At 46.0% G+C, this 71,160-nt stretch overlaps 3 protein-coding genes across 6 annotated transcripts in view; 1 reads left to right on the plus strand and 2 right to left on the minus strand.

Moving 5' to 3' along the window:
• Window positions 1-20,561: 20,561 nt before the first annotated feature.
• LOC144100566 (uncharacterized) lies at window positions 20,562-27,791 on the minus strand. 2 transcript variants are annotated; one of them, XM_077633471.1, is made up of 5 exons: window positions 27,539-27,791; window positions 26,424-26,450; window positions 25,757-25,807; window positions 21,865-22,053; window positions 20,562-20,922 (listed from the first exon to the last, which is right to left on the minus strand). In XM_077633471.1, exons 1-5 carry the CDS (start codon window positions 27,594-27,596, stop codon window positions 20,744-20,746), a joined length of 504 nt encoding a protein of 167 aa, XP_077489597.1. In that variant the 5' UTR covers window positions 27,597-27,791; the 3' UTR covers window positions 20,562-20,743. The 2 variants fall into 2 exon arrangements, with proteins under 2 accessions (XP_077489597.1, XP_077489598.1); XM_077633472.1 differs by lacking the exon at window positions 26,424-26,450 and having other exon boundaries at window positions 27,539-27,790.
• Window positions 27,792-35,970: 8,179 nt separating this feature from the next.
• On the minus strand, window positions 35,971-44,736 carry LOC144102011 (uncharacterized). Of its 3 annotated transcripts, XM_077635260.1 has the most exons (6): window positions 44,639-44,736; window positions 41,921-42,118; window positions 40,311-40,664; window positions 39,603-39,832; window positions 39,002-39,161; window positions 35,971-36,182 (listed from the first exon to the last, which is right to left on the minus strand). In XM_077635260.1, exons 1-6 carry the CDS (start codon window positions 44,697-44,699, stop codon window positions 36,163-36,165), a joined length of 1,023 nt encoding a protein of 340 aa, XP_077491386.1. In that variant the 5' UTR covers window positions 44,700-44,736; the 3' UTR covers window positions 35,971-36,162. The 3 variants fall into 3 exon arrangements, with proteins under 3 accessions (XP_077491386.1, XP_077491388.1, XP_077491385.1); XM_077635262.1 differs by lacking the exon at window positions 35,971-36,182 and having other exon boundaries at window positions 38,435-39,139; XM_077635259.1 differs by lacking the exon at window positions 35,971-36,182 and having other exon boundaries at window positions 38,435-39,161.
• Window positions 44,737-61,889: 17,153 nt separating this feature from the next.
• LOC144102631 (uncharacterized) overlaps window positions 61,890-71,160 on the plus strand; it is a 17,585-nt gene continuing 8,314 nt past the window's right edge. The window contains exons 1-3 of the mRNA XM_077635851.1: window positions 61,890-63,295; window positions 66,278-66,639; window positions 68,936-69,384. Of these exons, the coding sequence (XP_077491977.1) occupies window positions 61,987-63,295; window positions 66,278-66,639; window positions 68,936-69,384 (2,120 nt within the window). The 5' untranslated portion in view covers window positions 61,890-61,986. The remainder of the gene's footprint in view (window positions 63,296-66,277; window positions 66,640-68,935; window positions 69,385-71,160) is intronic.

The following is a 71,160-nucleotide window of genomic DNA, read 5'->3' on the forward strand; positions in this document are numbered from 1 at the left end:
AGAGAAAATGATGACGCTGATAGTGACTTAGGGAGAGAGGCTGTTCAATTTAACTGGGGAGGTCAGAATATAATACCTAATTACAACAAGATATAATACCTAATTACAACAAGATACAGGGAATCCAAAAAACATGTGGTTTCATAAAAACCGAATTCCTTAGATGATAAAGCAAGCTCATATTTCTAATGGGCAGAAAGCTGCTAAACGAAGCAAACACATAATAGCAAATGTGATAGGCTTGCACGCGGAATAAATATTCGGGTGAAGAAGACGATATGATGGAGAAAAACAGCGCACGCGAAAGAAAAAAAAACGCGGCCTGATCTCCAATAAAGAACTGAAGCGTGCTCAAGTTTCAGGGCGAAAATAGCCTCCACGACCTTCTATAGTGCACTGACTGCCCCATCTGGAGCTATATGAGAAGCCGTCGAAATAAAAATAATAAAAACTCCAAGTTTCTTCCTTTGTTTTTTGTCCGGGAAAGTTTATTAGAAACCTTTCGCAACTCAGGGCCTGTTCTATCGCACGAGCTTCCCTCCTTCCTTCTTCGGCGCTCCGTTCGTCCCCTATTGTTTTCGCATGGGGGCCGTTCAAGAAGGCTTTGGGTGGTCTTCTTTGCAGGCAGGAGAGGACGGTGGAAGACTGTTGATTACGATTACCAAGATACATGTTGTATTGTGCGTTTTGGTTGTGCTTGCAGTTTAGTGTTTTGCCTCGTGTCTAGTCTTTGTGTATGTGCGCTTTTTACTGGCTATTTAGTGTCACGTGGGCTAATTTTATAAATATCGGCGTCCTTGTCAAATAAATGTCGACCATCGCTACCACTCCTGCTGTGAGATTCGCCTCCGTTCCTTGGGGTCCGGGTCCCGTGTCCCAGCTCTGCAAGACAGCTGTGCTGGCGCAAGCCCAACCGACTGCCTGTGTTGCGATCAATAGCTCGGGCCGCTCTTAGGCTGTATACTATAAACCAGCAGCATTTTATATTGGTCACCACCAGGCCACATTCAGGCCTCATAATTACATTTCAGAAATAGGTCACCGTCCTCGTATTATAATTAACTTATTGCTGGGCTAGCTGACCATTCATTACTTAAATATTAGATGTAGCACTCTTAGGCAGACCACACAGAGAGGACGACACAAAAAAGAGCCCTACTAATAACTGATTTGTGTTTCGCTCCAGGGACCTCATTTGTAGACATTACACCATATGCGCACAAAGGGACGGCGCCGGCTGTACACCTGCTGTAGTCACGTCCCACACTTCTTTATCTACTTTCACTGGGTTGGCCTAAGCGAGTAATGGGTAACAAGGAATGATTCATATGTGGATTTAAAAAAAGATGAAAAAATGAACGAACAAAAAACATCAAGGAGCAGCACGCAGTAAACTTCAGAAAGATGAAAGCTTTTCAGCGCTTAGTTTTTGTGCCCTTCTTCAGGAAATCTATCCTGGCAGAGTACTATAAGGTCGAAGTGGAACGTTCAGTTCGGCGAGTTGGCATCATTTCATAATGGAAAAACAAAGCGCAAAAGAGAGATGACCAGAAGAAAGAGGAACACAGAACGAGCGCTGACTCACGACTAAGGCTTTATTCATAAAACCTGGGGTATATAAAGAATGAACGAAAGGTATAGCACGTGAAATAAGGCAAAACATCAAAACAAAACAAACGTGCGCGCGCCGCTCAATTTGCTAGAGAGAAACAGCTTTACTGCCATAGACTGTCGCGATTTAGGTCTGGTGGGCTTGGTGTGGACCCCAGGTGGGGGCGACTTCCTCAACCTACGAAACGAGTGTCTGTTGGATGGCCTTTTCAGCCCTTCTGAGGAGTTGGTTTCATCCATCCTCGGAGGGAGCTGGCAGTAAGGTTCGCGGTGGTGGGCTTGAAGCGCAACCCCTGAGGATTTGAGCCTGGGTGGCGATTTCCCCATAGTTACAATTTTGGCAGGCGGGGTCGGATCTGTCTGTACAGAGTGATAATCTAGAATGGCTAACGATCGGGTATGTCTGCAACCTGCGAAGATTGGTGGCTTTGCTGTCAGAACTGTAGCCACGGTGAAGTAGGAGCTCCTTTTTGGATAAATGTTATCGCAACGGAGCAACGCGATTGTGTTAATAAACCTAGTGTTCTTTTATTTAAAAAGGAGCTTTTATTTCCTGGTGCTTTCTTTCTTGGCAGAGCCCTTTTATTTCTTCACTTCCATGTGCGGGTTCTCGTCTTTTAAGGTTTGCTGAAGATCTTGTGCTGTTTTGATTTGGTTTTTATGTGTTCATCTTGTCTGCGTACCTGAGCTGGGAAGGTAGGCGTGTCTCCTATATCGGTAGGAAATAAAGTTTTTCTGACTGACTGATGCTTTTCAATAGATTTTCACTTTCAAGTACCGCCCTGTGTTGTCGCCTGCCTCCGTCTTGTGTCTGTTGCGGTTTCAGTCGTTATGCGTTACCTCTTATTCTGCCTATGGCATGAAGGCCGCAAGATTCGAGCTCCTGGTTAAACTATTTAGCATACAAGTGAAGGCAAAAGAGGTTCTCGTGATGACATACATGACGAAAGCAAAACAGCAGCAAAGTCTAGGAGCATAGGGAATATTTGTCTACAAATTGTGGTGTAAATAATGGGAGATTAATAGTTTAAATATTCAATCACTAGGTATTTGGTAAAAAAAAGAGGAAAAAAACGACACGCCGCCGCTGGGATCCAAACCAGAACCTACAAATTTCCCGTCCAGTGCTCTACCAACTGCGCTACGTTGACGGCAGACGAATCTTCTGCTTATCCTGGGTATTTATATGCAGTGTAGCGGAACCTTGAAGGTGTTCACCAGCGCCACCCTCGTCCATAGCGGCGGGAGTAGTACGTCCTGTATTACCGCGAGTGCCACTTAGGAACGTGGTCAAGCGGTGAGGGCGGAAGATGTGCGAATACCCTCTTATGCAAGCTATGGCAACAAGGCTGCCAGATTCTAGGCCCTCATTAAATTATTAAGCATACAAGGGAAGGCTAAAGAGACGCTCGTTATGACGTATATGGCGGAAGCCAACAGCCAGCGAAACCTAGGGTCATAGGGGTTTTTTTATGACATATGTCATGAATGTATGTCATCCTGGTTATTCAGCCAAGGTTAACTACAATTTTATATAAATAGGCTTTTTTAGGTAAGAAGGCGGCTTTTGCGGCACTATAATACCTGCTTTGGCGGACTTTAAAAAACACGTAAACAAATTAGCCGCTTAATAATTTCCGATATTAATTGTTTAACTCTAACCGTTAGGCTAAAGGTTGCAATTAGATGCTTGTAGCCGGAAGTTGGTAAAAGCCATAAGCCATATCAGTTTTTAGGATTTAGAAAACGAGATTACCATCGACGCAATGGCTGGACAAAATTTGTTTTTTTTTACTAGTTACGTGCACTGAAAGGTTGCTACACCTTCCGAGAATACCTCCTGTAAAAGGGCGGTCAACAGCATTGGCGAGATCGTGTCTCCCTGTCTGATGCCCTTCCTTATTGGAATTTTATTGTTGACTTTATGAAGGATTGTGGTAGCTGTGAAGTCGTTAGAGATATCTTCCAGTATTATCACATAAGACTCTTCTAACCTGATTCCGCAAAGCCTGAATGACTGCTAAGGTTTCCACTGATTGAAATGCTTTCTCGTAATCAGTGCACAAATTTATAGGGGCTGGTTGTATTCTGCACATTTCTCTATCACCTGTTTGGTAGTGTGAATATGGTCATCTGTTGCGCATCATTTACGAAAGTCTGCCTGATATTTTGGTTGATTAAATTCTAAGGTTGCCCTGACTCCTTTAGCGATTACCTTAATAAACACTTGGCCGGCAACGGACAGTGAGCTGACCGGTCTGTAATTTGTCAAGTTCTTGGCGTCGCCCTTCTTATGAATTAAGATAATGTTAGCGTCCTTCTAAGACTGTGGTACGCTCGAGGTCATAAGGCATTCTAGCACTATCTCCCTTCCGTCCTTCAGCAGATCTGTTGTTACCTGATCTTTAACCAGTTGCTTTCCTCCTTTGCATTCCTACGGGTTTCTTTACCTCTTTTTTCGTTATTGACTTGATTACACATTGCTGTGCGCTACTGTCTCTCTCATTTACGTTCTTATTATATTGTATGGTGTATAGATTTATGTAGAACTCTTCTGCTACATTAGCTATCTTATCCATATTGCTAATGACATTGCACTTTCTGTTTTTAAGCGCATTCCTCATCTGGTTTTTACCTATGCAAAGTTTCCTCTTCACTGCCTTTATTCTCCCTCTGTTCTTTAGAGCGTGCTCGATTTTCCCCTTATTAAAATTCTTTATGTCGGCTATTTTGCTTAACTTTGATCGCTCCGCCAGTTCTATTCTGTCCGTATGGTAAGACGCTTCCCTCCTTTGACGTTTCTTAATCAGCTTTTTTGTCTCCTGAGATATCTTGCCGGTATCCTGTCCAACCATCCTACCGCCTACTTCTACTGCGCACTGCGTAATGAAAGGTGTGAGCTTATGTTTCATTGTTTGAACATGAAGATCGTCTCCCTCAGTTGAAGCCAAGCAACTGTTGTGCGGCGATATATCGAACTCCTTTTTAAATTGGCTTTTGGGGAAAGGAAATGGCGCAGTATCTGTATCATATATCGTTGGACACCTGAACCGCGCCGTAAGGGAAGGGATAAAGGAGGGAGTGAAAGAAGAAAGGAAGAAAGAGGTGCCGTAGTGGAGGGCTCCGGAATAATTTCGACCACCTGGGCATCTTTAACGTGCACTGACATCGCACATCACACGGGCGCCTTAGCTTTTTTCCTCCATAAAAACGCAGCCGCCGCGTTCGGGATAAAACCCGGGAACTCCGAAGCAGTAGCCGCCCGAACTCCTGAATTTTTCTTTTACCGATAACCCGTTAATGCACTACCGCTTTACTAATTTGTTCCGTTTCCTCATCATGTCTATGCGAATTCGAGACCTTTCCATTCTGTGGTCTCTAAAACACATCTTTTCGAGGACCCCCACATCCTGTGCACGGAACAAGATAGAGTGCTTAGTATGATCTCTATTTCATTTTTATTATCGCCTTTGCGGTTCTTCCACGCCCACTTGCTATTAGTGATCCGTAAATCTTTTCTCTCTAAGTACTCTACTATTAACTCTTCCTGCTTTTCTTGAATCCTATGCCATTGTCGCCTACCGCCTGGTCTCCGGCCTTCTTCTTGCCTACCTTCGCATCGAAGTCGCCCAATAGTTACAGCGACGGAAAGCGAAAGAGCGAGATGACTTCGGTTGACCAGAAGGCGGCCATGATGCGGCCAGTGGGTGCGGCGAAAGCGCTGCAAGCAAGGTGCTCAATATGCAACGTCTTTTCCTGGTACAGGTCCTGCTGCTGTCAAGTACGCATGCACCTTCGCAGACTATCGCCAAGCTTCATCAAGTCACAACAGAAGAATTGGTCATCAAAGATAACACATCGGGCAGCACCGTCGCCGTGGGGACGCCACAGGTGCATGGATATCGGACGTTGTCGACCGTGACGTCATCGACCCTTGGCCCTATAAATTCGGCGCCACACCCGTCCGTCTTCAGTGGGTGCGGCGAAAGCGCTGCAAGCAAGGTGTTCAATATGCAACGTCTTTTCCTGGTACAGGTCCTGCTGCTGTCAAGTACGCATGCACCTTCGCAGACTATCGCCAAGCTTCATCAAGTCACAACAGAAGAATTGGTCATCAAAGATAACACATCGGGCAGCACCGTCGCCGTGGGGACGCCACAGGTGCATGGATATCGGACGTTGTCGACCGTGACGTCATCGACCCTTGGCCCTATAAATTCGGCGCCACACCCGTCCGTCTTCAGTGGGTGCGGCGAAAGCGCTGCAAGCAAGGTGTTCAATATGCAACGTCTTTTCCTGGTACAGGTCCTGCTGCTGTCAAGTACGCATGCACCTTCGCAGACTATCGCCAAGCTTCATCAAGTCACAACAGAAGAATTGGTCATCAAAGATAACACATCGGGCAGCACCGTCGCCGTGGGGACACCACAGGTGCATGGATATCGGACGTTGTCGACCGTGACGTCATCGACCCTTGGCCCTATAAATTCGGCGCCACACCCGTCCGTCTTCAGTGGGTGCGGCGAAAGCGCTGCAAGCAAGGTGTTCAATATGCAACGTCTTTTCCTGGTACAGGTCCTGCTGCTGTCAAGTACGCATGCACCTTCGCAGACTATCGCCAAGCTTCATCAAGTCACAACAGAAGAATTGGTCATCAAAGATAACACATCGGGCAGCACCGTCGCCGTGGGGACGCCACAGGTGCATGGATATCGGACGTTGTCGACCGTGACGTCATCGACCCTTGGCCCTATAAATTCGGCGCCACACCCGTCCGTCTTCAGTGGGTGCGGCGAAAGCGCTGCAAGCAAGGTGTTCAATATGCAACGTCTTTTCCTGGTACAGGTCCTGCTGCTGTCAAGTACGCATGCACCTTCGCAGACTATCGCCAAGCTTCATCAAGTCACAACAGAAGAATTGGTCATCAAAGATAACACATCGGGCAGCACCGTCGCCGTGGGGACGCCACAGGTGCATGGATATCGGACGTTGTCGACCGTGACGTCATCGACCCTTGGCCCTATAAATTCGGCGCCACACCCGTCCGTCTTCAGTGGGTGCGGCGAAAGCGCTGCAAGCAAGGTGTTCAATATGCAACGTCTTTTCCTGGTACAGGTCCTGCTGCTGTCAAGTAGCATGCACCTTCGCAGACTATCGCCAAGCTTCAAGTCACAACAGAAGAATTGGTCATCAAAGATAACACATCGGGCAGCACCGTCGCCGTGGGGACGCCACAGGTGCATGGATATCGGACGTTGTCGACCGTGACGTCATCGACCCTTGGCCCTATAAATTCGGCGCCACACCCGTCCGTCTTCAGTGGGTGCGGCGAAAGCGCTGCAAGCAAGGTGTTCAATATGCAACGTCTTTTCCTGGTAAAGGTCCTGCTGCTGTCAAGTACGCATGCACCTTCGCAGACTATCGCCAAGCTTCATCAAGTCACAACAGAAGAATTGGTCATCAAAGATAACACATCGGGCAGCACCGTCGCCGTGGGGACACCACAGGTGCATGGATATCGGACGTTGTCGACCGGGACGTCATCGACCCTTGGCCCTATAAATTCGGCGCAACACCCGTCCGTCTTCAGTGGGTGCGGCGAAAGCGCTGCAAGCAAGGTGTTCAATATGCAACGTCTTTTCCTGGTACAGGTCCTGCTGCTGTCAAGTACGCATGCACCTTCGCAGACTATCGCCAAGCTTCATCAAGTCACAACAGAAGAATTGGTCATCAAAGATAACACATCGGGCAGCACCGTCGCCGTGGGGACGCCACAGGTGCATGGATATCGGACGTTGTCGACCGTGACGTCATCGACCCTTGGCCCTATAAATTCGGCGCCACACCCGTCCGTCTTCAGTGGGTGCGGCGAAAGCGCTGCAAGCAAGGTGTTCAATATGCAACGTCTTTTCCTGGTACAGGTCCTGCTGCTGTCAAGTACGCATGCACCTTCGCAGACTATCGCCAAGCTTCATCAAGTCACAACAGAAGAATTGGTCATCAAAGATAACACATCGGGCAGCACCGTCGCCGTGGGGACGCCACAGGTGCATGGATATCGGACGTTGTCGACCGTGACGTCATCGACCCTTGGCCCTATAAATTCGGCGCCACACCCGTCCGTCTTCAGTGGGTGCGGCGAAAGCGCTGCAAGCAAGGTGTTCAATATGCAACGTCTTTTCCTGGTACAGGTCCTGCTGCTGTCAAGTACGCATGCACCTTCGCAGACTATCGCCAAGCTTCATCAAGTCACAACAGAAGAATTGGTCATCAAAGATAACACATCGGGCAGCACCGTCGCCGTGGGGACACCACAGGTGCATGGATATCGGACGTTGTCGACCGTGACGTCATCAACCCTTGGCCCTATAAATTCGGCGCCACACCCGTCCGTCTTCAGTGGGTGCGGCGAAAGCGCTGCAAGCAAGGTGTTCAATATGCAACGTCTTTTCCTGGTACAGGTCCTGCTGCTGTCAAGTACGCATGCACCTTCGCAGACTATCGCCAAGCTTCATCAAGTCACAACAGAAGAATTGGTCATCAAAGATAACACATCGGGCAGCACCGTCGCCGTGGGGACGCCACAGGTGCATGGATATCGGACGTTGTCGACCGTGACGTCATCGACCCTTGGCCCTATAAATTCGGCGTCACACCCGTCCGTCTTCAGTGGGTGCGGCGAAAGCGCTGCAAGCAAGGTGTTCAATATGCAACGTCTTTTCCTGGTACAGGTCCTGCTGCTGTCAAGTACGCATGCACCTTCGCAGACTATCGCCAAGCTTCATCAAGTCACAACAGAAGAATTGGTCATCAAAGATAACACATCGGGCAGCACCGTCGCCGTGGGGACACCACAGGTGCATGGATATCGGACGTTGTCGACCGTGACGTCATCGACCCTTGGCCCTATAAATTCGGCGCCACACCCGTCCGTCTTCAGTGGGTGCGGCGAAAGCGCTGCAAGCAAGGTGTTCAATATGCAACGTCTTTTCCTGGTACAGGTCCTGCTGCTGTCAAGTACGCATGCACCTTCGCAGACTATCGCCAAGCTTCATCAAGTCACAACAGAAGAATTGGTCATCAAAGATAACACATCGGGCAGCACCGTCGCCGTGGGGACGCCACAGGTGCATGGATATCGGACGTTGTCGACCGTGACGTCATCGACCCTTGGCCCTATAAATTCGGCGCCACACCCGTCCGTCTTCAGTGGGTGCAGCGAAAGCGCTGCAAGCAAGGTGTTCAATATGCAACGTCTTTTCCTGGTACAGGTCCTGCTGCTGTCAAGTACGCATGCACCTTCGCAGACTATCGCCAAGCTTCATCAAGTCACAACAGAAGAATTGGTCATCAAAGATAACACATCGGGCAGCACCGTCGCCGTGGGGACACCACAGGTGCATGGATATCGGACGTTGTCGACCGGGACGTCATCGACCCTTGGCCCTATAAATTCGGCGCCACACCCGTCCGTCTTCAGTGGGTGCGGCGAAAGCGCTGCAAGCAAGGTGTTCAATATGCAACGTCTTTTCCTGGTACAGGTCCTGCTGCTGTCAAGTACGCATGCACCTTCGCAGACTATCGCCAAGCTTCATCAAGTCACAACAGAAGAATTGGTCATCAAAGATAACACATCGGGCAGCACCGTCGCCGTGGGGACACCACAGGTGCATGGATATCGGACGTTGTCGACCGTGACGTCATCAACCCTTGGCCCTATAAATTCGGCGCCACACCCGTCCGTCTTCAGTGGGTGCGGCGAAAGCGCTGCAAGCAAGGTGCTCAATATGCAAAGTCTTTTCCTGGTACAGGTTAGTTATGTTTGCACCATACGATCTGACGATCGGTTTCTTGTTCTCTTGCCGTACCCACGCACATGTCTGAACTGTGCCTATAGCTGCTATTGTTCATGTATGCTGCTAATTTGTGGAGATATAGAGATAAATTCAGGTCCAACAGTTGATGAAATGTTTCAGACACTCATTGAGGGGCAGAAAGACATTAGGCTTCGTTTAGAGGCTACAGAAAGAGCACTGGGCAACTTTGGTGATCGCTTATGTAACATAGAGGCAAACGTAAAAGAGCTGCGGATAAAAACAGATGAAATTGATAACATAAGCACAGCTTTGAATGGTGTGCAGGATGCACTTGCACGGCATCAAGCCAGGCTTGAAGATCTAGAAGATAGAAGTCGGAGGTCAAATTTGATTGTTTTTGGCGTACAGGAAGATCCTATTGAATCAGAGTCGGATTTGCGCAGGAAAGTTATAGATGATGTTTTCTCCGCTAAATTGGGAGTGCAGTGTTCATCTGTAGCTCGAATTCATAGAATGGGGAAAAGTTCTTCTAATCGCCCTGTCATAATGTACTTTCAGGACTTTAGGGAAAAGCAAGCAGTCTGGAGCAATGTGTCAAAACTAAAAGGAGAAAACATTAAAATCGATAATGACTACTGCGCGGAAACGTTGTGCAAACGCAAGCATCTTTGGCAAAGTGCAAAACTTGAAAAAAAGGCTGGAAGTAAGGTTTCCTTGATTTATGACAAGTTGAAGGTTGATTGGCGGTTCTATAAATGGGATGCTGTTCTAAACTCTAGGAGATTGATAGAACGCAACAGAAAAACTGGAAGAATGTTTGCTCTCTTTGGATCCACACGTGTGCATCATAACTGAAACCTGGCTACATGAGCAAATCAGTGACGATGACATCGTCCCACCAGGTTATCGGTTATATCGGCGGGACCGAGGATCTAGAGGGGGTGGTGTTGCTGTTGTTGTTATATCCTGTGTCGATGTTGACGTCGAAAGCCAGATTGCTGAGCATGAAAGCCTTTTTTTTTAAATCAAAGTGAAGGAAACAGCGTTTGATTTGTGTGCGGTTTATCGTGCCCCAGATGCTGATGAAAGCTTCTTGAGTAAATTGTATGATCGATTGTTGTTGTTACGAAACAAGAATGTGATTGTAACGGGTGACTTTAATTTGCCTTTACTAAATTGGAACAATCTGTCTTTTGGATTATCGCAAACGAGCGATATTATCCTTGATGTTATGCTTGCTCTTGGTCTTGATCAAATAATTACTGAATGTACTCGCGAAACATCAATTCTTGACCTGCTGTTCATTAGCGAAAAATTTAAAGAAGGAACGGTTACAATTGAACGCGGTATATCTGACCATAAGTTAGTTTTTTTTTTCCTGGAAAGTTGAAAAATCAAAAACACACGCGCTCGATATTGCTACAGTTAAGAAATTTAGTCGAGCTGACGATGTGGCGCTTATTGACTATATTGAAGAAAATCTTGTGATTACATGTGATGTGGAAAGCTCTTGGCAACGGTTCGCTAATGTGCTTAGGCATTGTATTAAAGATTATGTTCCAGACAGAAAAACATTTAAAAAGCGGAAACATCCATGGATTACTCGTGAAATTATACACATTAAGCGTAGACTTAAGAGATGTCGTAAAAAGCATGGGACGTCAACGCCGCTGTTTAAAGACATCAAACATGACCTGTTATCAAAAGTGAGCAGCGCCAGGACTAAATATTTTTCGCACACTTTAGCAGAGTTTCTAAAGTCTGATCCGCAGAAATTTTGGCGGCACTTGAGAAGACCCAAAGATGCACTTACCAAAATAAAAGTTAGAGACAAGATTACCACGGACGCTGCCGAAATAGCTGAGAATTTTAACCAGTATTCCTACGAGGTGTTTTCAGAATTAGATGAATATGAAATAAAAGCAGCGGCTGCACCAGAGGAGGGCATTGAAGTGACTCGTGAGGGTGTCCTGGCAATGCTCTTGAAACTGGACACTAAAAAATCCGCTGGACCCGATGGTCTCCCGAATGTATTTTTGAGGCGATACGCAGAACAAATATCAGGTTGCCTAACAGACAATTTTAAACTATCATTAGCATGCGGAAAACTTCCTTCAGATTGAAAAATAGCAAGTGTGGTTCCTGTGTATAAAAAAGGTGATCGACTGTCAGTTTGAAATTATCGGCCTCTTTCCATAACATGCAGTTGCTGTAAGATGTTGGAGCACATTGTAGCCGGCTACCTGCGAAAGTTCCTGAGCGATCATAATCTTCTGTCTGATTGTCAACACGGGTTTAGGCAGGGTTTATCTACAGTTACTCAGACTGTTCTGGCTGTGCACGACTTTGCGCGGGTGCTTGATATGTCCGGGCAAACGGACGTGGTTTTCTTTGATTTTAGCAAGGCCTTTGATAAGGTGCCACATGGTAAACTTCTCTATAAGATGGAATGTATGGGTGTGCCTTTTTTTATCATTCGGTGGGTTCAAGCATGCCTTACAGACAGACGGCAATATGTAGAAATTAATAAGACCGCTTCAAGTGTTGTTAATGTTCAATCAGGAGTCCCCCAAGGAAGTGTGCTTGGGCCATTGTTGTTTTTAATATATGTTAATGATTTAGTTGCGGTCGTACCTGAAGATGTTTCTGTTAAGTTATTCGCAGACGACTGTGTTGTGTTTAAACAAATTTCATCCGAATATGACCACAGCTCTGTACAAAAAGCAGTTTTTGCCATTGAAGAATGGTGTCTTAAATGGGCTATGGAACTTAATAGTGAAAAAACTGTTGTCTTACGTATAACTAGAAAAAAGTCTCCAAGTTTGCAGCCTTACCTTATTCGCGGTAATAGGATTTTGGAAGTTGAGCAATATAAATATTTAGGTGTAACACTTGACAGTAAGTTAAAATGGTCGTCACACATTACTAATATTTCTACAGCCGCATTGAGAAAGCTATGGGTTTTACGAAGAAAGCTAAAAACTGCCCCAGCACACATGAAAAAATTGGCTTACGAAACTTGTGTGCGGTCTTTACTTGAATATGCTTCAGTCGTTTGGGACCCGTACACGAAAAAGGACATAATGGTCCGTGAAAAAGTAAATAGGAAAGCGGTTAGGTTTATATACGGAAAATACAAAGGGGAAGACTCTCCATCACAGTTAATGATGTCAAATAACATTCCTACACTAGAAGTCCGCCGAAAGATTAATAGATTGGTATTCTTGTTTAATAGTTTAACAGGTAAAAATAAACTGAAGCTTCCGGAGTGCATTAAGCGTCCTCTAGTGAGAAGGACTCGGAACGTTCTTGAACATTCACTTACTACCCTTTTCGCCAAAACTAACAGTTTTAAATACAGTTTTTTCCCTAGAACAGTGCAAGATTTGAATTCGTTACCGGAATCTGTTTTTTTCCTCGCAAAATTTTTCTGATGCGTTAAATCGTCTATTTACCTGCTAATATTGATTATATGTATGTTTTGTATACGTGTGCTGCTGATATTGTATAAGTTTATTCTTTTGGTTTTATTCTTTTGGTTTCCGTGTGCTGCTAATATTGAATAACTTTATTCTTTTGGTTATGTAACATTATATGTTCACTCCTGCTTGGGCCAAGCAGTGGCCTGCAGTATTATGAAATAAATAAATAAATAAATAAATAAATAAATAAATAAATAAATAAATAAAAAACTTGCATCGGGTGCAAAGAGGCAGGTAGGTAGGCGCTTTTACTTAGCTTGGAACAAGCTGTCTACAATTTTCGGCAACAAAGAGCCAATTACTAATGCCGCTCGCTCCGGGATGAAAAGAACAAGAATGAAGTAGAGATCCCTTAGCTTCGATGCGGCTGAGACAACTTTGGCAGCCAGAAGCCACGACCTTCTGGCCGTCGTTTAGGCGAAGGTCCTACAAAACCTCAAACTGTTGGACATAAAAGTTTTACAATCCAATAATTTTTTGTTAGACACTGTTATGCCATGCTGTTCTTCACTGGACACTGCTGTCGTGCGGACGATTGTTGTAATTGGCATTCTCGTGCGTCATGTGGAGAAACGCTGCCAAAACGAGTGGGCGTGAAGAAGCCTTCATCGCGCACATTTTTTTACCGCGTCTCGTATCGGATTCAGTGCTCAGAAAACGAGGCTGAACATACTGAGCATGTATCACCCAGTTTCTAACAGTATTGTTCCCGAAAAACCTATTTCCTAGGCAGTGCAGCATATATGAGCTGTGGAAAAAAACGGGCGCGAGTTGGCGAGGCTGAGGTATCCGGTTTAATGCACCATATTCAGTTACGTCGAGGGCGTTTGGTGTGCCTGTTAAAGGCTCCCTCAGAACTCATCTGCGGCTGATGAAACGTCAGATATGTGTCCTCGCTCTACACTGTAGCCAGAAGCCCGATGGGATATGAGCAGTTGGGGCTGTGGTCGCCTATACAGATCTAACGAAGGAGCAGCTATAACAAAGTTAGCCTACATTCTTGAATGAAAACGTAGCAAGCCACAACCTGCACTTGAGCTGTCATTTTAAGTCGTACACAGTAAGTAAGCGAATAAACTTTATTGCTCTAATAAAGGAGTCTTGCTGCTTGCCTGAAGATTGCCGATGTCTTCCAAGCTGAGCGTGGTTTGCGCCCCTAGTCCAAGGCACCACTGTCCCCGGCCATCCGGCCCACTAGGTCTCTTTGGACCTTGAGCTGGCTGCTGGTTAGCCGGTCCTCCCACTGCTCCGCATTTGGCTCTTTGTTACCTCGGAAAGCTACATTGTGTATGCGTTCCCATGTGATATGATACAGCGTGGGGGTTTCCCCGCACCACGGACATGTACCCCTATACTGCTCCGGATACATCTTATGTAGAATGTGAAGGTTGTGGAAGGCTCCTGATTCAATTCAATTCAATTTATTTCCCAGAAGCTTCTGGTCGGCTGACTGGGCTAAAAGCTGTGCGTAAACAGCTTGACGAGGCCCCAGCCAGCCGTTACAAGGCATAACAGCACACATTAAAAGAATATTCATATACATCGAGAAGAAAATAGTTGATACAACAATGAAACAAAAGGGTATCATGGATTCAAGTAAATGCAGTGAACATATAGTTATATTAAGAGGACACCAAAAATATCAGTTCGGCAAGTAACACTAACTGCAAGGAAATATGCATACAATCAGCTCAATAAATGACAGCAAATCTTACACGCTTTATTAACACTTTAAACGAGAAGTTTGTTAAAAAAAACTAAGGAAAACTGGAGAGAAATTTTCAGCTAAGAGAAAGAACATCAGGTTACATCATTACAAAATAATGACGTAGTGTAGCTTTGGTAGATTTATTCGTGTCTTTGTATTTGTTGAGAATTGTGGGAAGATTCTATTCTAGTGTCTGCAGCCTGTAGTCTGTTCGAAAAAACGGTACTAGCCATTTGTCTGTGTTGCGTGTGTTTACTGGATGGCTATTTTCTTTTAGCAGTGTGTTACCTTCTACCATTGATCTGAAGCTGGAAGAGAAATAGTATGACAACAGAATTCGCAATTCGTACATATTTTGAATCCTTACAACATTGTGCGCCTGGAGAGCTTGTCGAGTATGACCTAAGTAATCAAGATTCGTAATATGACGAATGGCTTTCTTTTGGAGCAGTGAAATTTTCTCTGTTTTAGTAGTTGTGATCCAAACTAAGGAACAGTAATTATTGCGTGAGGCAAATAGCGCATTATATATCTGAAGTTTTATTTTACAAGGAAGAAAAGTGCGGCAGCGACAGATTGCGCCTGTCACTGACGAGAGACTATTAGTCAACTTTTGAACGTGTGAATCCCAAGTAAGGTTAGAAGAAAATGTTACCCCAAGTATGGTGTGTTCATGAACGATTTCAATTTTCTCACCAGCACAGGTAATAACACCTTCAAACCTGATAGCCTTGTTTTTTGGTCGAAATACCATCACTTTTGATTTTGTAGGATTGATTTTGAGTATATTAGCACCACACCACTTCTGAAGGGTATCAAGCAATTGGTTACATTTGATCATTAGTTTAGTTACATCTACACCAGAGAATAGTACTGTGCAATCATCAGCATATATAATGAATTTTAAGGTCTTATCAATGTTTACAATACTGTTGATATACACATTGAATAATAAAGGGCCCAGCACGCTACCCTGCGGTGCACCTCTGATGACTGGTAAAAAGGACGATTGATGGTTGGCAAGATATACGCATTGCTGCCTGTTTGCTAAGTAGGACTGTAATAAGGATAGAGGCTTACCCCTGATGCCGTAAACTGAAAGCTTATGGGTTAGAATATCATGGTCCAGAGAATCGAAAGCTTTACTGAAATCGATGAAAAGGCTGGCAGTTATTTGTTTCTTTTCAAAATTTTTCACTATGTATTCCTTAAGTTCTAATAATGCTAATTCAGTAGAGCGTCCTTTCCTGAAGCCAAACTGTGCATTAGAAATTAGGTGGAACTTTGCAAAGAATTTGTTAAAGCGGTCATATAATATCTTTTCAAATCCTTTTCCAAATGTAGGTATTATAGATATTGGGCGGTAATTTTTTGGCACGTTTTTATCCCCTCCTTTGTATATAACAGACACCCGGGACTTTTTCATCGCAGTTGGAAATTCCCCGGATTCAAGAGAAAGGTTGAATATATACGTGAGTACTGGTGTTAGGTATTCCATAACATACTTGATAGGCTTAATTTGGAGGTTATCAATATCAAGGGCTTTGCTGTTTTTTAGTGACATAAATGTTCTGTAAACTTCTGCTTCATCTGTTGGTGAAATAAATATACTTTCGGCGCATGAACAACTTAAATCTTCGTTTACTTGGGAATTTTTGTGTTGTAGTGCAGTTCCAATCAAGTACTTATTGAAGAAGTCTGCAAGACCTCGACCGGTAATTATCTGGTCTTCGTGAGTTTTTTGATCAGGTAATAAATCCTTCCTGTCCCTACCCAGAACATTATTGATTACTTTCCAGGCTGCGGCCGGCTGTTGTTTACCAATACTTGCAAAGAGATTTTCAAAGTAAGCAACCTTTGCCCGCCGAAGCTCCGAATTCAGCTTGTTTCTGACCACTTTGAAATTTTTCAAATCATCAGGATTTCGCGTTGTTAGAAAAGTGTGAAAAAGTATATTTTTTCTCTTTATAGTCTTTAAGTGGTCAGTTGTTACCCACGGCTTTCTTATCTTCTTTGATGGAGTAAAAGTCTTGATAGGAAAGTGTTTGGAATAGATTGTGGAAAATATCTCGAGAAATTGTATGTATGCATCATTTACATTTAACTTTTCATACACAGAAGACCAGTCTTGGAAGCTAATGTCTATTTCGAAAGCCTCTAAAGCACACTGAGGCATATATTGGACGGTTATTTGTTCAGAACGTTTTTTAGGTTTTGGTAATGAGTCATAGAACATAAATATGGGACAGTGATCACTAACATCTGATGCTATAGTGCCAGCACTAAAAACAGAAGTCTCTGAGTTTGTTATAAACAAATCTAAAGCAGACGAAGTAGACACAGTAACACGAGTCGGTGTATTGATGACACTTATGAATCCCAAAGACTGGAGTTGAATAGTGAAATCAATGAAAGTTGAAGTATTATCGAGGGTATTTATATTGAAGTCACCTCCGCATGTTAGCTGAAAATTATTGCTTCGAACATATTGTAGGAGGAGGTCAAAATATTTCATAAAGGATTTCATGTTTCCCTTCGGGGGACGATACATGACCGTGATAACCTCTAGCCCAGCCTTCACAGTCAAACATTCATAATCATTGGCAATTTCACAAAATTCAGGCAGTAATTCACAATCTTTACATCTTTGGACATGGAGCGCTACACCACCACCTCGTCTATCTTTGCGATTGCTAAAGAATCTGTCATACCCATCAAGATGGAGCATGTCACAGCCATCATAGTACCAGGTCTCAGAGATCATTATTGTGGTATATTTAAAAGGAAATTGACTTAACAAATGTGTGATGTCATCTTGTTTCCCATGTACAGAACGAGCATTGATGTGCAAGACTGTTTGAAGAGAGGGTGGTTGAGGACGAATGCACCCAGGTAAGACGAAGCTGTGACAATCCATCTTGACCGATTTAACAAGCAACAATAACGCACTAAAGCGCTAAAGCTGTCTAGGACTCACTCGATTTTCACATGGTCAGCCTCACAAGGGATCTGAACAACATCAGAAGATTCTGTTTGCTTAGCAAAAATTTTCCATTCAGAGTCCACACCGACTTCCATTTGTGCTCATACTTCCGCTTTACAGTCATACCCAGGAGTCTCTTTAGGGCCGGGCAGAGGTGCTCATTTATATATACTGGGGCGGGATTACTGATCCCAATATCCTCATTGGTCAGTCGGGCCTTTTTTCCTTTCCTAAGTATGCTGTCGCGTTTTGAACGAGATTTGAATTGGACAATGATGTTTGATTTGTCAGCATCTCTTGTTGGAACTCGATGGCCGGATTCAATGTCATCCTCACTGATTGACTCTTTGATTGCTTCTCCAACCCCTTGAACAATCTGCAGGACATTCTCATCATCCTGCTTTACTACACCTTGGATTTCAATATTCATGTTTCGAGAATACTGCTCCATGTGAACAATGCGTCTTGCAGCTTCATCATGTTTTTTTTCTAATGATATGCACTTCACCTTAAGTGCTTCATTCTCTTTTTTGAGTTTAGCGTTCCTTGAAATTTCAGCCTCAAGTTTTTGTTTCAGCTCTTCCATGGAGTCATGAGCAAACTCAAGGCTCGTTGTCATGTTACGTCTCCAACATTTCGCTTCATATTGTGTTAGCAGAGCATGTGGCTGGGGATATTTGCGCCTTCTGCCTTTGGTGAGGTTGAGGATAGCGGCGTACCTGAGCTCTACCGTTATCTCCGGGCCGTCCGAGGCGTTTGACGCACCAGCTCGGATAGTAAGCTCGCGAGCTAGCTTGTCCACCTTCAGCATGCCTTCGACTCCGGCGTGTCTCGGTACACAGTAGATCCTACGTTGTATCTTTTCGTTGATTCGCTGCGTTTTCTAGAGAATCCTTAGCGCTTTCTTGTTGATTCTTCCTACCATGTAGCGTCTGCACGCTTCATGGGAATCTGTTATTATTGTGAGAGACTTGTTGGTGCGATAACCCTCGGCGGCCGCTAGAGCTACGGCGATCTCCTCTGCCTCAGTTATCGTCCCATCTCTCGTGGATGCGCCGTTGATGAGGCCACCTTCCTCTGTTGTGACAACCGATACCGTTTTCTTGATGCTTTGGCTACGAGTCCAGTTGTACACAACATTGACGGCGGTCTACGAATCGAATCATGCCCGTCTCGTCGCAGTCGACATGATTCAGTCCACTCAGTGAGAAGAAATTAACGCCACGGTTACGGCACGCTTTGACAGAAGAGTCGCTACAGAGGGGAAGCAGTGTAACGCGAAATCTGCTGAATGCTGATCGACAACAGTAATGCAGCGATGTCGCTACTGGGAAAAGCCCCTTCCGGCGTAGAAGGACAAGCCGATGGTAATGTCAGGACGTCGTGGCGCAGCCGCAGAAAAGCACACTCAGATGAACTATGAACAAGATCAGGGGCTTGCTTGCGGAAAGCTTTCGTGGCTCTTTCGGCTACCCCTTGCTTACGATACACCCTTAATTGGACTTGTGCAGCATGCTGCATGAGGTAGAGTGCATCTTGAAGCCACGCAAAGAAGACAAGGGACGAGGAAATAACTAGCAAGAATAAACTAACTCCTCGTCCCTTGTCTTTTTTGCGTGGTTTCAAGATGCATTCTACTAATAGATACCAACTAGCCCGTCTCTCTCTATTATAAAATGAGGTATTCATGCTGAAGTCGCATTTACGCTGCTTCAGCGTCACGCGCAACAGGATCTTCAGCCGTATCCCTTAGCTGCGACGTCGATGGCATGCACTGCGGTGTCTTGGCGCCGAAGCCTATTGGCATCGCTTTTTGTGCTGCTTGAAGTGCGGGATCTTGTCGTGCTCGCCAATTTATTTCAGTCTTGAACGCATCGTAAAGGACTCCTTCATCAGTACGGTCTGCTACTGCCGGCCGAAGCCTGGCGCCGAGCAAGTGGCTTTACAACAGTGCAGTGGTGAAAATAAAGTCAAAGGCTCTTGCGCTCGCAAGTGCTGGCGGCTACCATTAGGCTACTCTTTCACTTTCCGTTCCCCTTCTCGCTTCTTCTTGCGTTCTCTCTTGCCACCATGATCCTTCCTTCGTGCTGTTATCCCCTGCTCTGTGGAGGTTACGATTTCGACGAGGCCACGATTTCAGGAGTGGAGCAAATAAGGCTGTCGCTCTGAAACCCTGCCAAAACGTTTCCACAAAACATCAAAGTTCAAGTTACTTCACGAATGCGCTGCCGTGAGTAGCCATCGAAAAAGGGGTAGTCTTCAGACATGTGCACTGGAATCCAATGCGATGATATCTTCCTCCACTAGTCGTGGTCGTAAAAAAAGACTAATCTTTTAGTGTAGTTTTTACTATTAGATAGCGAGGGCAGGCAGCACGTGAACGAGCACAAAAAACAGACAGTACAGGTGGTGAAACAGTCTCATAGCGAATGATGTTCGCCTTTCGTGCTCGTCGTCGTGTTTTCGCTCAGCCTCTCCTCGCTATGCAAACAGATCAACAAGTCAAAACCAATGCTCGTGTTCTTCATCCGTGCTCGGAGAAGTCTTTTTTTTTCTCCTGTGTTCGCTTAGCTAGAGCCAGGGTACGGTACGCGCAGAGAACAGGCAAGTTGTGTGCATGGCATGCTTTTTAGCAAAGATATGTTGGCACAAGTACATGCGTCGATGTGCTTATGTTGCCAAGCTAGAAGATTGCGGACGAATAAAGCGGGGACCGGATTCACAAGTACACTCGAGAAGCCACAGAAAGCACAAGAAATACAATGTAGACAGACGCGGGGAGACTGTTCACTAGAGAAGATGTCTTGTAAAAATGTTTTGACGGCAATCATGGATCGATATTTCTGCTTATTGCTTCTTTTATGTATTAGTATTGGGTAACGGATTCAGCCACAGCATTCTGGCTTACTGTGCAGCATATTGAGACCAACCAGCGGTTGCAAGTCGTTTAAGACCCGAAAAATCAAAGACGCCTTTATTCCCGAGCACAGGATAGAAACAACAGCGGAGGCGTTTACACACACTGACAGTCCACAACGACAAAGGTAAAGAATGCGGCATGAGAACCGGATTTGAGGAATAGCCGCGTTCACTCCTGTTCATCGTCACCACTATGCCACACGCATGGCCATTGCTCAGTCCTTCACTGATGGCCGCACGCTTCCTGGCAAGCCTTCCGGGTTTTGAAACGGTTCTTGTTCCCTCCGCAGCCTCCGTACACAAACATTTCGCACTTCTTGCTGTCCTTACGGTAGTAGTACATGGGTTTGGAGCTGAAGCATGGACCACTGTCAAAATCTAGGCTGCACGCTGGGTTTCCGGCTGCAAGGTGAAAAACAAAAGCAAATGGTTAACACATTGTCAGGATTACTATCGCATTAAAAAGATCCTCGCATGATCCGACAGCGCAGATCTTGAGTAAGATGCCAGAATGCCACCAGCTACTGCATAGCCTGCATTCTTTAGTAACATTCATGCAGTCGGATACCTGCACTGCACAGTACTGCAAGAATGTTTAGTCGGAAAGCCATACACAATGCATGCGACCTTGAGTTAAAGTTCCGAGCATAGGCGTTCGCAATGGAAATAAAAAAAATGGGCTCCTAGGGAACGCGAAGATACCTTCTCTCGGAGCTTCACAGCTCAGTTTTACCTACTGAACATTTCCTTAATTTCAGGCGATCAGCGGGCCGTAGGGAATGAATTTGCCGAGTAACATAAGGTGCCCAAGGCGCTCTGTTTGCGACAAACTGTCTGCTCAGTCGCTGAAGTTCGATATGTGCTAATCACAGCTGAGGATGCGTGTTTCAGTGAAGCTGTGTTTCTCTGTTGTTACATATCTCAGTTGCGTCAGTACTCGTCATTAGGACCAAATGCAAGACCTCTCTCTCCAAGCACGAAGAACACTTATCGTTGTAACGTTACCCAGACAACTTGCAGCCTAGTTATTCCTCTCCAGAAAATTATGCACTATAACCGCTTGATGTAAGAGCGTAAATCGACGTCCGCATACTGAGTTGGGATAAGTGCAGATATAGCAATGATGGTGACTATAATCATAGCGGGTGGCGAACTCCGGCTCAGTCGGGACTTGCGCTATTCTGAAATCAAAACTCCGTTTTACCGTGGTTACCAGAATGCATTTGCTTGAGAGAGTACAAAAACATGCGTACCGTCATTTGCCAGTCCAATGTGATTCTTTTCCTCAACCACGTACTCTGCTTACCACAACCAATAAAGTTACAGTTGAACTGATTCACTTACACCGAGTATTGGACGTTGTTGAGGGCGAGGGCTCGACGGTCGTCTGCTTTTCCGCAATCTCAGCGCCACGGTGTGGCTTCTTCTCGTGCGTGTCCTCGTGGTTCTCATCCACGTTCCATCCTTTCTCTTCGTTGGAGTCACCTTCATAGCAGACTTGCTCTAACTTTGGACCACACCAGTACGGGTCACCTGCGCGCAGCGACACACTAGTATCCTATACAGACACGCCTTCCTAGTCATTCAACAAAACTGCCTGCTTTTCGTTTAATGATGCCTTCATGCTATGCGGCGGATAATAATAAAGCAACAGCACCTAGCCCCATATGTCGCTCTTCTAAATTTAGTCAGTATCAAAAAGGAGCATTCATGACGACCAGAAGTCAGCTGCACCGGGTTTGCTGCGGCACAGCGTGCCACAGCTCACCCAGTGCATGCTTATAATTTCATTTTGTGGGTAGCTTTTTGTTGTTATGCCAAAGGAGATTGAACAGCGGACTATTTTCCTGTCGTGGAGGAATTATTTGTGGCCGTCATGGATGTGGGCGAAGCTTCTCAGAAAACTTAAACTGTATCTGGCCATAGGCTGACATTGCAATGCAGCTGGATTGCGGCCTGAACAGGTGTAGCAGAAGAAAATGGCGCGACAAATAACGAAGGTCTGTTACTAATGTGTATAGAGAAGTTGAAAGCACCTCTCTTTCAACAGAAGTTTTTACCGGGAAAGTTGCGTAAAAGCAAACGCCAACTCGCTCATTTCATCACTGTTGCTGAACTGAAAGCCAATGTTTAGAATTCCTGCATTTTACCAAAAATGCTACACACAATGCATGCGTAACGTTTCCAGAACTAAGAAATCAATGTCCACGGAAGCTTTCAAATGTGCGATATATACGCAGGTTTCGTAGAATCATCAATATTCTATGTAGCTTTAAGATGAGCGAACTTTACTTTAAGCAAGCGCTTCACTCAGGTCAGCTTAGAATTGTTCTTGTGGTAGATTACTGCACAAAGATCAGTCTACAAACTTGATAAACTCGTAACGTGACGTAAGCTCTACAAAAATAGGATGTCTATTTGAAGTAGCCGATGTTTTAAGGCGATAGCCTTTAATGACTAATACTCGCGGTGAGCGTCCGTCTGTTACATAGCCCCTTAGGTTACGTGACCTAGGTGCGGTGACCATCCGTCCGTTACATCACAACCTAGGTCACGTGACCTAGGCGCGGTGATCATCCGTCCGTTACATCACTACCTAGCTCACGTGACCTAGATGTGGTGGCCATCCGCCTGTTACACCACCATCGAGTTCACGTGACCTAGGCGCGGTGACCATTCGTCCGTTGCATCACCACCTAGCTCACGCGACCTAGGTGCGGTGACCATCCGCCTGTTACATCACCATCGAGGTCACGTGACCTAGGCGCGGTGCCCATCCATCCGTTACATCACCACCTAGCTCACGTGACCTAGGTGCGGTGACCATCCGCCTGTTACATCACCATCGAGGTCACGTGACCTAGGCGCGGTGCCCATCCATCCGTTACATCACCACCTAGCTCACGTGACCTAGGTGCGGTGACCATCCGCCTGTTACATCACCATCGAGGTCACGTGACCTAGGCGCGGTGACCATTCGTCCGTTGTATCACCACCTAGCTCACGCGACCTAGGTGCGGTGACCATCCGCCTGTTACATCACCATCGAGTTCACGTGACCTAGGCGCGGTGACCATTCGTCCGTTGCATCACCACCTAGCTCACGCGACCTAGGTGCGGTGACCATCCGCCTGTTACATCACCATCGAGTTCACGTGACCTAGGCGCGGTGACCATTCGTCCGTTGCATCACCACCTAGCTCACGCGACCTAGGTGCGGTGACCATCCGCCTGTTACATCACCATCGAGGTCACGTGACCTAGGCGCGGTGCCCATCCATCCGTTACATCACCACCTAGCTCACGTGACCTAGGTGCGGTGACCATCCGCCTGTTACATCACCATCGAGGTCACGTGACCTAGGCGCGGTGACCATTCGTCCGTTGCATCACCACCTAGCTCACGCGACCTAGGTGCGGTGACCATCCGCCTGTTACATCACCATCGAGTTCACGTGACCTAGGCGCGGTGACCATTCGTCCGTTGCATCACCACCTAGCTCACGCGACCTAGGTGCGGTGACCATCCGCCTGTTACATCACCATCGAGTTCACGTGACCTAGGCGCGGTGACCATTCGTCCGTTGCATCACCACCTAGCTCACGCGACCTAGGTGCGGTGACCATCCGCCTGTTACATCACCATCGAGTTCACGTGACCTAGGCGCGGTGACCATTCGTCCGTTACATCACCACCTAGCTCACGTGACCTAGGTGCGGTGACCATCCGCCTGTTACATCACCATCGAGGTCACGTGACCTAGGCGCGGTGCCCATCCATCCGTTACATCACCACCTAGCTCACGTGACCTAGGTGCGGTGACCATCCGCCTGTTACATCACCATCGAGGTCACGGGACCTAGGCGCGGTGACCATCCGTCCGTTACATCACCACCTAGCTCACGTGACCTAGGTGCAGTGACCATCCGCCTGTTACATCACTACCTAGCTCACGTGACCTAGGTGCGGTGACCATCCGTCCGTTACATCACCACCTAGCTCACGTGACCTAGGCGCGGTGACCCTCCGTCCGTTACATCACTACCTTGGTCATGTGATCTAGGTCACGTGGCGCCACGCTCGCGCCAGCTGCTCTTCTCTGTCGCGAAGTGCATTCAAGCGCGGCAAATTCAAAACAGTGTAATGAGTCGCAAACGGCTTTCGCCTTCCAGCAGTTAAGGAATATCTGAGTGCCTCCAACGAATTTTTATTGCACTCTTGTTCGCTTTCTTTAAATATTAACGACAATACACGGCAGAAAACACCGGCTAATCCGTCAGAAATAAAGCACGCTTTGCAATTACAACTCTATTACCGTTTATAAACAGTATTTTCGGCAGCAGTTCTAAAACGAGAGCTTCTAGGCACCTGTAAAAAAAAGCTTTGCAGGAGGGGAACTTCGTTCTCAACATACATGCAATATTATGCGATATGGACGGAACGAGGGTGGCGCGAACGAATAGTTTAGACAGGCATCCGAAAGGCGAAGGCAATTGCGAGGACTTCCCAAAGACGTTCTAGTTCCGCTTTCCAAGCACATGTTCTGGATAATGCATGCATTCCCTTGATTTTATTTCGTTACCGTGGTTGCTGGAACATCCGCCCTGACCATTTCATAAGCAGACCGTGTTTGATTGTGCATCGAAATGCCAACCTCCAGCATCGCGTGCGTGCGTGAAAAACTGAGCGAGTGTGCGAGCGCGCGCTTGATTTACACCCCATTAAGTTTCCAACCGCATTCACTTCACATTTTTGTTTATAAAAACTGGAAGGCGTATCTCGCGTTGTAGTCGGTTTATGAGACAGTTGTGCTTACTCGGAAAACAATACAGAGAGGGTCGTGATACTGCATAAGAGAAAAGTGCGTTGTCAGCGTACGACAATACAGATGAGCATGTCTCTCTGAGCACGCTCGTCTTCGTACGAGTGTTAACAACTCTGAGGGACACAAGTGTTCTCCACTCCAAAAAAAGGGATTGATTCTAAATCGCTCACTTTATACTATGATCCTGATCGGAGGGCACGAAAACACATATAAGCAAACACTTTATTCAGAGCCTTGTGTTTTTTTATGCTTCTGGTTTGCGTCCTTAAATACGTTTGCCTTTCGTAGTTTTCAGGTGTTAGTACAGCGTCGTGTCTCTCGTTCGTGCTTCTATGAGGTCGTACCCTTCCAGCTGTTAGAAAAATTATCACAGACCTCCCTGTTGAAATTCATTTTAGAGTCGTACTTACCCGATCCTTTCTTGACTGTTTCCTTTGTAGGCTTTTTATTGTTGTTCGCTCCTTGAGAAACACATATGCAGGAAAGAAAGCGTCACAGGCGGGGAACCGTTTTGCAGAAGGTTAGAAAAGCGGCACCTTCAAGCGAATTTATGAGCAAACGTCAAGCAGTCTTTACGAGTAATCCCAAGAAGCATCTTAGGAAACACTAAGCAGAGCAAGCCCAAAGCAGCGGCATCACACATTCGGGTTCCTGCTACAAACAAGTACGCAGATTTTGTTGACTAATTAGGAAAGCGTGGTTCTTTCACGTTGCTATTTTTCTTGAAACCAATCGATGGATAGGATACGCAAAGTGACAGCGTGCACACCAGGACAAGTTCCCGCATGTCAGAGCACAAATCTTCTGCAGTTATCGCTAGAAATTACTTTGCTCTGTTTATCATGTTTCGCCATTGAGAAACGTCATCGAGCAGACCATTGCGGAATAACATGCGCTAATAGAGACAATGCGAGCAACAAAATGGTACCGACTTCTGCTTTGAAGAAACCAGTTTTTTGGTGTATCGCTTACTCTATAGAGCGCAAAAATGAGTGATAAGTAATTCAACACTGAAAACAGTGAAAAGGATGAATCCACATTGCCGCTAATACTTGTTCAGAGCTTATCCGGAAATACCTCGGGAAATGAATTCCTCGGTGGGGCCTGTAATCAGAGGATAATAAAAAAATTGTAAAGTTTACAGATATATATCGCTATAGGAAGAGCCACGGCAGTGCTTAAGGATAGAGTTTAATTTTGCTATTAAGCCGCAGAGCCGCCGGTAAATAATTCTAAGAGCACATTATGATTCCAGATGGAAAGGGAATAAAGAGATCAAAGCTGATCATTGAAGGGCGCTTTGTTTACCCTGAATTCGTCATAATAATGTTCATTGCTGACATAACACTAAACTGCAGAGGAGAAGTCATTTTATTAAATTAGTAAAAAAACGCATATAAATGTTAACGCAAGTATAGTTGGAATATGATAAAATGAATAGCTTTGCATGCTACGCAAGCATCGCAATCAGAACAAGCCGATTTCGTTGAAAATTTAGTGGCTTAAGGATGACTAATATTTTGGGAGGAGTCGAAGGAGCATCCGAATTCCTAAACACTGCTCTCCGTCATTCGTGTCGCGAAAGTTCTATTAAAATCTCCTCGAGTTTCGCATTTTCGTAGTGTCAACATGACAAGGCTGGACAGAGAGGTAGTGGCGAACACTAAATTTCATGTAATTGGCAATGTTTCATCGATGCAAGCAACTTTTTTTGCCCTTTGGTCGGAAACAACTTTGGTCGCAAACAATGCCGTGATGGGAGGCCGGGCCGCCACTGCTGTTTAATATATTAATGTCAAATAAAACCGAACTATGCTACATAGACCTATTAGGTGCTTCTTGGGACTAATAATAATAATAATAATATAATAATAATAAGCGCAAGCGCGACGCAGTAAAAACAAGCTACTTCAAAAAAGAAAGTTCCTGAATGAAGTGTTACCCTTTTTCTTCTATTGAACGTGTTCGCGTTCAACTATTCTTACAACTGACAAAAAGTCAGCATTTGAAAAAGCAGAAGAATAAGAGCCAGTGTATTCAAGTGTTGTAAAGGGACAATAAACTGCGTCAACGAAAAGTGTATTCTCGCTACCGCCCATTTCTCCGCCAACGCTGGCATCTACAGCCGAATTGCTACCTTTCAGCACGTATTCTGAAACAAACAAAACAAATCAAATGAACATAAGGCTTACCGCAGATGACACCAACGCTTGCTAGAAGCCACCACAGCGTCTTCACTGTCTTCCGCATAGCGACTACATGCACGTTTGCGATTTAACTACCGCTTCCAGCGGTAGTACGTGTGATCGACCGGCGTAGTGACGCCGAAGAAATGTACTCCAAGAATTCAAGGCGCCGTCAAAAGCGTCTCTTCTCTGTAAACAGAACGTACTGGTATCCAGAACTCCACGGAAGGGCTTCTGTCGTCAAACTTTTATTCCCCTTTGTGGTATCGGTAAGGCTTCACAAGCGTTGAGCGTTACATTCTGAGGAATTTATAAGCTTTGTTTTGTATCTGAATTGCGCTAAACAAAAGAACGACCAAAAAAGAAATGCTTCCGGATGGTTCTGTTCAGAACACAAATGCACATCAGCAAGAAAATCGCTGGCCGTTTTTACAGCTTCTCGCAGCTGACAAGCTGTGTCACTCCTGTTACGTGAGGTATAACGTGCTATATATCATGAGGTAAAGCGCCACCCAAGCAGTTGTACAAGGGTTTTCTGATTGCCTTCTTTTTTACCGCTAGCTCATACGAGCGCACCGCAGCTGCCACTGGCGACGGTGGCGCCGCCTTTTTTTACGGCTTTTCAATACGAACTTCGCTGAAACCGAGTCCCGGAAACGCTGAGAACGCTGCCGCGTGTTCCAAACACTCATAAATCGTCGACGTTTTGAACGGGAGAAGGCAGGGTGACTTCAACCCCAGACAACTTGCCAGGAATTCCTGCTCGTAACAATGAAAGCATTGCTGATTGAAACGCGCTTTTTGTCATCTTTTTCACTTTATTTTTGCCTCCTGTAGCAGCCCGCTAACGCGGGCTAAATAAAAAACAACACTGGTAACGCATCGGCGGTAAAGCAGTGAACGATCATTTGTTTTTGTTTCTCGCGGTTGCCGCAATTAAAGTTTGTTGTGACGTTGGGCTTGTTACTTGACGAATTCTTTACGGTAAAACTTGCCCTTAAGCCGCCTCGGTGGCTCTGTGGTTATGCTGCTCGGCTGCTGACCCGAAAGACGCTGGTTCGACCGCGGCCGCGGCGGTAGCATTTTGATGGAGGCGAAATGCTAGAGGCCCGCGTACTCTGCGATGCCAGTGCACGTTAAAGAAGAACCCCAGGTGGCCTAAATTTCCGGAGTCCTTCACTACGGCCTCCCTCATAGCCTGAATCGCTTTGGGACGCTAAACCCCCAGAAACCAAATCAACTTAAAATTGTCCTTTAGAGCCATGCGGTGCTTGGTCGTTGTAGATGCGTGAATGAGCGGCAATTTTTCTTTTGTGTTTACTGGTAACCACTTACAATGCCTTTATTGCACAAAACTCTTCACACCATTGAGCTTGTTTTGATGTGTCAGTAACATACCTTCCATAAAGAGGGCACTTATTTACTCCCAATCATGTTGGCTTCATTCCGTGTAAATAAGAAAGTATTATCCTGCGATCTCCGAAATAGCCTCAGTTTTCACAAGGGGGTCCTAAAAGGACATTTACAGCTCTTGCTTCGAAAGGGGCTTAGCATTGATGTGATTCACAACCGCGGGTGAGGTAAGGTAGAGGTTAGTGTTAGTAACAAAAGTTATTAACTGCTTTCGGAGGCAACATTTGGAATGTGTTTAGTAAGCTCTGGAAGTATATGACACCCTCAGTGATGGTTCCTATGATGCAAGAGAAAAAATAGCAAAAACCTAAACTTAGTTGCTAAATCACCACGTAACACTTAGCACCCGTTGTTAGTAAACTATATCCATCATTCACTCCTAGTGGTTATGTTGCTCGGCTGCAGGTCCGATAGACGTGGGTTCGATACTGGCCATGGTGGTCTAATTTCGATGGAGGCGAAACTCTCGAGGCCCGTTTCCTATGCGATGTCAGTGCACGTTAAAGAAACCCAGGTGGTCGAAATTCGCCCTTCACTACGGCGTCCCACATACCCTTAGTCGCTTTGGGACAATAAACCACATAAAACCAAACCAAACCATAATTCCCTAAAATCTGCTATTAGTTATCTTAACTTACTCAGAGGAAGTGAATAGGGCAACAGGGACGGGAAGTTTATGCATATTCGAGGAAATGATGTGGTTACCCTGGGCAAAAAAATTTATTGCATGGTGACCAATAAGCGATTGTGCGGGACACAAGTTCAGTGTCCGCACAATTTACGTGACAGGACTTATTTTTCTGGAGATATGAAGAAAAATGATATTAAAATTTAGGCTCGGTTATCATTGAAATTCCTTAGTACTATAACTTGGGCTCGCTGTGTCAACAATTGTGTCAGTATCCTCCGACGAGCGGCTCACTTAACTGATTAGGACGGTTTGGCGCAGCATGTGTGGTTTGAAGTGGAATACTAATTCAAGCCGCATTGCTAGGCTAGCGTAGCGTGGTAGCAAATACAAATACGTGGCTGTTTGATTAGGCCTACGGGGTTTAGAGCCCCGAAGCGGCTCAGGCTATGAGGGACGCCATACTGGAGGGCTCCAGGTTTTTTCGGCGACCTCGAGTTCCTTAGCGTGCTCTCATATCGCACAGTAAACGGGCTAGGCCTCTAGCATTTCACCTCCATCGAAATGCAGCCGCCGCGGCCGGGATCGATCCTGCGTCTTTCGGGTGAGCAGTTGAGCGCCTTAACCATGAAGCCGCCGAGGCGCGTGGATATATGTAACTGTTACCTTAAGTAGAGCATTTATTAGCAAAGAAAATTGCAGTGAAGCGCACAAAAGTGGATTATAGGTGTTACGCCACCACTGGCGGATTCCGGCAACTGTCACTGCACTATCGGTTCATCGATTTCTCCATAAGGCCTATTTTGACGGCAATGGGCACATAGCATCGGGGAACTGACCGCGTCTTGTTGACAGTGCGCTTGCCGAATTTTTTTTAAACCCTTGTTGCCAGAGGTTGGTATGCAAATGAGCAAGCACGTGCCAAGATGCTGCCTGTCGGACAATTGGGACACGCGTTCTGCGTAAAATTACTGCGCCGCAGTGAATAACGGCACATTAAGGAGTTCTTTTTTTTTAATCGAACTCTAGAGCCTGAAAAGCAATTTCAAAGTGACGGGTCGAGATGAAATATTGTCACATATAGTTGCTACACCCGACTACAAACAGCTGCATTTCATCGTCAATCCGTTTATCATATAATGGAATATACGTGTCATTGTCATTGTCATACGCGTCATTGTTTCGACACTGTTATGCACAGCACTAAAGAAGAGATGAGCATGAGCACAAAAAGAGAAACCAACGATAAGCACCGTTGAATTGAGCAGGGTGCCAATGACGATGGACAGACTAATATATGCCATCCGTGTCGAGCGGACAAGCATGGCGTACGCTTCTAGTGATTCGTTGTAGTGATTATAACTATTCTCAGGTTCTTTAAAAAAACACACGCACGACAAAATGCACTTGGGCAGGGTATTTTGAGGTGCACAAAAGATCCTCGGAGGATTTGTGAACGCGGTGCGTCGACAGCGGTGCGTCGCACAGCGGAGCGCGCTGCGCGTGCCAGCCCAACGTTGCGCGTGTGCACTTGCGAAGTGTGTGTGCGAGGCGACGGCGACAAAGAGCGTGGCGAGCACGAGGAGCGGAGAGCTGACGTGTCAGGAAAACGAGGTGTAAAGGAAGGCAGCACAGCGGAGGTCGGGTGAGTCAAGCGTGGAGGTGGCAGCCGTCGGACGTTGGGTCCGTGCTGCCGTGGACCTTCCTTGGATCACTAACGTAAGCCTCCTCCGTCCCTTTCAAGCTTGGAGGTTGCAGCCGATGGACTGAGGGTCCGTACTGCTCAAAGGCACTCTTGAATAGCCTATTTTAAGCCTCTGGCGTTTCGGGGCCGCCATCAACGGGATCGGGCTACGATTCTCCTGCTGCTGCCAAGTTCTTCGGGCTGTTTGACGGAAGGCCACAGGAGTCTCCTCCTGTTCTTCTCCACTCATACCACCACCTGGCTCCCTTGCGCCGCTTTCTTCGACGCAACGCCAGCGACGCATCGAACTAAAACCAGCCGCGTCCGCCCTGTCTGCAAGGCATCCCCGCTTCACCTTAGACGCTCAGTACGTGGTGAACTTTATTTCTGTAGTGTTGTATGCGTGTTAAGTGTGTTTTTCGTGTTTTCGTTTCGCGTCGGCTCTTTTCCTTTCAAGTATAAACACGGCTTCGTTTTGTTTTGTTTTATCTCTTTGTTCTGTTCTACTCTTGTCCGAATGTGCACGCGATAGTCTTCGCTTTCCGAAAGTCGGGGACGCGCTACCGATTCGCGACAATTGGCGCACGCGCGACAGGACGGAGCTGTTTAACTTAAATTGGGGGATTTTTTAAGAATAAGGGAAAGATGAGCCTGCTAAAATAGTTAATTGAGTTAGGGAAAGAGCTGGGTTTAACGACGCCGAGCTGCGCAAGAGGTTGTCGCTGAGCAAGAGAACGAACGCGCTACACACGCAGCCGAACACGAGCATGCCAAGGCGCAAGCAGAAGCCGAACGCGAGCATGCCAACGCGCAAGCAGACGCCGAACGCGAGCATGCGAAGTCGCTAGTACAGGCTGAAGAGCGTAAACGGCAGCTTCAAATAAGGCTCGCAGAAGCTAATGGGGGTAATTGACAACCCACACCGGGGCCCTCAGCAGTGGTTAGCCTACACAAATTGATCGCGCCATTCAACAATCGCCGGGATGTCTTGGATGCATACCTCAAGCGTTTTGAGCGTATCGCAGAAGGGCACAGCTCGCCCAAGGAAAAATGGGCTACAGCACTGAGTATTTCTTTGACTTGGGAGGCTCTCTGTGTGTTCGGTCGACTGGATTATGGTAAGGCAAAATTAGCCCTCCTCCAACATTTTTGGTTTACAGCAGAAAGTTATCGCGAAAGGTTTAGTGAAAGTAAGCCGCTAGATACAGAAACAGGCAAGCAATATGCGGTATGCTTGCTCAGTCTTTTCGATCGATCGGTCGAGATGTCGGGAACGGCCACAACATACATTGATTTACGTGACTTGGTGGTGTCCGAGCAGTTCATGAGGAACTGTCACAGTCGTGTGGCGATTTTCCTTCAAGAAGCGGAGTGCGGGATTCTGGCCAAAATGGCTGAGCCAGCAGACAGCTTTCTAGACGCCCAACGGAAAAGAAACTTTGTTCGTTCAAAGAATCGTTCGAGGTGGGCATCCCGAGAGAAATGGATGTTCCATCAAATAGACAGTCAGGAAGGTGCCGCCTTTGTAACCGACCTGGACATCAGGCCAATGACTGTCGCTCTAAGCCAAAACACCTTTATTGCGTTTATTGTCGAAAAACAGAGCATGATGTAGGTTCCTGCTCAAGGAAGCATGAAAACCAGAAGCAATCGTTCTATTGTGTTCAGCCAGAGTGTGTTACGCCTAAAACGGTGTCCAGAACAGCAGGTGGGCTTGAATCAGCTGATGTTAAGGTGGTGGTCGGACTTGTCCGGAAAAAGACTGCAGACGCACAACACACCCCTGTCCTAGAGGGAGATCTCCGAGGCCTACCCGTACATGTTATACGGCACACGGGGAGCAATACGGTGGTTGCACGGAGAGCCCTAGTTCCTGACTCAGCTCTCACCCGTTCGGGATCTACGGTGTTCCGTGTTGATGGCAGTAGTCTGGAAGTTTCCGAGGCCGAAGTCTATATCGCTTCCCCTTATTTCACTGGCATGGCCCTGGTAAACTGCATCGTGACACCATTGTACGGTGTCATCATTATAAATATATCGGAGGTCCGTGAGCCTACTAATCCTGATATTAATTGGAAGAAATCGGAGAGCGTTGCTAAATTATGCCCTACATAGTCAATTACGAGGTCGCCAGTGAAACTGGTGAGGGCGAGAGCCCAAAAGTTGTGTTGGCTGGAAAGGAAGATTCCGGAGGGAAAGTACTGATTTAAGCGTTGGTCCCATCCCTAGTAGCACAAATTGTTGCTGAAACATTGTACCAATATTACTTTTTTAGGTTGCACCAACGTGGCTAGCGTCCTCCTTTGGCCATGTCAAGACAACATACATGCAGAAACATTGCTGCGACGTTGTCTACAACATTGCATCCATATTTAGCATATGTACAACATTGCAGCAAAGTTTCATCCACATTCACAAAACATTAAAATCAAACATTAGTCACGTCGCCACAACATTCAGGGGACATGCTTGTGCAGCACACATGCAGTTCATACTAGACGAAGTTCCATAAAATATGCTGCACTAAAAGACAAGACTAAAGGAGGGCATGTAGAAACATTGTAGCTGCAGTTTAGTATTCTTTTTTAGGGCAGTTCTTTTTACATAATGCAGTGTTCTCAGTAAAATGGCAGGAAGCAGTAAAATGATAGCTAGTTTAAAAAGGTGCTTGGGCTATAAGAGACGCCATAGTTGAGTTCCCTGCATATTTTCAACCACCTGAAGTTCTTTAATGTGCACTGACATTGCGCAGTACATAGGACATTGCATTTTGCCTCCATCGGAATGTGGCTCTTGTAGTTCGGATTGAGCCCACATCTTCGGGATCAGCATCCAAGTGCCCTAACCACAGCTGCAGGGTGGTATGTAAAGTACACTTTGCTGGAAAAAAATATATTTATCATGAACAAGTTTTTCCTGTCAGTTATGAAATATAAAACGCATGAATAATGCTTTTCTGATCTCAACCACACTTTCATACAAAGTGGGACAAGCAAGGTGTAATTGTAGCAGAGAAAGGTTTGGTTTGTGGGGGTTTAACACCCCAAAGCATCTCGAGCTATGAGAGAGGCCGCATGAAGGGCTTCAGAAATTTCAACCACCTGGGGTTCTTTAACGCGCACTGACACCGCACAGCACACAGGCCTCTGGAATTTCGCCTCCATCGAAAAGCGGCCGCCGCAGCCAGGATTCGATCCCGCATCCTTGGGCACAGTAGTCGAGCGCCTAACCACTGCACCACCCCGGCGGGGCTGTAGCAGAGAAAGACTGACATACAAACAAAAATATTTATTACTAAAAAAAATGTTTGGCACTTAACAAATACAAAGATCAGAACAATACCAACAAACTGTGTCATTGAAAGTTAAAAGCTGGTGAAGAACACAAGGAAAAAGATGACGTCACAGTAAAACTAAAGCTCTCATTTAGTTGCATGAGAAGTGCTGGTAAAACAATGCATACACCAAGTAATGAAATGCAAAATTCAAGGTGACACTGGCTGACAGAACCATTACAAATACAGGTTACGGTAAACAAACCATGCATTGAAGCTGGCAAAATATAGCTTGGTAGCAATTTGCCATGTTGTAGACATATGCCTAATACAGCTCCAATCACAATGCTACATTCACTAGGAAACAAAGCATGGCAAAATTTCTCAACACCAAGTGTGAGTCCGAGAAGCTACTGGCATTTCAAAATACTGATAACAAGAACAGTATAAGCAATGATCAATTCAAACAGAAAGCAATGAAATTGCTGAAGCATGAAATTCTCACTGCTTTACTACAGTGAGTTTGATGGTGATGTAGTGTAGGAAGCACGAGTGCAGGGGACGGGGCCAGTAGAGCCAGACAACTACATCACTGCACCGTCCTCGGGCGGTGTTTCGGACCAATAAAAATGATGAGGACCCTTTTTTACCTGCCAGCCAGCATGTCACTATCCTACACAAAGAGCTCCCCAACAGTTATCTCATTCCAGACGCTACTGGCAGATAGCTTGGCAATGCAGCTTTGCAAGGCTCTATCGGCCACTGAGTGGCATACACCACTTTTGTTCTTGACAGTATGTTAAAATGTTCAATGTGCAAAGTCATCAGACAAAATATTACTGTTTTAACTGCCCAGGTTCCTAAAAAAGTGAAAAAAAAAGAAAGATACAAGCTTGGTTTAAAAGAAAAGCAATAAAAAGCACACAAACAGCATAGTATAAAGGGGTAATAATAAATAAATATTGCAATGATACCAGTTCACTACACCGGTTAAATATTGCTTCTAAAGACTAGAGGCAGCGACTAGCAGCACATACAAAGAGAACAAATAAGATTCTTCTTTTATGAAAAGAATACAAGCTTGCCTGCACGTGGCAGAGCAGACAGAAACAACGGATTAGTATGCGAATAGTGCAGCGTGAAATAAAAACAGTAAACATTAACTGCAACAACACTGATTCACCACAACAATGAAATATTGCTGGCAGGAACTAAAGGTAGTGATAGCAAGTAGGCACATTGATAAAAAATCTAAACAAAGCTGGCTTAAACAATGAACAGCATACAGACAGCACAGCATGAAGTGGTAATAACAAATAAATGCTGTAATGATACCAGTTAACCACACCAGGTAAATATTGCTGCCAGGGACTCGAGGCAGTGAGCACACTTAGAAAACTTGTGATCAATGTTTCATGAATAAAAAGATGCAAGCCTGCTTCCAGAAAGCACAGTGAAGCAGAAACAATAAACAGTACATGAACAGTAATAACAAATCTTATCGGCAATAACAGTTTCATCACACCAGTTATATAGTGCTGCTAAGGAATAGAGGTAGCAACATTGCCTGCATAAACCTTAACATTGATGTACTGCTCTTCATTCCACTGGTTCCATGTCAGCTTCAGCCCTTACCAATCTGGCGATCTCCCTGAAACATAAAGGAAACAAGCTGCTTCTTGAAAGAAATGATGCTTTCTGTGACACCAAGAATTAACACGTATACCTTATTTTAAGCTCTGAAAGGTAACCAGAGAAAACTAGCTTTATCATTAAGCACTTGAGGTGCAACATATACCACAATATATATAGTAGCCTTTGAAAGTCACCATAAATTTACTTTTCTGACCATGCTGCAAAACGTGGATTCAAATGTAAACAGCAAGAGCATGTTTACATTTTCTTTACAACTAAATATGCCCTGTTAAATACCATTGACAGAATGTACTGTTGGTAATGCCACAGAAAGAAATACAAGAAATGCTCAGTGTATTTGCGGCCTTTAGGAAGTATGCACACACCCTTCAGTCTGGTGCATGGCTTAAATGAGCTTGCAGCTTGGGTTCTTTTGGTCCAACATGAATGCCGCAAAGAGGTGACAGCAAGAGAAAAGAAAACACGAATAGCCTCTATTTGTTGTTTGAACGAGAACATACACTCTGTCATTCTTTTAAACAGCCTGTCATGAAACGTCTGCTTCGCGAAAATTTTGTCTTAATATAAAACAGCATGACTTCTCGACTTCTCTATTACTTATGCAGACCATTCACAAGCAATTACTTCTTCATGCTGTGTGGCAAGTGGGTAAGCAGCATATAGTGGAAGCTCATTAATTAGCCAGTGCCATGACTAGCAATGCGGCGGCTGCCTCCTCTCTGCTCCGCATGACCTTCAAGACATGCAACTACAGTAAAAGCTCATTATTTCAACCCCCATTAATTCAAATATCTGAGTAATTCAAATTGTCAGCACTGCCCCACAGCCAACACCCATCTACTATGTCTCGAATGCTTGCCAATTCAGGCATTACAGGTCTCGCAATGATTAATCCCAATGGGATCCCAAAAGCAGGTCACATTTAGGTATTATTCACACAGAACTGATTGTGAAAATGGCTTTTTTCAATCATGAACTGCATTCTGCAGAGATGACTATGCATCTCTGAGATATGCACAACAGCAAGAGTGACAAATGGATGGCCTTAATTATGACCCAAAGTATGCCAAACACTTAATTTCGGCTTCACTTTTAAGAGCTTCGGCTGCTGGCTGCGCATCAGCAAGCCAACCAAGCCTAGCTGCATGCCATTTTGGATGCTCACCGACAGCCATGTTGGTGGCATTGATTATTTCCCTTGCTTCCACCCGCATGGTTCTTTCATTACACCGACACTGTGTGTTTAAGTGCCAGCCAGATGCTGTGCAGTCAAGCCTCCTCAAACTAGGTGAAGCTCCTTTGAGACTTGCACCATTTTAGAGCAGTTTTGCACTCATGCTCTCCATAGTGTGCGCACGACACAGCATAAATGCAAATGCAAAAAATTGCTATTGTCATGCTGTTCTCCAGCACGTGACCATTTCCAAGTCTTTTACCAAATAAATATATTTTGATGCAAGCAGTTCTTGTAAATTTTTTTAGCTTATTGGATAATTCAAACTTCTAATAAGTCAGATATTTTTTTCCAGCCTCTGAAGTTTAAATTATTAAACCTTACTGCATACAAATGATTATAAGGCGAAGGCAATAAGCCCTAGAACTATTCTTAAGAAAAAGCAACGACAGAGAGGCAGAATTTGTGAAACCATACAGTGTGGTAGAACACTAAACAAATGTGCAAACGCCAGCATTTATCTTAATTTGCTGTAAGGAGCTATGAAAAAGAAAAAAACTGAAAAAAATTTCATACCGCTTTTTGCATCTAGAAGGAGCATACCGCAGCCATTCTGCTACGCACATCTGAATCTGGCAGTCCGTTGCTTTAGGAAATGAGCTTCGAAGTGTCTCTGCAAGAAATAGCACAATTTAATTGCTTCCAGAGACCTCTGGAGTACTTGCACTCCATTACAAATACTTGCACAGTTGAGTATTACAATGGTCCAATTTTGGCCACTTTCAAAAGAAAACATACTATTCAGAAATGTAAAGCGTTAAGAAACAGTCAGAAACAAACAATTTATTTTACTCTAATATCAAAGCTACTTACTGAGTGCTCAGAATGGTGTTTTCTGTCCACAATATGCCTATACTGATCAATGGCAGCAAAACATACTGTGTGCAATTTTTTTTCATGAAAATTTTTCATCAATAACACGCCTATTTTGGAACACTATAAGGTGAACCTGGTTTTGCATGCTTGTAGCAAATATAACAGCAACTGTACATGCACCTAGGTAGAAAGTTTGTGATCATTCTGGTAAAGCAGTGGCAGCCAACATGAGGCGAGTGCATTTGCTAAAAGGAAGACAGTGTGCAGTGTGACATCCCTACATACAGAACTAATTTGCATGCCTCATGTGAAGTGCCCTGCACATTTCTAGCATGATTTTTGGCAGATGCAATAAAGCAACATAAACAGCATGTAGACATGCTCTAGGCACGTTTGTTTCACACGAAAAAAGATTCCTTATATTTTTTTTGGATACATGAAAGACCAGACGACCTAGACCCCAAGGCTGCTATCATTAAATGCAGGTAAGCCCTATGAGAACACATTCTAACTTCATTTGTTTGCTCTTTTTATACTAGCAAGCTGCAATGTACAGACTCATTCTTCACAACAAGATGCCACAGATTAGATAACAGAGCTATGTAAACAACTCACAAGGTTTTGTGCCAGTAATAACTGACATGCCAAATAGTTTTGTGTACAGATGCATGAGTAGACTGTGGTTGTTAAAATTCTGAGCCGACAGACTGGGAAATATTAAACATTTGCCCAGAGCACATAAATAAAAGTAGAGCAAAGAGTACCTGTTACGACAAGAAGCAGCTGAAGGCCAATAAATGACCGCTTCCCTTTTCTTCCGGTCAGCGAGAAGTCTCGTGCCAAGCTGTCACAAATGCACTTTTTCATAACCTGACGTAAGCCATCTTTAAGTGATGATCCCCCTATGAGTGAGAGGTGTGCCACCTTAAAATAGAAACGTGCACAATGGTGAAATAGTGACAACAAAAAGAAAGGGTACTTAAGAATTGCGAAAAAACCTAAAGGCTAATGACTCTAGCACTATGCTTCTACGGAATGGAAGGTTGGATGAGTTGGAAGCTGCTCATGATGAAAAAGGGGGGGGCCGCAAACAAAACGGAGACAAGGAAAGAAGACAACAGGACGAGCGCCCTGTTGTCTCCTTTCCTTGTCTCCGTTTTGTTTGCGGCCCCCCCCCCCCCCTTTTTCATCATGGACCATGCTTCTAAAACCAAGGAAGCTTGTAATAAACTATTGCAGTATAGAACTACTGACTACACATTCAAGTTCAAATGCCACTGTGACTTTGCAATACTTAACAGTTGTTCATCTGAGTTATAAATGGTTAGGAACATCATTTACAAGTGATTTCAATGCTGCACTCACTAGGTCAGATCTCTTTTTTGCAACACAGAGGTGCTGCTCAAGTTGTTCAAGGCTTGAGTGCGTTGAAAGAGGAAGCAAGTCGAGAACAGTGCTATCCACGGGTTCTGCTGCTGCTGTCGATGGCTGCAAATGCAGCACGATGGTGTTCTGTAGGTTCTTAAGTATTTTCAGCTGCTCATTCATCAAGACTTTCATTTCCTTCAGCATTCTGATGGTCTTCAGCTGCAATGCTAAAAGATGTGAACAACAAATCTCCATTAGAAAAACAGAACATTACCATCACTGGAAGCTCATTAATATTTGCTAAGCGAATTTCTAAAGTGCTCAGAATGCCTGTAAAGAGATAAGGAACACAAACACTGCAGTGACAAATCATGAAAATTAGGGGCTGCCTGATCATTATCATTAAGCAAACATTCTTTGTTGACAAGCACATTGTAACTTTAAAGCAATGCCCTGACACATACTACGTCAAAAATATGCCACTGCAGATGTAAGTTTATTATGTATTAAGTTACATCTGTTTATCTACTGTGCTCTCAAGACTGCCTTGAAATGAACCTCCATGATGCTATCATTCTGCATATATGCAATTGTGATAAACACTCCTGCTGCTAAGGCAAGCAAGTTATCAGATTTGCAATGGTATTATGATCATATGATGTGCACATTATCACATAATTTATGAATAATGACTGCAGCACTCACAGTTTCTATGTGATTTGCCTTGCTGGGGTGCTTGACTGTCTTCGGTAGGTTGCTGCAAGATGGTCGCAGGAGACCGTCTGATTGAAGAAGCTGTAGCCGCTAGTGGAGATAAGGCATGCTCCTTGGATTTAGCTATTTTCGGCGGCGGTGGCTGCGGAACAAAAATAGGGCTTGGATGTGGCAAGTCTGCAAAAGGCACATCATAAGTATTTCCTTCACTGTCACTTTCATTCGAAGAAATCAGGCGTTGCACTGGCCTCCTCTTCCTTTTCTGCCGCACATTTTCAGGTTCAGAACCCAGGTCAGATGTCAGCGTAGCTTGTAATTCCTTCTTTCTTGCCAGATCGTAGTTATCTAGTAAACATTAAAAAGTGCAAAATCAAAATATCACCAAATGCTTTGTCATCTTGCAAAGAATACAAAAAACCTAGATACTAAAAAATACTGGCTTAAATGACAGTACAGTAAGTAGCCTTTACTTGTCAACTTTCAGAGTAATATAAACTGAAAGCTAAATGACTAAATACCAAAACTCATAATATAGAAAAAAAAGCAGGTAACCTATAATCAGTTCTACACACGCTTTTAGCGGGGAAGTGGAAGGAAAATGAGGGGCTCGTTATGAAACATGAATGAAACAAACCAACAGTTGGCAAGGCCAAGGAAAGCGTAGGGGATTTCTTTTTAAATTTTGGTTTTTGCTATAGACCAGAATTAGTGCTGTAATCATTTTGGAAACAAAGGTAATTAACCACAAAGTAGAAGGAAAAACAACACGCCAGTGGTGGGAACCAAACCCACGACCTCCGAATATCACGTTGAGTGCTCTTCCAACTGAGCCACATCAACGGCTCTTGCTACTCTTTAGGGTATTAATGTTGCCTGTAAACAAACCTCGAGAGTGTTCACCAGCACCACCCTTCTTTCAGTTCCCTGCTAATAGCTAACGAGGGTCTCGATTCTGGCAGTCTTGAAGCCATAGGCAGCATAAGAGGGTTCTCGCACAGTTTCCGCCCTCTCTGTCGATCACGCTCTACATGAAGCTGGCAGTAACACAAGACGTTCCATGTCCACTGCTAAGGAGAAGGGTGGCACTGCTAACACTCTCAAGGTTTGTTTACAGGCAGCATTAATACCCAAACAAGTAGCAGGTTGGACAGTCGTTGATGTAGCTCTCGGAAAAGCAACGGACACGATATTCACAGGTCGTGCGTTCGGTTCCCACTATAGGCGTGTTGTTTTTCCTTGTACTTTGTAGTTAATCACCTTTCTTTCCAAAATTATTAAAGCACTAATTCTGGTCTATAGCAAGAACCAAAATGTAAAAAAAAACCTGCGCTTTCCTTGGCCTCACCAACTGCGGGGTTCTTTCATTCTACACACGTTGACACACATAGCTATGTACAAGCTACAGAATTGTGACACTACAGCCTATGCTACCCAGATTTGCACTGATCAGCAGCTGTACACACAGAATTACTAAAATTGTATATTTCTGTGAAGCCTACCTGAGAATATTTCAGGCTAGGCTACAGGCATAAAAATAATCCCATTTTGAGTGTGTAACTAACATACGTATGATGCTTACAAGTATTTCAAATAGTGCTTACCACAAGTCCACAACACTCTACATCTGTACTTCTTCCAATGGTCAGATGGCTTTTCATTGCTCTGTACTGCCTCATTTATTCTGCGCGAATTTTTGTGAGGCGGCCACGCAACAGTATTTTCGGCAATTATCCATGAAGATGGAACGACAGAAACTTCCTCCTGATCTTGGAAATGTACAACGCTGAACAATTTAGAACCTGAAAGCACACATTAAAAAACACAAATCTTGAAACCCCCAAACCAAAAGTACAAATAACATGCTAAAACACCAAATGTTATCAAGAAAGCTGCAATTCTTGCACGCTGATGGAGCTTTAAAATACATTTGTAATAAGTGTCTACCCCTTCCTGATATCCTCTTCAGATTTAGGCACTTTTGCATGCGTGCAGAAGAGGGAAAACTGCATATGAATTTGGTCCATTTTGGAGGCACACACACTTATGCTGAATGTCATCCACATTCCAAACTGAAATATTCCGCGAAAGTCCTTTTGCAGAGACAATCATCAATTCTGATGATAGAAGAGGGTTCAGAAAAAGGTTGCCTAAAGTTGTGAAAAAATGTCCACAGATGTAAATACTTCCTGACGAGCACAAAAAGTTAGTTATTAAAACAATGTGACCATTTTTCAAGCGAACGCAGTTGTCACGTTTGCCGAGTTTCAACACTGTGTCCTTCGTTTCCAGCATGGAGTACTGTATGCCTTCAAATCCTGGAGGCACAGCTGATCCATCACAATGCTGTCCAGACAGTTTAACTGGCACATCCAGTGAACATGAGCTTGCTTGGCTCACACTCCTCCTCTCACTGAGGCGTCGAATAACTTGCTGAAGAGCACGCGCATGTGATTTCAGCAGCAGTTTGACTTGATAGAGGAAGTTCTCAAAAGGAAAGGCTGAAAACTCATCCAGAGGGCCAAACCTTCGAACATCATCAGTGATATGCAAAAGAGAGTGAAGATTGTAGACATAAATGCCTTTGCCATACAATGACCCAGCTTCAGTAACGAATTCATGAAGAAGACGTTCGGCAGTATTTGCATGAACCATGCTGTGCTTTGGGCAGACAAGAATGGTAATGGCAATGCTGAGTTCCATGAAGTGCTTGAAGTATTTTTCTTCCAAATTTCCTTTCAGTGCAACAGGACCATAGTATATCAGAAAATTCCTGAATTCTACCGCTTTCCACTGCTCTAAAAAGCGAAGTCCTCGTGGTCTTCTTTTCATATCACTAGGAGCAAAGGAAGCAAAATTTTCCAGCCTCCCAGAAACACTCAGCTTCGATGCATGGTTCATCTTAGAAAAGCAAGGCCTCGTAGATGTCCAGTGCTGCACAAGCAGCCTTTTCATGACGCCTAGACATACCATGTGCATGTAATCCAGTGGAAATTGGCTAACAAGGCCAATCCCCAGGCACTGAAGAGGGGACTGACCCCGGTGATGATCACTGTGCACCTGGTTCTTAAAGCTTTCGTCTGTGCGCAAAGGGCTGTCATGTTCAGTGAAAATGACCTTCCTGTCCAACTCGGAGTATGTGCCCTTTTGCACACACTTTTCACAGCCAAAGTATGCTGCATGCCCTTTTATGCATTTGATATAAGCTCTTGCAGGGGCATCACAGATGAAAGCATGGAGCCTCACTGTAAATGACCTGCCACAGTACACAAGTCCACTCTCTAGCAGCCCCATCATTTCACTAACGAAGTCCTTCAAATATAAGTTCAAGTCCTCAGGTTTGCCATCTCCCTCAAAGAGTGCAGCAATGAAAGGAGAATGGTTTGAACTTTCTCTGACCAGTACAAGTATAGGCCAGAACTGTCGCCGAGAGCTGCGAGAAATAGGGAGGCCGTCTACATTTACAACTAAGGACAGTGTGTCCAACCCTTCCGGAACATGATTGGAAATATGGTCAATCAGGTTGGGCGTCACTCCAAAGTAGTGGTACTGGCCGCCACACATGGACACAAGCTCCGTCTTCCTCTGCGTCTTCAAGAGTGTTCTGGCATCCAGCGGTAGTTCAGGATGGTAAGCACTGAGAATTTTCAGCAGTGAATTTAGGTGCGAGGCATGTACGTTATTCTCGAGGGCCCATGTTCGCAGATCGCGCTCGAGAGACGGTGAGGTATCGGAAGGCAATACGCTAGACGCATTTGTGTCCTGCCTGCTGCCAACGTGAGATGACACACTCTCCGCTTCAGATGTGTCGAGCTCAGCAAAGCTCATGTCCGAGGAGTCATAGCGGCCGCCGATCGTGCTCGCGCCAAAGTCGCTGCATGCAGCGAATTGGTCAGCTGAAGGTGCTGAATTCTGCAGAGAACTTCCACTTGAACCTCCAGGTCTTACCTGTACTTCAGAGTCTACAAAACCTTCCGTAATGTCGCTAACTGACCCACTGCTATCAGTAACTTCACCCTGATCGCTCTCGTCGGCATTTTCCAGCTCTTTCTCGATGGCACTAGCTATTCTCCGTCGCCTCTGTCGGTTGCTGACATCGCTGAATGAGTTCTTGACTCTCTTCATTTTGACAGTGAACAATATTCCTGACCATAACGCGTTAGTACAGAAAAATGAGTGCACGCTATTTCGCGACACTAAAACACCGACGTACCATAACACGTTAGCACAGAAAAATGTGCCTCCGCTTTGCTACACTGAAGCAATGAAAGTTCCCACCACTGGTACAATGAAGGTGAATAAATATCAGCAAAGGCACTCACCGTTACAGTTATTCGCCGGCACACTTCCACCGCGGACAGACATGATGTCGTTTGGCGGCATAGAGCTATTTAGGCGGGAAACATGGCGGGAAATCACTATTGATGATGTCGCTGGTGATTAGACTGACTAGCTAGTCGTTTTTTTCACTGATCTCCGCTCAGTGCTTTTTTCCAGTGGTTTTTTATGCAAACGCAGAAAGTATATCTTAAAAAAATATGACACAATTAAGTCTAGGTGCTTAGAAATGCATCGAAGTAACAAAATCTTTTTGTTAAGTCAATTAACTTTTAGAAAAAAAAAAGAACAGGTTCCGGTTTCGAGTGATTGATATGGCTTCCGCGAATTTCTTGACGAGTTTACCAAACAAACCTCCGTTCTCAGTGCAAGTAAGCAGGGTGTGAAGAAAAGTGTCTTTCGCAGTGTGCATGCAACTTGACGGCACATTATATATATATACACACACACACGCACAATCACGGAGTGCAGGCATGGATTCTAATGTTGTTTACGTGTGGAATGGCGCAACGTTGCTCTGCGATGTTGTTCGAACGATGACAGATGGTATGTTATGCTAACCAACTTCTGATAATGTGACTGCAACATTGGCAGATAGTGTGTTATTTTAACCAACTTATGGACACATTGCTACAACGTTGTAGTATGTTGCACAACATTAGAAAACATTGGCAGTATTGTAGCAACGTTGAGGCGACATTTTGTGCTACTAGGGATGGGGTTAACCAAGGAAATGTTAGAAGCAGAGCAAAGAGACGATGAGTCATTGAGGCGTGCTGGGTGAAAGTAGGAAAGGTGTTCCGTGGCAAACACGGCAATTCGCAATCGTATTCTGTTGAAAAGGGTTTTGCTGTACCGCCTCTATCATCTCGCCTCTGGCAGGGAGATTCGACAGGCAGTACTTCCCAAGTCTAGCCGGTCACATGTGTTAAGGCTTGCCCACGATAGCCTGTTGGCGGGGCATCAGGGCATTCAGAAGACTACAGATCGAGTTCTGGAAGAATTCTACTGGCCGGGAGTGCAGGAGGATATTAAGAGGTATGTCAGGTCGTGGACTCCTGTCAAAGGACGTGCCCGCAGGGCAAAGTAGGGAAAGCTCCGTTGGGACGCATGCCTCTTATCGACACTCCATTTGATCGGGTCGCTGTCGATATTATCGGTCCGCTGTCGCCCACACCGGTGAAAGGGAATAGATATATTCTCACTCTCGTCGATTTTGCCACGCCGCATCCTGACGCCGTGGCTCTGCCAAAGATATATTCAGCGACCATGGCAGAGGGTTTGGTGGAGATGTTTTCGCGAATAGGTTTTACGAGAGAGATCCTTTGTGACCAGGGCTCCTGTTTCACTTCCGAAATGATAAGAGAACTCAACGATCTCTTGTCAGTAAAACAGCCCGACCTCTTACCTTCGAATGTGTAATGGGATGGTGGAGAAAATTAAGGGCACACTCAAGCAGATGCTGCGGAAGCTCAGTCAGGAGCAGCCCAAAACTTGGAATCATTATATCGCTCGGCTTCTGTTCACATACAGAAAGGTACCGCAGGCGAGCCTGAGGCTTTCTCCTTTTCAGTTATTATTTGGACGACATGTGCGAGGATCGCTCGCAGTGCTCAGATAGCTCTGCACAAGGGAAGAGCTGGGTGAAGACATGAAGACGACATATGGTTACGTTCTCTATCTAAGAGAACGTCTCGAGCAAGCTGTGAGAGTGGCACATCAAATTTTGTTGCGTGCCCAACAGTATTACAAGAAATACTACGACAGGAACAGCAAGAAGCGGCATTTAAGGGTTGGAGATCGTGCCCTCATTCCTTAGCCGAACAGCCACATTAAACTGCTAATGCAGTGCAACGGTCCATTTGTGGTTTGTGGAAAAAAGAACGACATGGATTAATGGATCGACTTGTGCCACATTAAAAAGAAGCTATTCCACATCAATATGCTGAAAAGATAAGAAGAGCGTGCGTCCCAAGAGACCATGCAGGCGTCTTCTTTGTTCGTACATGAAGATGGAGACTGGCTTAGAAAACGTAGGCGTTAATGCACGAGTCGTTTATAAATTGCGGGAGGGAGATGCCCAACGTATTGTGCTACTATCTGGTGTTTCTCATTATTACCTGTTAAAATGTAGTCTGGTAGTGTTGGCGTGTTATTTTTTTCCTTGGTTTTCCGGCTATGGGTTCTTCAGTGTATACATATTCATCTTCATGAGGCCGACATATTTAGATTTTGTGTCTGATATTTTGTACTGTTTTTATTTTCCCTTTTTCTAGATGCATAATGTTTGACCCCATGTTTCCTCTGTGCGAGTTTCTATGTACCTCCATGTGTCACTGTGTAATGTGCCTTCGGTGACTTCGGCAGCGTTTGTCTGTTTACCACATCAACATAACTGTTTTGTGCGCCAACGGCAGTTTTAGCTATATGAAAAAACTTTTTAGAAGCGGGGGCATACGTGAGGTGCACAAAAGATCCTCGGAGGATTTGTGAACGCGGTGCGTCGACAGTGGTGCGTCGGAAAGCGGAGCGCTGTGTGGGCCAGCCCAGCGTTGCGCGTGTGCGCTTGCGAAGTGTGTGTGAGAGGCGACGACGACAAAGAACGTGGCGAGCAAGGAGAGCGGAGAGCTGACTTGTCAGAAAACCGATGGTGTGAAGGTAGGCAGCGCCGGGGAAGTCGGGTGATTCAAGCGTGGAGGTGGCAGCCGTTGGACGTTGGGTCCGTGCTGCCGTGGACCTTCCTTGGATCACCGACGTAAGCCTCCTGCGTCCCTTGCACGTGAGGAGGTGGCAGCCGATGGATTGAGGGTCCGTACTGCTTAAAGGCACCCTTGGATAGCCTGCGTTAAGCCTCCGGGGTTTCGCGGCCGCCGTCGACGGGATCGGGCTAGGATTCTCCTGCTGCTGCCAAGTTCTTCGGGCTGTTTGACGGGAGACCACTGGCATCTCCCCGTGTTCTTCTACGCTCATACCACCAGCTGGCTCCCTTGCCCCGCTTTCTTCACGCAATGCCAGCGACGCATTGCACTACAACCACCCGCGTCTTCCCATTCTGCAAGGCATCCCCGCTTCACCTGGGACGCTCAGTACTTGGTGAACTTTCCTTTATTTCTGTAGTGCTGTAAGCGTGTTAAGTGTGTTTTTTCATGTTTTCGTTCCGTATCGGCTCTTTTCCTTTAAATTATAAGCATGCGTTTTGTTTTCTTTGATCTCTTTGTTCTCTTGTACTCTTGTTTAAATCTGCACGCGATAGCGTTCCCCTTCGGAAAGTCGGGGACGCGCTACCAATTCGCGACCGTATTACACTAAAGCATTCATAACTTTAGGATTTCTCGAATTTCATTTCGCACAATACTGATGCCCTCCACTACGGCACCTCTCTCTTCCTTTCTTCTTTCACTCCCTCCTTTACCCATCCCTTACGGCGCGGTTCAGGTGTCCAACGATATATGAGACAGATACTGCGCCATTTCCTTTCCCCCAAAAAACCAATTATTATTATTACTCATGAAGAATGCACTAGACACGACCGATCAACTGGCAACATTTTTTTTTCCAAGACTTTTTTATTTCACGACTATTACTTGCCTGGCACTGGAAGTTCTTGTATCCGTACTAGAGATGCAGGCTGCTCCCCCGGACAGGTGTTCCACTTCTGTTCTTGATTTTAACAATCACTTAGCAGCAATAACGCCAAACTGCCGCATGTGCATGATCCTGATTAATCGATGAAAAAACCCACTAGGCTGGAGGATCACGCCTGAACACGGAAAGACAGCGGGCATGATAGCGTTGACGCATGGTAGGAAATGCGGTCCGGCTGATTCACCAGCCGCCATCGGCGCCATGGAGTAAGTTGGCAGGCGTAATGGCACGTGACGCAGGCTTGGTATTTTCGCTCTGGTTTGCCGGAGATCGGCGGCTAGACGACATCATAAAAATGCGTGGAAATGAGAAAATTTCGCGTGTGATTTCGAGAGTTTCATCTCCGATTTTCTCATCGATGCTCAGAAAAAAAAACGTCTACATTGCTTACAGGCAATACTCCGCAAACCTTTAGCTTTTCTATTTTCGCTTAGAGTCTCTAGTTATTTCAGAGATACAGATAGTCTACCAGACACACAGCAGCGGATGGCTCGAGAATAATTTAAATTCTTAAACGCGCAAATAAATCGTACAGCACACGGTCATTTTTGCAATATGACGCCGTCGATATATGGCCGCCAATGTCCGGATTTGAACTCGTGACCTTGGCCAGCGCTGCCGAACGCCATGGTCCCTGATTAGGATCGACGCAATGGGCATTGCAATGCAAACGATGAAAGCCGCACCGGCGGTTGGTGCTGCTTATGCTGTGGCCCCGCTTGTCCCCCAGTGACCTAGGAACTGTGCCCTACACACCACAACCTACTGAAATTTAATTGCAAGGCGCCGGTTGTAGGCCTCTTCGCTCCCTCCTTTCTCCATGCTCAACAAATCGCAAAACGTAGTAATTCGCTCTGTTGCTCCCATTGCTTCCTCTATGGTGTTTCCTCCTCACGCTAGCGTTTCAAGCATGCTGCAGGGTGCAAGATCAGCTTTGCGTGATAGCCCGTGCAGGTGTCTACGTAGCTCGTGACTACTTGACACACAATTTATGTTTAAGCTTACATTATTTATGTATCTATAGATCTTGTGAATGCGGTCGCATCTACGCCTCCGGTGTCGGCTGCTCTATTGGTTAGCAGGGACAGGGGTAGCAGCATGAGGCACTTCACGGAAAGCTGAGGATTATGACCATGTGAAAAATTTCGCACTCATATGGGTGCAAATCAGCTTGTCCCCAGGCGAACACCAATTAACACCTAGTGTGAGCTAAGGAAGGGTGCAGAGATCAGCACCATTGAGGAAGGCTGCTCTGCATAAACACTTAGAGGCTGTGCATTTTAGAGGGGGTTAATTGGGCAGACATGGGAAAGGCCTTTCCCCTGCAGTAGGTGTAGTCAGGCTGATGATGATGCTTCAATTCAAGGATTTTGCTTCATGGGTGAATCAATGTGAAGCACCCTTTCAGCATGCACTAGTATAGGTGTCAATAGTCCCCTTTAATTTAAGTGGAACCATTACACCTTCTAAAGTTTTATGCTATGCACCATTTCTTAATGGTGCTGATGACTGCACCGTTCTTTAGCACCCAGTAGGTGGCAATGTGTGTTCATCTGGGGTCAAGTTGATTTGCACTCCTAAGAGTGACAAATTGTTCAGTGTGTACACAACGAGACATCAAGATTGTCCAGACTGCCGAAAGCGATGCCATCATGTCTCGGGGAATGAAATTATTTGGCATGCGAAAGCATCTTGACGGGTCCATGGTCTGCTAGTACGAATGGCGCACACCACCGCCTCTGCTCGCTCGACACTGCTGGGGTTCGTCTCCGAGAGTCTTGGTGCGCACTCTTCAGCTGTGTAGCTCCATCACCTGAGGTCCTTCAACGACGATAGACTAGCAAGCGATCCCTTTGTTATATTTGCGGGTACCTAGGCAACGCCCTGCCTGTTTTTGCGGTAACCCTAGAATGTCCCCGCGCTCGCTAAGCACGATCTATAGCGCGACCCTACATGCTCCGCAAACGAATCCAAATTGATTAGTCGGGATGTGTCACTTCTCGTTATTTAAATTTGACTGGGCCGGCAGTTCGCGGAGCGCGAACGTGGCATCCGAGAGCGTCACCGCGCCCGCTAAATTTAGTGGTGGAACAATGCAGCTGCAGCACGTGTTGCTAGGCGAAGCTTATGGCACACATCAGCTTTGCGAGTATCGAGGTCTTTAAGCTTTCGCTCTTACCTGCTTGCCTGCTGCTTTTTATATTAACGCAGTAATGCATTTATCGGCGGAAATTTCAACTCCGATTTTCCGTCACGGTTCCGTCCACGAAGACTGCACGCTTCAAGAAATCAGTTTCCAAAAATTATCCTGTGTTGTGTTAAATGTTACTTGAAATATTGTCAAGTGAAGCAGTACTAACTGCAAACGGTTTTTTAATTAGTACCTACAATAACGACACTGCGAAGGCACAAGTCTGCTAGTCTTGGAGTTTCAAGCGCGTGCGTCCGGCTGCTGCTGCTGCTGCTGCTGCTGCTGCTTGGCGCCGCAGCGCGGCAGACAGCCGTTCAAAGAAGAATCGCGGTGGTGGCTCTAGATGGCGCCACTTGGCCGCGAAGGGGCAAAAATACCGGTAGATAAGAACCAATGAGCGCGTGTGCATTATCTTCTCAAAATTCTCTGCTGAGCTAACTTGGCGCTTGTGCTTGAACGACCGTATCAGCACAGATGTTCGAATTAACCGAGCCTGTGCAAGCTGACGGCTCGAAATATCCAGTAAAATTCAGCTCAGACAATAGTGTTGCAGAATTTCTAGGAAATGGCAGTGTTGTCGGATTAAGCGATATTCAGTTATCACCTGATTTTGTTTTGTTTTGTTTAGGGGGGTTTAACGTCCCAAAGCGACTCAGGCTATGAGAGACGCCGTAGTGAAGGGCTCCAGAAATTTCGACCACCTGGGGTTCTTTGACGTGCACTGACATCGCACAGTACACGGGCCTCTAGAAATTCGCCTCCATCGAAATTCGACCACCGCGGCCGGGATCGAACCCGCGTATTTCGGGCCGGCAGCCGAGCGCCGTAACCACTCAGCCACCGCGGCGGCTTTATCACCTCATTTATCTACTCGTCTATCAGAGTCCTTCGTGAGATTCAGAGGTACGGTTGCGAGCAACATGACAAGGGACAAGCTTTTTTTTTAAATTTCGAATGTTAGTTTATTTATTTGTACAAAATTTCTAAGTGGCTTTGAGATATTGTATGCAAAGAGAAAAAATTATAAAACCGAATAAAATGTAGTTTTAGCAATAATTAAGAAGTAATAAATAATTAAATGCTCAAACTTCGTTCCCGCTGCCGTTGTTTGCGACCGCACTTCTTCGATAAGTTAATTTCTAAAAAAAAAATTGATGATTGCGCGTGGTGCAGACATTCTATCCACTACCTTGAGCATAAAATTTCAGCTACATAACTTGGACTTAAATACTTGTTTGTTTACAAGGTTTAACGTCCCAAAGCGACACAACACATGCTATCAGGGATGGCGTTGTGGAGGCCTCTGGAAAATTTCGACTACCCGGGTTCTCTAATGTGCACTTACAATGCACAGTACACAGGCCTCTAGCATTTCGACTCCATCGAAATTTGACCTCCGCGGCCGGGACCCAAGCCGTGTCTTTCGGGTAAGAAGCCGAACACCATAACCACTGAGCCAGCGCGGCAGCTTGGGCTTATTTACTGACTTCTTGTTGTCAGGGGTAAAGCTTCACAACAGAATATAGGTTTGAAAGATATTGATTTTTGAGCGGATAGTAGAACCATCGTGTAAAAAATGACGGATTTTTAAGCATTTCTGCAGCCACGTAAAGAATCTTCTATACCGTTCCGCTCTATTTCATTCAGCTCTTTACGAAAATTAAAGCATCTTCGAAATCACAGTTCAAGTTTTAGCTGCTAAGCACTTCGTAAAAACTTACCACCTATCACGTGTGGAGAGCTATTATTACTGCATGTACGCTTCTGGCCCTGACGGAACTCATGTCGCATCCCGTCACACTGCAAATATCCTCCTGAGACCCGAGGTGCATTTCGGTCCGCAATTTTTGCTTAGGCTTTCAAAATAAGCTAGTGGCATTATGAATGAGAAAAGTGTCACATATTTTGCCAATAGCACCTATTTTCCTCGCTCAGCACGATGTCCAAAATATTGGACACTGGAACTCTACCCAGTGGTTTTAGACCCACCTGGCCTGCATTGACGTACTACAGCTATCTTGCTCAAACACCAGTTCAAAAACGTTTTATTAGTTCAAAAACGTTTTATTAGTGCAAAAATGTTTTATTATCCCGAATGGAAAAGTAGTCACTAGAACACTAAGCAGCGTCCCTCTGTTGAACAGGAATTTCACTCTTGTTAGTTCCTGTGCGCAATTTCGAACCAGGTTCTATCTTTTGTGATGCAGAAGAACAACTAACATTTTGCGGAGAAGAATTTCGTTTTCATATTGCAGCCCCGTAGCCTGCAACGGGCAAAGATGGAAATGTCTGAAAGCGTTAAAAATTCGGAAGCCTTGGAAGCCAGTGCTGTTATCATTTGCTTTTGCTGGAGGTCACCAAACACGTTTTGATGGAGGATACAACTCGGCTTTGCTGTCACTCTGTTTCATCCTTCTTTTGAGCCATAAGTGTCTCAGCAATAGAAAGGCGGAAGTCCAAGAATTTTAGGATTTCGTTCCGCTGTTTCTGTCGCGTTCGCATGTTCTGCGCGTGCTGCACCAACGAGTTGCTGAGGGCAATGTCGAACAGTTTCCTGGAGCATTTCGTTGCAAAATTGCATCTGCCGTCTTATCAAACACGCGAGGACGGTTTTCTACAGAAAAAAAGCTGCGCGATTTAGTCTACCAGCCATTAAATACTAATATTTCCCGTCTACTGTTCCTAACGAGGCCATCGCGAAAGCACAGTCGTAATAAGCGGGTTCCGTCCCGGCGTCCAACGTGTTGGACACACGAAATGAAACGAACCGTTCACAAAAGGAAGCGCGCGTACCGTTTAAAGTTTCAGTTCTGCGCGTTCGCTGTGTAATTAGGGTTCGAATAAAACAAAAGCTACAATCTGAAAAGAGGTAGAAATACTAGAAACAATACTGACTTCTCCGGCAGCTCCCGTAAAACGCTGCGGCGCTTAATCCCGCCATTTTTGAACTGTTTGGGCGGGAATTTGAATGATGCTCTTTCATTAATCCTGCATAGATGGCACAGGTGGGTGTCCTATATATTGGACAACGCGGTTTTGCGGGATGAAGAGTGAGAGGAGATGTTCTCAATGTCCAGAGCATCAGACAATCGACAGTATTACAGAACGCTTGCCGCAGAAGTTGCTTTAGCTTTCGTCTCTTTAGCAGTGCCTCTGCATTACACGCGGCGTTCTTCATTTTGCATTGCTCATCGCCCCACACCAAGGTGCAGTAAGGTTTATGGAACGCAGTATTGGTGCAAAAGCTTGACATTATCAATGCTTTTGCACCCAGCCCGCCACAGAGATATCATGTAAGCGCTGATTGCACGAATTACATACAGGACCATTACATCTGAAGCAAAGTATTCTTGGTGCTACAGAAATATTATTCGCGAATGTTTCTTTTCAGAAACTGATCAGGGCAGGTGTGCGTCCGTCCAATGGGCATGTTAGGACGTCCATGAGGAAATGGCGCTACGTCAGAGCATAAAATACTTGATTGCAAAATGAGAGAATCTTGATAGCAAGGCTGCAAAGCTTTCAGTACAATAGAGGCGCTTTCAGCTTTCCGCTGAAAGCTACCATTTGAAGGCAAGTCAGTCTGTCAGCGTGTTGGCTAGAGGGTAAGCACTTTTCTCCATCCCTTTGTTATTTTGTGCAATGAATGATCATGTCCTTCCTCTAATTCTCTCTGTCGCAGATTGGTATAGAGGTATTATAAAAGGAGGTGGAAGGTTGTGGACCTTCTGCAAAATGCATATCTGTTAGGTGCGTGACATCGAGGGAAGGTGTGGCATCAATGGACACAATAAAAACACTGAATAACCGCAAAGACAGGTGCGTCTGTCTACAGCATCATGCAATTGCGAAGGTGGGTTCTCCTAACTTTACTGACCTGTAATCTCGGCTTATGTCGAGATGCTGCACTGTAGAACCAGAATATGCTCGGTTAACAGAACAGAATACAAAGCGCTGACTCTTCGACAGATTTGATTTTAACACTTGCATTGCAAAAAGCTGAATGGAATCCCACGAACGCAGTTCACACACATGCAAGTGCGCAACAGCAATCACACTCTTAAAGGAGGAGGAGGAAAAACATTTATTCAGAGCATAAAAACTGGGTTGGTTCAGTACGAGAACCCATTGGTCGCCATCATAATCCCGCCCCTCTCAACCAGCGATTTCTGGTCGAGTGGGCTGTGGCTATGAAGGGTTGCCTCCCAGAGCTCATAAGTCGGATCGGGATTGCTGTCCAAGTCTGGGTTTTCTTGACATTCCCAAACCGCGTGAAAGAGTGTGCCAACTGCTCCACAGAAAGGGCAGGACGAATGGTAGGTGTCTGGGTACCATTTACGCATTAAGTAAGGATTGGGCAGAGTATTTGTATGTAGTCGCCTGATTATGTGCTCTTCTTATTTACTTATGGTTTTGTGAGGAAGAGGATATTTCCTTCTTGTGATCTTAGAGTACTCCGTAATTTCTGCGTAGCTTAGTAAGGGTGAGGGGTTGTCAACTGTGTCAGAGAGAGGCTGCGTGCCGGATGCTCGGAGGAGGAGAGCTCGAGCAGCTGTGTTGGCCGCCTCATTGCCCGTCGTTGAGAGGCGCCCTGGCGTCTAGAAGAACTGGATGTTGGAAGGATTAGACCTTTCCAAAATTTCCCAACACGGAGCTCGCAACGCGGCCTCTGAGTTAATTGCGTACCGCTGCTTGTGAGTCGGGCATAACCGTTGCCTCGCTGTTCTTTGATATTGCTAGTGCGATAGCTGCTTCTTCAGCCGATGTGGTATTGACCGCTTGGATAAGGCTGCTTGCAATGATATCCCCCCGGAGTGAAACTGCTGCTATTGCCGCGACTCCGTTAACGGGTCCAGCCGCATCGACGTAGATCGTGTCCTTGTTTTCATGCCAGCGCTTAGAGAGGTGTCTATAGCTCTGGCTAGTCTCCGTCCTCTGTTGTATTCCTCATTCATGCATTTTGGTATGCGGTGAGTCGTGACGTGTGATCTCATCTGCATGGGTATGTCGATCTTGTCAGCGACTTCCCGGGGTGGACTGATTCTCATCTTCTGTAATAGTTTCCTGCCAGGCTTAGATGTTGAGAGCCTGACAATTTGATTTACACGGTAGGCCTCTATTAGTTCGTCGATGGTGTTATGGATCCCCAGCTGTAATAAGCGCTTAGTGGGTGTGCATAAAGGAAGGTCCCAGCACCGTCTTAACTGCCTTTCGAATAATAACATCTAGTTGGTCTTTCTCCTTTTTGCTAAGCCGTAAGTACGGGGTGGCGTATGTTAGTTTAGAGAGAATGAAAGGCTGAAATAATGTTAGGGCCTCCTTCTCTCTTAGCCCATTTCTTTTCTTGGCTACCCGGCGTAGCATTCTAGAGACTTGTTCAGAATAGGCTTGGAGCTGTCTGCTTGTAGTGATGTTAGTGTTGCCGCTGGGTATGATGGCTCCCAGGATCTGGATCTCTTTCTTGATCGGAATGCTCATACCCTGGACCGTAATGGCGACAGAGGGAGTGGACGGCAAAAGTCCCGTATTCTGCCTCTTGCCACGGTCGATCAGGAGTAACTCTGATTTCTCGGGAGAGCACGTTAACCCATGCCTCGCCGCATGCTGGCACACGACATTCGCTGCTTCCTGAAGCCGGTCTTGAATTTCCCCTTCATTACCGCTGCAACACCAGATCGTAATGTCGTCGGCGTATATAGCGTGCTCAATGCCTTGGATGCGGTCTAGCTTCTCTGGTAGCCCACGCATGGCCAGGTTGAAGAGAAGCGGAGACAAGACCGCTCCCTGCGGGGTGCTCTTGGAACCTAGATTGAACGGAGAGGAGGTCCGATCACCAATACTTATTGACGCTTTTCTATTGGAGAGAAAGTCCCCACGTAATTATATGTGCGGTCACAACAGTTGATGCTGTTAAGCTCATCCAGTACTCCCTGGTGGTTGACATTGTCAAATGCCCCTTTTAAATCGAGCGCAAGGATGGCCTTGACCTGACATCTGCCGGGGTTGTCCAGAATATCCTCTCTGATACGGAGGAGAATATCCTGTGTAGACAGCTTTTCTCTAAACACGTACAACGTGTCAGGGAGGATATCAGTCTTCCTCAGGAGTCGTTTCAGTCGGGCGTTCACGACCCTCTCGAACAGTTTACCCAGACACGATGTCAGGGAGGTCGGTCGTAAATGATCAATATCGCATGGCTTATTTTGGCTTGGGAATAAATCGCACTAAAGCCAATTTCCAGGAGTCGGGGATCTGACCCTTGTTCCAGCACTGCGTGTTGAAGTATTTCACTAATTTTCTTAAGGAGATGTCATCCATATTGAAGAGCATCTTGGTGTTTATCTGGTCCGGTCCAGGAGCGGTGTTCTTACGCGTGACGTCAAGCTCCGCCCTCAGTTCCTCAACCGTTACGTCTTGGTCCATCTCTTCATTGGGTTCACCGGTGTACGCAGGGAGAGGGTACGAGGATCCCGGATCGAGGAATTTCCGTGCAAGTTCTGCAATAAGGGCTCCGTTGTCCCCTTTATAGCTGTGCAAGGCATTACAGAGCGTGTCTGTTTGCTCTTTCCGGTTTGAGTTCGGCTCGATAAGGGATCTGAGGAGTCCCCATGCTTTAGCCGTGCCCATTGTACCATTGAGTTCATCACACAGCTTGAGCCAGTTTTGGTTAGCGAGGTTATGTGCGTAGTCATCCGCTTCTTTGGTGAATTCTGCAGTCTTGGTCTCCAGCTTGCAATTTAACTTTTGCCTTTTCCACCTCCTTGTCAGACATCTCCTGGCTTCCCACAGATGTAACAGGTGCGGGTCAACTGCCGGAGTTTCCTCCGTGGTGTTCGCTGTCGTAGAGTGCCTGGCGACGGTTTTCATCTGCAGCGCTGTTCATGCCTCAATATGTGTGATATCTTCGTACGGGAGACGTGCGATTTCCTCTCTCCACTTGTCCCAGTTCGCAATCTTAGCCTTGCCAAATGATTTCCGACATTTAACTCTCTGAACAGTACAGGAGTCGATCAAGTGATCACTGCCCAGGGACTCGCCAGTGTTAGACCAGGTGGCCTGCAGGCAGTTTTTCATAATCGTGAGATCTGGACAGGTGTCTCTGCTTACGCTATTACCCGCTCTGATGGGTTGCAGGGGATTCGTTAAGATTGTGAGCCCTTCTCTGTTAGCGACCTCAAGGATCCCCCTATATTTCTGGCTGTTAAAGTGATATCCCCATGCTTGATGGGGCGCATTGAAATCATCGGATATGACGAGGGGGTCCTTACCTGCCCTCTTGATAAAATTATTAAATAGCGTGGCTATCTGACGACATGAGCCCCTGGGGCGACTGTACACGTTCAGTATGTGCAAACTGCGTTTTCCCCTGTGTTTGGGAAGAATTTCAGTGTAAGCATGTTCGATATTTTCGGCTAGCGGTTCTTGCAGCATTGTGGTAAACTCCTTGTGAACAAGTATTCCTAGGCTATGCTCGTCATGGAAAGTTTTATACCCCTTCATACTGATGACCGTATTTGCTTCTTGAAGCACTATTACAGCAGGTGGCGTCTCGGAGGTGTCGATAAGAAATTGAAGGCTTGCTTTTTTCTTTTTAAATTCCCGACAATTCCATTGCCAAATTATTGTTTCCTGTCCCCTTTGTACCATGGTCCTTATTCGTCCTCTTCTGGAGGTGCCTGTCGGCATATTTGGATTTCCAATTTCGTAAGTTGCACTCTGAGTTTAGACTTGAATTGTGTTTGCGAGCTTATTTTTGACCATCTGAATAACTTGCAGGAACTTTTTTATCCTGCTCCTCTCTGTCAGCCCTCACCTCTGCAATGACGCGATCATAAACTGGCTGTGAGGTTGGCCGGGCTTCGGGTGTTTTTTCGGGACTTGTTTGTGACTGCAGCCTGACCAATTTAAGTTCAGCTCGCAACGCCTCGTTCTGTTTTTTAGCTGAATAATTTCTGCTTTCAGGTCGTTAAACTCCTTAGATATCGCGTTTCCGGGGAGGGATGGAGGCAACCCAGCATAACCCACCTTTACGATGTGTCTTGAGTCTGCTTGCTTCTCAGAAGACGGTCCACGTTCTCGGGTGCGTGGCGTCTCCTGTGCTGGTGTATCCGCCTTATGTGGTCCTGGCGGTCCCCTGCTCTTTATGATGTCTTGACTCTTCCGTTCCGGACCGGCCTGACAAGTTGCGACGTTGACTAGACTTAGATCTTGACCTGGACCTGGACGTAAAATTGGAGGCCGCTCTTCTGGATTCCTTCTTCTCGAACTGCTCTTTTCGGCTGGTGCGTACAGCTGCCGCGTAGCTCTTGCTGTTGCCACTGGTTGTCGGTTTCTCTTCCTGATCACCGAAATGTTTATGTTTCCTAGGCTTATTGATGGGATCCAGAAACTTTGCTTTGCATTCCCTTGAGTAGGTGTGGTGATTCCCCTAGCATGCCGCACAAGTTGGGGTGCAATCGTGAGCTTCCCCGGGATTCAGCTTATCGCACGAGTCACATTTCGATTCAGATGGGCTGGGGCAGACGTCCGGTCTATGTCGTTCCCTGCCGCACAGTACGCAAAACGGTCTAGTTTTCCTATAAAGAAAACATTTGCGCCCGATCCACCCATACGTAACAAAGAAAGGGACTTTGTATCCACTGAACAGTATCACCGCCGAGTTGTATCTGCCGAGCCTTCGGACGCCTAATATTTCGTGGGTTTCCGAGGAAAAGTCTTTCTATAGGCCTCTGTCTGATGCGTTGGGGTCAATCCCGTGCATCACCCCTTTGCATGAGTCTTGCGGTGTTCTCACGTAAGCATTGCGGTAGTACTTTTTCCCGTCTAGGTTGATGTGATCGATCTTCGCAAGTACTATGGCGTCTTCAACATGGGAAGTTGCCGCGATGATGATGTTTTGCTCTTCAATTACTCTGGTGTAAAGTTTGGCGCGTAGCGTCGTGCCACGTAATGCGTTTTCGAACGCGAAATTAAGTGGGTGTACACTCCCACCCCACATTTTTAGGTCCAAACAATCTTTCGGCTTGATAATCACTTTAAATTCATACTTTTCGAGGTCAGGCAGTTTTGGGGGGGCCTTTTGCGGCTCGTGGGATCTGCTGCTGGTGAATTCGGGTCATCTTCGTATACCTTCGGAGCCGAGTGCCCTTGTGCACGCTGTCCTGCCTGAGGTATATCGTCTTCCATCCAGGTTCTGGCTGTGAATTATCAAAGTCCGCGTTTCCTTGTTTGCTGCTGCTCGGAACACTTCCGAATCCTCCAGACTCGGGGTCGTAGCCATGGGTGTGGTCTACATCCATCGTTGAAGCCGTAGCGGAATGACTGCTCGCTGGTCAGGCCGAACGCGGCAACGGACGCCGGGCCCGGTACCGAAGTGCTTGCGAGGCTTAGCGATCCCACGTTTTGGCTTGGGCTTTAAAGTCCCGCATAATGCCAAGAAAGTCACTTCTTGGGATCAAAGCGTATCCTTGAGTAGTTCTCGACGTTATACGTCTGATCCGGACAAAAATGTGGAACTGCGAATGGGTCTTGCGCGCACAGAACGAGAAATCCATGAAGCGCAGACAAGCTGCGTCCGCTCAATCCTATCTCCAGCGTTCAACCACTCAAAGTTAATCTGGCGCAGATCCTTGTGTAATGGCTAAAGACTTCGCAGCGGCAGGACACCTGATAGGCCGGTGTCCGGATAAAGTACTACTTAGAAGGCATTGCAACAGGAATGGCAACATAGAAAAAAATTTGTGGCAGCTTAGCACTGCTAAACACAGAATATTGTGCGAAAGCAGCTATTTTACTGGAAGGCGCCAACGTGACGCACTTGAAAACGAAGCTGAGGTGTCCACAGACCCAGGGAATCCGGTTTTAGTTTTACCTTTCTTCAAAATCAACAGTTTCTTCCTTTCTTTACGGTGTGGTTCGGCTGTCGGCCGAGATATGTACGACAATTACTGCGCCGTTTACTTTCCCCAAAATGGTGGTGGTGGTAGTGGATTTATTAAAAATAATAGTAAAAAGGAAGGAAAAGATTTTTGCTAGCCCCGGCATCTGCCATCGATACTGAAGCACCTGAGCTGGGGCAGCGGAAATAAAGGACAACAGGCAGAATGGAGAAATGAAATGAAAGAGGTGAGGGGACAGGAATAGAGGACAGGAGGAGAATAATATGTACAAACTATTTACACAATAAGAAATGTGTCCAGGTTGTGCGCGTGATTACTTCATTTTAGAGGAATTAAATCACACACGCGCGCAGCACTGTGTTGGTTACAACTGGAGTGGGGCGTCCAGTTATTAATCGTTCAAGGTAGAACTCGCGGAGCGTTCGGTTTTTGGTGGAAAGGAAATGGCGCAGTATCTGTCTCATATATCGTTGGACACCTGAACCACACCGTAAGGGAAGGGATAAAGGAGGGAGTGAAAGAATAAAGGAAGAATAGGTGCCGTAGTGGAGGGCTCCGGAATAATTTAGACCACCTGGGGATCTTTAACGTGCACTGACATCGCCAGCACACGGGCGCCTTAGCGTTTTTCTTCCATAAAAACGCTGCCGCCGCGGTCGGGTTCGAACCCGGGAACTCCGGATCAGTAGTAGAGCGCCCTAACCACTGAGCTACCGCGGCGGGTTAAAAACCAACTTTCAATTTTCTACAACGTTGCACACAGCAATGCCTTTCAGGCAAATTAACGCCAGCGGCGTATTGAAACAATAAAAAAAATTGAAATGGCCTTTTGAGGAAAGGAAATGGCACAAATTTTCTCGCATCTCGGAGGACACCCAAACCGCGGCGTAAAGGAAAAGATAAAGGAGGGATTGAAAGAAAGGCAGAAAGTCGTGCCGTAGTGGAGGCCTCCGGTTTAATTGCGACCACCTGGGGATTTTTAACATGCACTGACATCGCACAGCACACGGGCGCCTTTTGCCTCCATCGAAACGCGGCCGCCGCGGCCGGGTTCGAACCCGGGTACAACGGCTCAGTAGCCGAGCGTCTTCACCACTGAGCCACCGCGGCAGGTGGAGTTTCCTTTCCTTTTGTGAATTTTGTGGGCAGATGGAAGATGATATATATAACGACGGGAAATGCACAGCGAGAGAGTGCGTTGCACTTTAATGCCAGGCGTCACGGGCTGCGGCGCAGCCTAGTGCTCTCATGCAGTGGGCAGCGAAGATGTTCTATTCACGCCATCTCCGGCCCGAAATCCAGGCGCGGCAGTATTGAGTTTATTTCTTCAGGTATTATTGAGGCTTGAGACCAACATCGGCTTTTCAGGGTTGCTTGTTATGTATTGCTTTCACATTTAAAAAAAGACCGACGCAGCAAGCTTGTTTGTTTGCTGTTGCAAGCGCGATTATGGCAGTAGAAGAAAAAGAACACTTGTATTCACGTGCGTTCTAGCATACCGCCATTCTCCTCTCGCGCCAGCTCTGAGCACCGAGAAAGAGACGTTTGTAGCCGTGACGGTTCCTCTAGGTTGCGAAATAAGGCAGGTCAGTTTACGATGCGACGGTCAAGTTCGCAGAGCAAAGAGCGGAAGACCAACTCCAGCCAGTCATCGGCACCGCTGTCATTGTCATCATCTTCAACCGAAAGGTTCGAGACTCCCGAGTTGGAACTGGCGAGCCCCGGAGCCTATTACAGATTAGAAGATATCAGCTCCGCTGCCCAATACAGCGCAGCCTTAGTCCAAGCCGAAGGTTGTACCTTCCGCGAGGATCTGCAAGATGACGTCGAGCGCCAAGAACCCGTTGCTTCTCCAGATAGAGCCTATGGCAAGGGTCGCAGTGTGACCGACGCCTCGGAATGCCACTACGGCCTAAATGTTCCAGATGGAGACACGGAACTCGCAATGCAAAACGACAGTCTCAGATGCCAAGGAAGACAGCAGGTAAGCCCCCTGGAACTTGATGACGACTCTGTCGCCCCCACCGTTTCAAAGGCACTGGACTTAATCGATGAAGGAGCGGCGTCACCACTTTCAGTGCCACTCGCCCAAATCGAGACAATGGACGCAGCAGACTATAAGGACATACATGACGAAGTTACCGCTTCTTCGCGATCGGGTACACGGAGGAGCGTGAGAGCCTCCTCACCGAAAGGAAAAGACCCCCATTTGAGTCGTTTCAAAAAATGTGAGCTTCCCACCTGTACTGCACTCCTTGGCCAAAACATTAGGATGATCGGTCCGGAAAGTTCAAGGGCGGATTCATGTGGTCGCCAGTGTGAGGAATCCAGCAGTCCGCCCAAGCGCCGACTGACGCCGTTAGGGTGGAGACTGAGAAAGGGAGGGCTTACTGAGGATGAGACTTCGCCTACCGTTGCTTCAGACGAGGTCCATCCACAAGACAACGATGCCACTTCTTCGAAGAGTGGGCTAACTCCATGCAGCCCGCAGCAGCCTCCAGTTCAAGTAGAGACGGCCAGTTGTTCTCAGAGTCTGACACCGTCTCCGCCGCCAACCTCAACCGGGCATTCACCGAGGCGTTCGTGGACCTCAGTATTGACCAAGCACGCGAGAGGTCGCAAGATGCCGAATGCCACCACCTTGTTTGCCTTGCTGAAGCGAGCCTCGAATTCACCTTCTCGGGAGCAGCCGGTGCTCAAAAGCATCGGTCGCCTGAGTTCAGCGTCCGACATGGACTGGGCCTGCGAGGAACCACAGCCAGAGGCTCCATCCGTTGGGATTTCTGCCGCCCGTGTTGATCCCAACAAGGACAAGGATCGCAGTGACGTGTACTTTCACGCCGAGGGGGACGACACCAGCCTCCTCCAGGTTCAGCAGGTTCAACTGGCTGCGGATCCATACGAGGGTAAGCACTGCAGAATTGCGCAGGCAGCAGCAACTATTTTACTTTTTTTTGTACGAAATTACATTACTTCTTCGGACATCAGAACAAGGGACATAATCCGGTCACCTAATTGCATAATAAGTTTTTGCTAACTTCATCATGTGCCGATATTCTTTGTTGGAAAAAGGGCAGTTGCTCACTATTCTGCGAATTAATTGAAGTTTGCGAACGTCATCGCGAATCAGGCTCACGCTACACTTATGAGGCAGGCGCAGATTCAGAATATGGCTGACTCTGCGTAAGCATTTTTTCAGCACCCTTCTCGAATGAGGAATTTGTTAAGTAGAAGCGAAGTTTTTGTGCATGTTCGTTTGTTCAGATACTTGAGCAAACACACATCATACTACGTTCCTCCAACTGCCCAAGGAAGAAAATGGGTATAGCTTAGCTCAGCTAAGCCCGGTTATGCAAGTGAAAGCTTTGTTATGCCCGGTTATGCTGTGCTGCTAAGCTAGGTTAGACTCAACCTCTTTTTCCATCGCCGAAGCCGAAGTCTTGGCGGAAGCAGAAGCAACAGCGGCTGCATCCAAACCTCTGCGCGGCCTCCTTTCCGCATTCTTCAACCGCCTTTGACGTAGTCGACGCTCCAGTTCTTCGTCGGTCTCTGCCGCTAGCTTGACACGTTTAGCTTCCCTACCTCTAGCTAAATACTTAGCATGACTGGAAACGTCAGCCGGATGATCCGACTCAGCCAGACATCTACGAGAGCGTCCCAACGGCGTATATGGTCCCAGCCGACTCGCTTAGTCCATTTTATTTATGTATTCTTTCATACAAAATATTTACAGCGCCCGCACTGGGCATTGTTGTAAGGAGGAACATTATAAAATCAACAGACGAAATGTAGTAATTTAGGCAAATGAAGAAATATACTAAGAAAACCTGTGGAGTAAGGGAGGAATAATAATAATAATAATTGGTTTTGGGGGGAAAGGAAATGGCGCAGTATCTGTCTCATATATCGTTGGACACCTGAACCGCGCCGTAAGGAAAGGGATAAGGGAGGGGTGAAAGAAGAAAGGAAGAAAGAGGGGCCGTAGTGGAGGGCTCCGGAATAATTTCGACCACCTGGGGATCTTTAACGTGCACTGACATCGCACAGCACACGGGCGCCTTAGCGTTTTTCCTCCATAAAAACGCAGCCGCCGCGGTCGGGTTCGAACCCGGGAACTCCGGATCAAAAATGAAAAGAACGTTGCGAAAAGACAAAGACGCGTGCGACAGACGCGAAGAAAATAACATTTCTGAACACAGCGCTATTTCAGCAACACTGAAACTTTGGTAATGAACGAAAAAAGAAAAACTAGAACACAATTCTCTAGGAAAAGAATATTGCTGCACCGATATTACCAGTGATAATAACAGTCATTGTAACATATTATAGTCAGATTAAAACTTGGGTTTGCAAACGGTTGTAGAAAGATATGGGAAGGGCAGCACAAATTCGTGCAGGCAGACTGCTACAATCATGTATTGTTCGTTGGAAAGAGCTCTGTTTGACTGTGTTCATTCGGGAATTTTATCCGCGCACTTTTAGTGGGTCGTCGGTGCGGGTGGAAACGTGAATTAGATCATGTATGTATTTTTGTGTTGCAATACCAGTTTTACCATTAAGCGCATTGTAAAAGAGAGTCTCAAATATTTTCTCCTTTTTCAAGTAACGGCAACACCAACATGTCGCGCCAAGCAGAAGTGGTTTTTTTTCGAAATTAAAGTCACTAGAGAAACCTAGAGCCCTGTTTTTGCACGCGCTCCAGTTCCTCAATGTTCTGGTTTGTAGGCGGGTCCCAAGCTATGCAAGGATATTGAAGTAGAGGGCGTACCTTGGACGTGAATAAGGTCTCTTTGAGTGAAATCGGAGCATCCCTAAAGTTGCGTTGGAGGAAGTTTAATATGCGGCTGGCTCTAGCCGGTATATAATTGACATGTGTATTCTATGACAGGTCAAATGAAAAAGACCCCCAAATACTTATAAATTTTAACAGCAGGTATGTCTATGCTGCCAAGAAAATAGTCTGCTTGGAGAATTTTTTTCTTTTTCTTAAACCGGACGAAATTGTTTTTGGAGAGAATAAGCTCCTTATTCCATTTTTGTCACCAAGATAATACGGTGCTGATGTCATGTTGTAGAGTAGCTGCATTGCTTCCGAAGAAATGTTGCTGTAGATACAGCAGTCGTCGGCATAAAGCGCGATTTTACTTCAAATGTTGAAGTTTACTTGAGAAGCGAGTAACTGCAAGGCGGCAGTATATATGCATGCTAGAGCGGCTCCGTCTCCCTTTCAAGCGAACAGCAAGTCACGTGGTTAGTCACATGGACACAGTTGGCGAGGCGGCGCGTGGCGGCACCTGCGGCGAAGCACGTGGTACGTCACGTGGCTGACACACCTCCACTCCGCTACTTGAAGGCCAAATGTATCGCGCCGGTGACCTTGGCTCGAACAGGGTAGTAAAGCTTTCGCTTTAAAACACTTCAGTGTGGAATCAGCTGTACTTGATCTCCCTCGTTTTTATTCTGGGATCCGCTGTCTTTCATTGTTGCAGTGGTAAAATTGCTTTTGAAGAGATGATGCGCTCGCAAAGAATCCCAGTGATATGTAAGATTAGTTGCATTTGTCATGGGTATCTTTGTTTTGCCTAGAAGATACTTTTTGGTCGGAGTCATGTCACGCTCAGCACTCTACGAAGCAAACCTACATTGATTCTTCAGTCTATGGATATCCAAGAGCTTGAGGCATCGATCGCCAGGAGCATGTTTATGTGCAATTAATCTTTGAATATGTTGCTCTTGGTGATAACGCCAAACTGTTTTCGCACAAAAAAGATTTTCTTTTTGAAATATGCAAGGACGCGCCAAAAGTACTAGATTACTGATTATATAAATGAGACTCAATTATTCAGTTTCTCAACGGCCTGTGCACATCGAGTGTTTTCTTCTCGCAGTTCAAACTTCAAAACCGCCGAGGCTCCTACGTCTAAAGGAAAAATCATTCGCCACCCGTTTCGGAAAGTCCCTGAAAGCGATGCTCATTGCATCCGTCATGATACTGGCAGGCGTGCTCATCGGCGCCGCCGTGCTGGCGCAGTCTGTCGCCTTTGGGCAGATAAGATTGATGCGCCTCGCCGAAGACCTGAAGCAGTTCTGCACGGGTGGCGCCAAACCGGAAGAGGCAGGAGGCTGTGTTGCGGCCGTGGAGCAACTTTCACTTGCCATGGACTGGTCCGTTGACCCGTGCTCGAGCCTAGACCAGTTCGTGTGTGGACACTGGAGCAGGTGGAACTCACGACGACGCTCTTACAAACAGGTATTCATGTGGACAACTTTCCTTGTACTTGAAAAGCGAGCCAACAGTGTGTAGTACGATGCCCGCCCAGAAAATAGGGCTCTGTGCTTTTAAAAACGCGCAAGCCTTTATATTTAAGGTCTGAAACTGTAATGACCGACAATCATTTCTCTTTAGAAAGAAAGTTGACACTTAGTGCGGTCGAAGCGCCCTGACAAGCAGTGTTTTAGGGAGGTGCATTTTGAACGCATCAGGCTATGTTCCTTTAAGAAATGCCGGAATTGAATTTAAAGAACAAATTCCTCGTGGTATACTACCGATAATGCTTGCTATGTGCATGCGCCCACACTAAGGTTGCAAGAAAAGCAAGGGGCTCTGGAAGGTAAGACACAGGCACTCAGGGGCTGATTTATGGGTGGCTCTATGAGGAATTCGTCGAAAAGGGTTGGTGCGAGGGTCCAATTTGTGAAGAAAAATCTGCTTCATTATGTATCTCCTGAGTATAATTTCCTGCTTGGGGAGTTGGGAGTGCTTGATGAGTGCACAAAGCTCCGCCGAGACCATTCTTGCGTACCTTAAAAGATTGTAATTCAAGATACTGCGTATTTCGTCAGGAAATGTTGGTTACTGTACAGCCATATCAAGCTCCGCCCTATGCGATGCCAAATGATGGTAGGGGGCGTTTATCCATGCGGGACCAACAAGAGGGTGACCAACATGAGGGTGTAGAGTGCCGTCGGCCTACGTTGACCGAGGGATTCCTTTCAGAGGTATCACAATAACACTAATTTTACAGCGAAGTAGTTCCTCGTGTGTACTCGAAGCCACACACTACTTACGCTGAACGGCGCACGAGGGGCATGGTGGCAAGTAAGAAAGGGCGACAGGCTCTCCGACAGGTTGGTTAACAATGAACACTGCCCTCTACTTCACTACACGCATGTCATCTTCAGTTGTAATTTGTCGCACACTTTGAGCGGGAACATGGACCAACTCGCCTAGTGGTCTTGCATTTTTAGAGCAAAACCGAGAAACCATTAGCTTGACCTGTTCAATTTTCCTCTGGAGCTTAACATTTAAGCCCTAAATTGTTTTCTGTGAAAAAGTAATTTATTTCAAAGATTTTTGCGTGCACACAATTTTGCTCGTGCGGGCTGTCAAGATATTTTGTCCGATTGCTTCCCGATTGCTATGAATCCAAAATAATTAAGAAAGTTATGTTTCGAAAAGCTTTCTCTCAGTAAAAGTTAGTTACGACAATACGGGTTTTGAAAGGCGCAGTAGTGATTTCCATAGAATAAATGGTGCGGTATATTGTCAAAATTGGTGACTGCAGTCCGGAGATCAGAAAGGTTGCGAAAATGGTGTCTAAACAAAACTCTTTATTTGGCCTGACTTGCGCCCGCAATGGGCTGAATCAATCGGCGGCGGCGTAGCAACAAGCGTGCTCGGCGGTCGTCAAAAAGAATGCCCGCCGCTGTCGGCCGGGCTCAAATTAAAGCTGATAGACAACTTTCGAGATAAAGCGTGCAAAGTTGATAGAACATTCTGGAACAGCGTATAATCAGCCCTGCCTCTATGCGATCAATCGAGATAAATCTGGTCGCTTCTGGCATCCCAAACAAAGCGATAAAGCGGCGTGGCGGCAGCTTTGAAGAATGAAAAACACTACAAACATTCTCGGCAATATAATGAAACCATGGAGGCTGATGGACACGCCTACCTTGCCACAGGTTGTGAAAGGAAAAAGCATCGGCCTAGGGAAATTGACATGTCATTAAAGGTACTGGCGGAAATTCCTGTGATGAGCTCAGCACGTGCCTGGAAGTTTAAAGAAGCCCTTCTGCTCTCAGAGAAACGGCGGTGAAAGCGGACGCTTTGAAAACCACTGTACAGGTGGTGAACAAAAACAACTTTATTTGCCACGATAAAAAATATTCTTGAATACGTGAAGAAAGAAAAGGTTTGAGAAATATGTTTTGCAGAAGCACTGGCGTGGAGGACAGCTAAGTCTCCTCAACATACTTAGCTCACGGAAAGGTGTTGAAAGTGGGGCGTGCGCCTTCTTTCCGACGTTGCATTTTTCATAAATGTGTCGCTTGTTTTGGTAGGCTAATCTGTAACGTTTTCCTGCTTCGGCTAGAAAACATGTCAAGCGAACTGCGTAACTGTCATAGCCACCTTGGACATCGCGCGCAGAGCACCATCATGAGCTCTGCTGCAACTTGCGAAATCTGAAAGAATATCAGGCAACTATATGCTACTTAGGTAGTACATTTTATACTGAAAATGTACGATGTGGTCTGTATACATCTAGGAGAGCACGGCCAACTTGACAGCCAGCATCCATGAGACGTTCCAGCAAGTCCTGCGCAACCCGGACATGTACAGCCACGAAGAAGGGATCATGGCCGTCTTCTACAACAGCTGTCGCCCGTTCATCTTTAGGAGGGACGAGCGGATCGCGACGGCTGCAGATGTCATATCTGCATTGGGCCTCCGGCACATTGCGGTGACCACCAACGAGCCGCTGGTCATGGCGGCTCTTGTCGACTTCGTGGTGGGGTCCAGTTTGCGGTCAGGGATCTGCTCCATGATCAGCGTGTCTTCCAGGGCAGGGAAAGTCCACGTAAACATGGGACAGAGCCTGCGCTCCTCACTGGGTGATGCTCACATCGTTCCCTTCCTTCGTGAGGCACTCAATTACATGGGTCTCGGAAATGAAGCTCTGAACCCGCTTCTCTACGTCGACGTCGACGTTCACAGGTGAGGCAAACACACCTATGTGTCCGCGTGTAAGGGACGCACTGCGCTGTGAAAAAAACATGCTTGGTTTTATCGAAATTATTGCTCAAAGGTCGTCAATATTCAGTTTTGTCAGTGTTTTTAAATGCAATCGGTCGCTATGTGCCCTGATTTGTGCACAAAGCCTCCGCATGTGGCACAAGACATAGCAGAGTTCACAGTGCTAAGTTAGTGGGAGGTAATCTAGCGGGCAAATAAGAAAATAAGCAATGCACCCTGGCATTTTTCACACAAGCTATTTTTGTATTAGCGAGATAGTGTTTCCGTAGCTCTAAAATTGGTACAGTTTTCTAACTATGCAACATTTACGATGGCAAAAAGAACTTCAAATCAGTTACAGCTGTACCTGCCATCACGTATGCGGCAGTCGCTTGATTCTGCCGATAGATTCGAGGCTGACACCGAAAGTATTGAGCAACAATTTTTTGAGAAATTATTGCGCTTAATTACCAGAAAGAATGTGTTATCTTATTTATCAAGTTTTGTAAATTTTCCTACGTAGTTCAGATTAGAACGTAAACATTTTCATTTCATTTATTTCTTCTCCTAAAGGCCCGGAGGCATAAGGGGGAAGCAAAATCACGGTCAAAACAGAGAAAGAATAAATTGCCAAAAAAGAACAATAACAAAACAAAACAAAAAATCAGTATGTACCAGGTAAATGATCTTGTGACGCGTACACAATGCAAAGTAGAATGCGCGGGATCGAAACGTGTGTGTGTGTGTGTGTGTGTGTGTGTGTGTGTGTGTGTGTGTGTGTGTGTGTGTGTGTGTGTGTGTGTGTGTGTGTGTGTGTGTGTGTGTGTGTGTGTGTGTGTGTGTGTGTGTGTGTGTGTGTGTGTGTGTGTGTGTGTGTGTGTGTGTGTGTGTGTGTGTGTGTGTGTGTGTGTGTGTGTGTGTGTGTGTGTGTGTGTGTGTGTGTGTGTGTGTGTGTGTGTGTGTGTGTGTGTGTGTGTGTGTGTGTGTGTGTGTGTGTGTGTGTGTGTGTGTGTGTGTGTGTGTGTGTGTGTGTGTGTGTGTGTGTGTGTGTGTGTGTGTGTGTGTGTGTGTGTGTGTGTGTGTGTGTGTGTGTGTGTGTGTGTGTGTGTGTGTGTGTGTGTGTGTGTGTGTGTGTGTGTGTGTGTGTGTGTGTGTGTGTGTGTGTGTGTGTGTGTGTGTGTGTGTGTGTGTGTGTGTGTGTGTGTGTGTGTGTGTGTGTGTGTGTGTGTGTGTGTGTGTGTGTGTGTGTGTGTGTGTGTGTGTGTGTGTGTGTGTGTGTGTGTGTGTGTGTGTGTGTGTGTGTGTGTGTGTGTGTGTGTGTGTGTGTGTGTGTGTGTGTGTGTGTGTGTGTGTGTGTGTGTGTGTGTGTGTGTGTGTGTGTGTGTGTGTGTGTGTGTGTGTGTGTGTGTGTGTGTGTGTGTGTGTGTGTGTGTGTGTGTGTGTGTGTGTGTGTGTGTGTGTGTGTGTGTGTGTGTGTGTGTGTGTGTGTGTGTGTGTGTGTGTGTGTGTGTGTGTGTGTGTGTGTGTGTGTGTGTGTGTGTGTGTGTGTGTGTGTGTGTGTGTGTGTGTGTGTGTGTGTGTGTGTGTCGAGGTGAATGTGGCAGGAACTGTTTGCCCTCATGAAAAATAATCCTTTAGTTTTCCCGGAATGATTTGCTGTTAGTAACTGATGCGATGGTATTTGACATGCCATTCCATAGTGCGACCGCATCTGGAAAAAATGATGACTCTATTGCTAAGGTGCGACAGTTGATGCGT

The sequence above is a fragment of the Amblyomma americanum genome, chromosome 8, assembly GCF_052857255.1.
Source record: "Amblyomma americanum isolate KBUSLIRL-KWMA chromosome 8, ASM5285725v1, whole genome shotgun sequence".
Taxonomy (NCBI): domain Eukaryota; kingdom Metazoa; phylum Arthropoda; class Arachnida; order Ixodida; family Ixodidae; genus Amblyomma; species Amblyomma americanum.

What these genes read in the sequence shown, in the direction of transcription:
- LOC144100566 (XM_077633471.1), bottom strand. Translation starts at nt 27,596, where the DNA reads ATGCGGAAGACAGTGAAGACGCTGTGGTGGCTTCTAGCAAGCGTTGGT. An exon ending in CGAGGAATTCATTTCCCGAG is followed by an intron (nt 25,808 to 26,423) that starts GTATTTCCGGAT and finishes GTGTTTCTCAAG; the next exon opens with GAGCGAACAACAATAAAAAG. An exon ending in AACAGTCAAGAAAGGATCGG is followed by an intron (nt 22,054 to 25,756) that starts GTAAGTACGACT and finishes CGCTGCGCGCAG; the next exon opens with GTGACCCGTACTGGTGTGGT.
- LOC144102011 (XM_077635259.1), bottom strand. Translation starts at nt 44,699, where the DNA reads ATGCCGCCAAACGACATCATGTCTGTCCGCGGTGGAAGTGTGCCGGCG. An exon ending in GCCGGCGAATAACTGTAACG is followed by an intron (nt 42,119 to 44,638) that starts GTGAGTGCCTTT and finishes GTGTGCTTTCAG; the next exon opens with GTTCTAAATTGTTCAGCGTT. An exon ending in AGGCAAATCACATAGAAACT is followed by an intron (nt 39,833 to 40,310) that starts GTGAGTGCTGCA and finishes CACATCTTTTAG; the next exon opens with CATTGCAGCTGAAGACCATC.